At 35.2% G+C, this 72,089-nt stretch overlaps 3 protein-coding genes across 3 annotated transcripts; 2 read left to right on the top strand and 1 right to left on the bottom strand.

The window, feature by feature from the left end:
• Positions 1 to 29,173: 29,173 nt before the first annotated feature.
• Positions 29,174 to 34,556, bottom strand: TFPI2 (tissue factor pathway inhibitor 2). The gene is made up of 5 exons (XM_081287755.1): positions 34,181 to 34,556; positions 33,794 to 33,976; positions 32,204 to 32,383; positions 30,499 to 30,669; positions 29,174 to 30,134 (listed from the first exon to the last, which is right to left on the bottom strand). The coding sequence occupies exons 1-5, from the start codon at positions 34,266 to 34,268 to the stop codon at positions 30,052 to 30,054; spliced, it is 705 nt and encodes a 234-aa protein (XP_081143881.1). The 5' UTR covers positions 34,269 to 34,556; the 3' UTR covers positions 29,174 to 30,051.
• A 127-nt stretch (positions 34,557 to 34,683) lies between these two features.
• Positions 34,684 to 52,207, top strand: GNGT1 (G protein subunit gamma transducin 1; the record flags this gene model as incomplete). The annotated part of the gene is made up of 3 exons (XM_081287756.1): positions 34,684 to 34,740; positions 49,377 to 49,482; positions 52,079 to 52,207. Exons 2-3 carry the CDS (start codon positions 49,387 to 49,389, stop codon positions 52,205 to 52,207), a joined length of 225 nt encoding a protein of 74 aa, XP_081143882.1. The 5' UTR covers positions 34,684 to 34,740; positions 49,377 to 49,386.
• Positions 52,208 to 58,491: 6,284 nt separating this feature from the next.
• On the top strand, positions 58,492 to 62,802 carry GNG11 (G protein subunit gamma 11). The gene is made up of 2 exons (XM_081287676.1): positions 58,492 to 58,961; positions 62,373 to 62,802. The coding sequence occupies exons 1-2, from the start codon at positions 58,866 to 58,868 to the stop codon at positions 62,496 to 62,498; spliced, it is 222 nt and encodes a 73-aa protein (XP_081143802.1). The 5' UTR covers positions 58,492 to 58,865; the 3' UTR covers positions 62,499 to 62,802.
• Positions 62,803 to 72,089: the final 9,287 nt, after the last annotated feature.

Genomic DNA, 72,089 nt, shown 5'->3' with positions numbered 1-72,089 from the left:
TATCAGGTTCTAGCCCAAAGACACTCATTTATGTATATTATGTGCCAGTCCCAGGCAGCCTTAAATACATGTATAAGTATTTACTAAAGCTTTTATAAATGACTAGAAGTTATGCAAGTATAGTAACTGACAATTGGCAGTGTACAAAGGAGTTAACTCTGAGGGAAAATACTTCATAGGTGGTGCCGGATGCTTCACATTGCATCACTTCAAGGGGCAACTGTATCAGGTTTAAATGAGGCTGAGATGGACAGGTGAGCTCATGTGAAGACAGCTTGGGTATCCCATTGTTAAGTTGTCCATCTCTTTTTCATTAAGCATTTTTAATTTATAACTTAATCAATTATTTTATTCCATGATGGCAAATTCTACTTACCATAATTCTATCTTTCTTTTCATATTTATCAATGGGAATCCTTCTCTAAAGAATATTTCTCATTAATCAGGTCTCTTGGATCACCTTTAAACACAGTTTATAAGAAAAGCATGGATAATTCTTAATTTGTTCTTTCTAGCCACCAATTTTCAGAGTAAAATATTAGTGTCCTAGTGATTTATAAGGTGTTCAATGTGTTAATGTTTGTTATTGTTTTGTGTTATTCAGCATCTTTAATATCATGGGCTAGCATAAATAAAATGTTTCTAAAATTACATTTATTATCATTCTTGGATCAATTGCCCAATATTTGGCCAATGAATAAAATATGTTGTAACACACTAAATAGTACCTTCTATAGTCACTTGAAGTAATTTTTCTGTGAAATTATTTTGCCAAATTACTATATAATTAGTTTACATTCAATTTAATTTTTAAGATTTTTCTGGTTATTTTATTATATTAGTTATTTCTTCTGATTATTTTGATTTAATGTTATTTTTAAAAAACATAAAATATATAGTATAAAGTTTGTTGAGTATTATCTTGGATTTTTTTAAAATCATGATCCCTCAAAAGTTAAATAATTTCATTTAGTGGAGAAGCAAAGAGAGCATATGAGAATAAGATGGAGGTATATTTCCTTTATGCTTAGAGACAAATGATTAGAGTGAGGACATTGCTTGCCTGAAGAAAAAAGCAAGAGGGTTTATTCAATCTATCAATAGAAGATAAACCAGTAGTGTACTATTAATGTGTGCAGCCATAGTTAAGGTTGGAAGAAGCCACTGATGAGGAGAGCCCTATATAAGCAAATATGAAGTATGTTACTGAGAAAATCAATAAGAACTAATATTGAAGTTTTGTCTTTAGATAAATCTCAGGGATTCTTCAGTGTAGAAACTAAATTGACCACATGGGAAGGGGGACTCCAGTCCTATGTCCTTAGAGATAAGCTCCAGGTTCCATTTAAGCTCAATAATACAGGAGCAAGTAACATATTTTAAATCACCTGAAAAGTGGGATTTACTCTTTATTTCTTCAAACTCCACACCTATTCACCCTGTATAGTTTTGACATCTCACATTTTAGTATTTCAAATTTGGTAGAAATGTCAAAACTTTTAGTTTTAGGCCTCTTTCCTTTGAACCTTCTAGAAGCTTATATGACATCCAAGGTTCTAATCATCAAAGCTCGAGCTTATAAAGGGATGAAAAACCTCTCAAAAGCAAGTGGAAAAAGTAAATGCCACCATTACAGAGAATAAGGGACTGAGAATAAAGTACATTTGATTTCAAAACAAATGTTTTGACCAAATTGGACACTTAAGTCTTCCCATAATCACGACTGAGTTAATAATTCTGAAAGACCAAGAGTTTGATAATAAAATTTATTTTTGCTTGACCAACTACCCAAATCATTCTGAGATTCCAACTCTGCACCAGAATTCACCCTCATTGTCTGCTGTTCTTCACCCCCAAGTGAAGGAACACCCCAAACAGGGAGTAAAGCACTTGCCTTTCTCCCATCACACTGTGGCAAACATGTTATTAGTGTCTTCTGCATTTTCCTCAACTCATGGGTTCAGATTGAGTTCTATCTCTTGTTACCCTATTTTACTTCAAAACATTTTTTTATAATTTTCAAATAAGTTTTAGAAATGCTGATTTTGATAACTGAAATGTTCTGTTTTAATTTTAATGTATGGATGTGATATTGATTGAATTATAAAATTATTCTCTTTACTTGAAGAAAATAGTACCATGAGTCTATAAAGTTTCTAAACAATGTCAACACTGGGGATTTTGCTTTGAATACTATGCAGTATAACTTATCCAATGTGGATACCTAACAACTGAGATGTGTAAATGTATTCATTGCCTGGATCCTGAAGCCTTGGTATCTTAGTTTTTTCATCTCTGTGACTAAAGACCTGACCAGCACAAATTTAGGGGAGAAAAAGGTTATTTGAGGGCTCATAATTTCAAAGGTCTCAATCCATAGACAGATGGCTCCATTTCTTGGGGCTTGAGTAAGGCTGAACATCATGGTAGAAGAGTGTGGTGGAGGGAGGCAGCCCATATGATGATCAAATGAGAGAGAGAGAGAGAGAGAGAGAGAGAGACTGACCCCACTCTCCAGATACAAAATATATACCCAAGCCACATCCCCAGTGAACCACTTCCTCCAGCCACACCCCACCTGCTTCCAGTCACCACTCAGTTAATCCCATCAGGGATCAATTCAATGATTAGGTTAAGGCTATGATCTTTCTACTCCTAACCCTCTTACATTGTCTCATATGTGAGCTTTTTGGGGGACACCACATCTAAACCATAACACTTGGCCAATTAGATAGAAGACTGATTGGGTATGACTAGGAGATGTTTGGAGAAACCCAAACAATTATACAAGGAAACTCCATTTTGAAAATGAAGCCATGCAAATCCAGTGGGATGATTCCTCCCTGTTAGTTCAGGGACTGCTTTGCAGATAAAAGGTTTGCCAGACAGTTGTTCCTAAGAACTATTTTATTTGGTATTTTCTGTTTTTGTTTTGTGGAAAAGACTTAGACAACCAAAAATTTTTTCTGGAATTATTTTCCTGTCCTGCCTCTGCCAGATACAAAGCCAAGGGAACATTCTATTTGTTTGCACCACAGGAACTGTAGACAGATGATTTAGCCAAATGGCAGGCACTGGGCTATCTGAAAAAGAAAAGCAAAGATCATAATTTGTTTGGGGGATAAAAGAGGGTGGAGGAGAAATAAGTCCTTGTCTCACTATTTCATTTAAGGACAATGTTAAATACTAAAATTCTTTTTGTCCTCATAGTTTCAGGTGGTCGCCTTTGCAACAAAAGATACGTTTCTGTGTTTCCAGTACAAATTCCTACTTTCAATTGAGATGGTAGAAAATTTAGCCATGGATTAACAAAATATGACTACACCCACCCAATCCCCACTCCCCACTCGCCTACACCAGCAAGAACAGCAAAGTTTTACATATACACAAAACTCTTACATATATATTCCAATTGGGGGCTATTTGGAGAGTTAATGTTTTTTCTAAACATTATTTTAGAAAGGACACAATTTGGGGTCCTCATCATTCTATACAGTTTGATAATAATAACAATTGCCTGTGTCAATAAACATTTTTTTCCTTGATCTAAAGTTCAGGATCTTCATTTTGAATGGCTCCTATTAAATAAAAGTGATTCCCTGAGATCAGGGGAATGTTTTACTCAGGCTTAGGAAGGGAGAGTCATGGGAGTTGCAGATGAAATTGATCATCAAGATTACCATCCCTATTTGAAAATTGCCCAAATAAATCTATTGGGATGTATCCACCATTGTATTCAAGAGGGATTCCAATATAAAGCAATGTGAAAGGCACCCACCAGATACAGTGAAATACAGAGGAAATCCTTCAGGAAGATATTCCAGATGTCATGGGAAACTCAATGAAATGTAAAACAGAAGAACTTACTTCTTCTAAACACAATGACCAATGTAACACACAGACAAAGGAATGCATATAGGATTTCAAAAAAGAGGAAGTAATTCCAGCTACTACAATTGGGAAATCATTGGATTATATGGCATTTGAGATCTCTGTCAACTGTAAAGTCCTGTGATGTAAGCACTATAGAAGCAGAATATTTATTGCCCTATTATTAGCTGTGTCCTCAGTAGAACATCTGGGATGATCAGAATGATGGGAAGTTATACATATGTATCTACTAGTATTTCTAGTAGTCAGACATAAGTGTCCTCTTCAGCTGTGCTCATCTTAATACCTTTGTCTAGGAGGTATTTGGTTTTGCTGATGGCTCAGAGGTCTGCCAATGAGAAATTATTCTCTGGAATGAACTGCTCTGGATTTATATCATCAAGCCACATCATTGTACAAATCTCTCAGAAACATTGTTTCAGTGACAAAGTATCTGCAGGAAGAAGAAAAATTAAGTAAATGAATACAATAATAATATTGTAAAATTTTAAAACTCATAGAAAAGGAAAGAAGACCAAGAAAATACCATGATGATGCTATTTGAGAAAGAAGGAAAGTTTGATGTCTTGACACCCAAACCCAGGTAATCACCCAAAGCAACAGGTGGTTAATAGTTGTCAATATGAAGTGAAAACCCAGTGACAGAATCTTATCTATTTTAGTGGACACCTTCCATTTCCTTTTCTTCACCCAGGCATGGTTCCCGCTCTTTGCAAGAGGAAATTTGGTCATCCACAGATAGATGCATTGTGAAATTCTGCCTGTCAGACTGTATTTGGAAACAGGATCTGCCAATCTTGCTTGTGATTTTTAAACTTACAGGGAATGTTCTGAAGAGACTTACTTTCACTCTATTGATGACAAATTCTAACAGGTGTTATTTTTCCATCAAACTTTTCATTCCTCGTGTGACTGTTAGACAGAGACCACCTCCAAGTTCAATTTTGAAGGCTTGTGGTCTACCATCTATTTTTTACCTCCCTCTTGCACCCCCTCCTTTCCTGTGATATTTATGATATCCCAAAAACTTCCATTCTGCATCTTTCCATTGCCCCTAGACATTTTGAAGCTTCTATTACTTCTGTCTCCATGTTCAAATCTTGTTGTCCATTTCCTTCTCAACCCTGAATGTGCTATACTAAGTGTTACTGTCTACTAGGAGTTTATTCCTTATAAAATAAAAACAATGTCTTTATTTGCCCAGGCTGTATGCTCTTTCTAATATAGGATAGGAACTATATTTCTGAAGATGACAGGCTCGGGGGCATTCAGGTAGAAAAATATCTTTTTAAAATATGCAACTTTCAAAAGGTCACTAAAAATATTCACCAAAAGCTGTTACAGACTTCCAAACGTCATTTCTGAAATTTATATCACCTATAGGAATCTGTAACAGTGGATTGACTTTTCTTCTTAACTATCCCTTCTGATTTTTAGTGTCTCTGTCTGAATTAAAGGCATTTTTGGCAAATATCTGGTTTTTATAATGTTTTAAAAATATTTATTTGGGTAACTCCCTCAGATGATGTTTTTAATTTGTTCAAATGCATCCCAATTTTGTTTTTTCACACCTGAATTTTTTGCATAAAGTGCAAGCTTTTTCATCAATTTTAGCATTATGAAAATCTGGTTTGTGTAGGGTTTTTCCTGTTGGAACTTGGGCTGCTGTATAAGCTAATGTGACACTTTAAGAATGTGGTCAGGACTAGCTGCTATGGTAAATGCCTGTAACCCCAGGAGCTCCGGAGGCTCAGACAAGAGGATCAGAAGTTCAAAGCCAGCCTCAGCAAGTTAGCAAGGCTCTAAGTGACTTACTGAGACCCTATCTCAAACTAAAAATAAGGGGGCTGGGAATGTGTGGGAATGTGACTCAGTGGTTAAGGCCCTCTGGATTCAGTCCTTAGTAACACACACACACACACACACACACACACACACACACACACACACCAAACAAACAACAAAAACCCTGTGATCAGGAAAAGTAATTTAGTTTGTAGTCCCTTACTGAAAAACATTGAACTTGCATGATTTCCTCTCCATCTATTGGTTACGAGCCTAATGCTCTTATGAAATGGTTTACTTATTAAGACAATTATGTACATCTTAAGCATTCCTAGTCATATATATGATCTCAGGCTTCTTAAAAGATAAACTTATGTCATGTTCATAAAAGACTATTATTAAAAATTCCATCAGAAACAAAAGATCATATTCTCAAAATTTACCTCATTTATTTGTGTGTGTGTGTGTGTGTGTGTGTGTGTGTGTGAGTGAAGATTTTACCAGGCTCTACATACAGCAAGGAAATATTTAAATAACTAATTTTTAGTTGTTTCTCCTTCATATGTAAAATAGCTTTTGTGAAGAAACACATTAAACTCTTTCAGTGGTAATGTCATAGGAGAAGAGGTGCTTCTGGAGAAGGGTCTGAGGAGTTCTCAAGAGACTGGGAACTTGACTCAGGACCAGAGGGGTTCTTGGCTTACATGACAGAAAAGATTAACAGTATGTAGTAGGCAGAAGCATACACAAATATTTCTTTAGAAAAGTAGATACGTATAAGGAAAAATGCAGGAAAGATGATTTTTTGGCAGGCTGGGGGTGCTCTTTTAAAGAAAATCAGGTGAGAGGTGAGTATGGGAAGGTATGTAGGAATGAAATCAATCTGGTGATTACAAGATGATTTGTGGAGGTTTGGTCATTGTCAGGATGCTTAGGCTGATCTTGTCTCCCTTTTCTCGTCAGTAGATAATGTTGGAAGGTCTCCTAAATTATAGGCTTCTCAATATATTTTCTCTTTCTTAATCTATTTATGGGGGGATGGATAATTTTCAGTGCATAAGGTCGATTTTCAGATTTCCCAAGAATATGGGAGTGATTGATCTGGGAGAGAAACTGGATTAGGAAGTGAGTGACAAGCCTGGAGAAGTAGGCAGAACTTGTGAATTAAAATTTGATTTCCTGGTCCTTCATTTATGTCTCTTTTCTACCTACTTTTTCTTTCTTTTATCTGACTCACTAACATTGTAATTATTATTAGGAGATTTAATGTTGGATATAACTCATGTGTGTGAGTGAGGACACTATTTCTTCATCAAAAATACAGCAAAGCATGTTGCTTTGTAGGAAGTTGGATGAACAGCAATTCCATTTGTCTTCTGCCAAGGCCACTGATCTCTTTACAGGGTAATATACCTTCTGGTACTTCATAGCAATTTCTCTTCTCTTTGGTACCACCATGCCATGTAAGTATAAGTTATTTATTTAGACTATTTTGGTTGTGTACAATTGAGTTTTTCTTTTCTTTCTTTCTTTCCTTTTTTAAATATTCTTCTGTTGGTGGTGGTATTGTTTTCAGAATTTGGAAATGTTGATCTAAGTTCAGACCTACAATCACCAAAATTTTGTAGGATAATAAGAGGGTCTCTTCACTGCATTTTTCATTCCTTTTCTTCAGTTTGGAGTCACTGGCCTTTGAGAATAAATGAACACAAAGTTTTAGGTATTTTCCATCTCTGCATTATCCTTAGCCTTGAGTTCATCCTAAATTTTGCATTTGATTTGGTCATATTCTTGGGTTAGGAAGACCAAATGCTAAATTTGTCTAATACCCAGATTCACAGAATTTCAACTAACCTGGACTTTGAAAGATAAGAATTGCATAGCAGGAAGATTTCTAGATCTCCCAAATGTTTTTCAGCCTCTGAAGTAACTCAGTAAAGCCATGTATACTGAACCGAGTTTACAATTTTAATTATTATGGCAAAGCTAACTCTAGTTGCTAAGACAGAAGCTTCTGAGAATGTGACATAAAGATGCAATTCCATGCTTTTATTTTTTTAAGAGAGAGAATTAATATTTATTTTAGTTTTCAGTGGACACAACATCTTTATTTTATTTTTATGTGGTGCTGAGGATCGAGCACAGCGTCCTGCGCATGCCCGGCCAGTGCATTACTGCTTGAGCCACATCCCCAGCCCCCATGCTTTTATTTTAAGGTCATATGTGAACTTGCCAGATTTTCCATTATAGCTATTATGGAAATCCTAAAGGAAATCTCTATGATGGTTTGTTGTCTGTACTGTGAAAATATTCTAAGAAAAGTAATTTACTATTTTGAGATGTTTCTGGAAACTTTCCCGTACTTTACTATTAAGGTAAACACTATAATTATTACAATTTATTTCTATCATTTCCAAACTTTTCTTACCCAATACTGTTAGAAGTAGCAATTGGACTTTTTATTTCTTCCTTCTATAATTTTTTCTTCAAAGAAGATTCAGAGAAGGAAACAAAGGAAGAATTTCCTCCTGCCTAATAAGACCCTCTCATCTAATTAATAATGCTGCTACTATGTTGATATGCTATGTAAATCAACTTCAGAAAATTATATTTTCATCTTAGACACGAAGTTATGAAGAAAAAAATAAACCTGTTTTAAGGAAGATAAACTAATTATATACAAGGATGTGCTTGAAATAAGCGGCAATCATGGCAAATTATTTGTTTTCATGTTGCAATCTAATCCTTCTTGCTTTCAATGGGGAAGAGAGTTAATTGGCATCCACATCATTTGCTGTGAAGATAATGAAAACCATTTTATTTTCTATTGCTTAGTCAAGTGAATATTATCAACAAAAAATGTTATGTTAACTGTGTATTCTGAGAGTAAGATATTTTTCAAAGATATTAAAAATTAGAGATGTCAAGGCAAAAAAACTCTACTTTCCAATCAACTGTTTTCCCCAAATTAAAAAAGGGACGAACGATTGATTTTTAGAATATACAAGATAGTATACTCCAAGGATTGATCGTTTTTGTCAGCTTTGTTATTTTTAGGGTGGTTTATATTAAGGTATCAAGTGTATTTCTAAGAAATGACTGGCATAATATTGAAAGACAAGTTAATTTCATTAAATCTTATTATAAGAATTCTCAATTTCACCAGACACTTCTTTAGGACTCATTAAGAAATTATCTCAAATGTATTATTAAAGAAAACAATTATGTTTCCCCCAAAGTCTAAACATTAACTGTAAATGCATTTATTTTCTGAGTATTGAAAGATTGACTATATTAAGTGAAAAAATGCCATATTTCATTTTTGAAAAGGACATAGTATTTCTCCTTTAGTATTTCTATCTTACTTTCTAGTCAAATTAAATGTGCAGCCACATGAATTCAAATAGGAAAAAAATATGTGTCACCTACCAATTAAAGAATAAATAAAGTTCAGTATATACAATGTGGTATGATGGGTTTTCAGTGGAATCATTTTAAAGGCCATTAGAAATTGTGAATTTTCAAATTGGTAGAAACAAAAAGGCAAACATTTTTGCTAAATTTACATAAATTTATATACTGTAGAATTACTTCTACAGGCAAAGGTAGGGGGATTACAAGTTCAAGGCCAGCTTCGGCAATTTAGTCACCCTGCCTCAAGATGAAAAAATAAAATTACTATGATTAAGTGGGTGTTTTCTGTATATTTTTTCTTTTTATATTAGTTCATTATAGTTATACACAATATTGGGGTTCATTTTGACACAAGTATACAAGCCTGGAAAATGATTTGCTCCAATCCAGCCCATAGTTTATCCCCTTTCTCTCCCTTTCTCCCTCTACCTGTTCCCTTTCCTCTACCCTACTGATCTTTCTTCTATTTATAGTTTTTTAAAACTACTGTATTATGGATAATTTTAAAGATGGGATTTGTGGTATATTCACATATGTACATAGAAAAGTTAGGTCAGATTTGATGGAATGTTTTTTTTAATATTTATTTTTTTTTAGTTTTTGGTGGACACAACATCTTTATTTTTACATGCTACCACTTGAGCCACATCCCCAGCACGATGGAATGGTTTTAAGGTCAAATTTACCACTTACTTTCCAATACCTTACAGATTCTAGAGCTATGTAGACTGACTGTGATGACTAAAACTGTTTGAGTTAATACAGTTAAATGATATTTACTTTTTAATTTGCTTATCTATTCATCTACTCAGTGAGAGTACCATATGCCACACACTGTATTAGGCACTGGACATATACAGATAAGACAAAAACTTGACCTTCAGTAGCTCCCAGAGTCCCTGTAGAGAGAGATGTTAGTAGTAGAAGAGCAATAATGAAAGTAGATATGAAAATCAGTGAGCATATAGAATAGAGCTTGATTTGCTCTATATAGAAACACAAAGAATTCACCTGAGTACAGTATCATCAAAAGGGACTGACTGCCAAGTAGATCTTGAAATACCTATTGAATGTGACCAACAAAATTTTAAGAAAAACTTAACATGGAAATAAATTGATTTATGCAGTGAGAGATAAATAAGAAAAAAAGACCGATGAACATAGAATTCTGGGAAGTACCAACACTGGAGAGAAGATGATCCAACTAAGCAGACAGAAAAGATGTGATAGAGATAGGGGAGAGCTGGTTAGAGTTGTAGTTCCAAATTTAAGGAAAGAGAACATTTCAGAAGGAAGTAGGCCATGTACAACTGTTGAGGAAATCGCAAGAAAGATAAACTTAAAAAGAACCCATATGCATGGCAATTAACAGATTAACAGTGCTTTACCAAAAGCAATTTCAGATGAGTGCAGAGGGAAGAATTATTTCCTGTTTTGGTGAAAAACTGAAGATGTATAAAATAAAAAAACTCACATTGTATTTGAGGACATATATAAATGCATTCAACATATGAGTTAGCATCACATACTATTAGAGAATAAGCTTTATACAGTGACAATTATAGAAAGGATAAATTTTGAGCCAGGTGTGGTGGCCAACAACTATAATCCCAGTGACTTGGGAGGCTAAGGTAGGAGGATTACAAGATCAAGGACAGCTTCAGCAATTTAGTGACCCTGTCTCAAGATGAAAAAATAAAATGACTAGGATGTGGCTCAATGGTAGAGAGCCCCTGAGTTCAATTCCTGGTACCCCACCCCCTACCTCCCCCAAAAGAAAAATGAGTTCTATAGAAGCTGGAAGAATGGGGAAAGGAAGTAGGGCTTTCTATAGATGAGGGAGCCTCAGATCATAAAAGTAGAATCTAGAAACCCACAGGGACATTGTGGGAATTGCATGAAGATAAAATTTCATAATTTCACTAAGTTATGATAAAAGATCTTTATACATAAAAGTTGACCAAATTATGCTATGTACATAAATGAATACACCAGTGAATTTAACTTTTATGTATATCTATAAAACACCAACTTGTGTGTGTGTGTGTGTGTGTGTGTGTGTGTGTGTGTGTGTGTGTATGAAGACCAGTAGAGAATGGCAGACAGGGGGAGGGAGGAGGGAAGGGGAAAGTACTGAGGACTGAAGTGGAACATGCGGACATGATTATGTCACAATGAACCCAATATTTTGTATAACTGTAATGCACTACTAAAAATATTTTTTAAAGTACTTGAAATTACTCTGCTTACAAAGTGACATCTGATCATATCTAAACAGAAAATTTGCATCAGGGCAGATCCATGAAAACTGAAACAATTGACATAACAGGAGAATATTTGGGAGAACAACACTGAGAATATTTAGCTTCACTTAAATATTCAGTGTTCTGTAAAACTTTTTTATTTATGTCCTTAAAAATCAGAAATGTAAATACTCAAAGGCTTCACTCTGCAATATTATTTGTTACTATGTTATGCAGCCGATTTTCTCTTCTGGGGAGCAGCAGAAATCACTGGTCCTGTTAGTGTTTTCTCTTGATTTAAACTTAAGTCTTATTTCAACTTGGTCCTAAGGTTTTCTGATAAGATGGGGGCTGTTATACTGCATCCCTTTTGAGGCCCCTGCATCATTTGTCTTACCCAACAGAAATCAGTGTGGGCTTCTAAGTTATTTTGTACAAATTAAAAGGTCGAAAAACATTTTTATCCACTGTCTAGAAAATGTGGTTTATGGTAGCAAAAAGTCTTTTAAAACACAAGTCTGTGGGAGGAGAGAATAATAGGAAAAGTGTTTTTCTTTTCTGTGTGGAAAGTTTGGGAAGATGGCATTATATGCTATTTAAAATTGATGCTGACAAACAAAAATCAACAGTTTGACAAGAGTCAAAGTTCAAACCAACTGGAGAGGTGATTTAAGTTAAATCCATCTACATTTAGAACATTTGGACAATTTAGCATTTGAATTTTTAATAGGAAATAGAATCTTTTTTAACTATAATATCAGGGACACATTTCCAAGAAGTAGGTAACTGATATAATTCATACTCCTTAAAGGCCAATGAAATATCACATTTGGTGATGAAAGAGGATATGATTCAAGATTTAACCAGCTTCTTTCCTGAATCTACACATAAAAACAAAATGTGAGAATATTCATTGAAGAATATCAAGTTGGAATATTTTGAAAAGGTCACAGATTATGTTGAGATATATTATATATATTTATATATGGAAGAAAGATTAACTATATATGTGTTCTTTCACTAGCAAACATGACAGGAAAATACAAATATAAAGATATATAAATATTTTCCAACCATTATCAGTGAAAGTAACTAATAAGTATCTGTCCTTGGACAAATATGCCTCTAATTATATGTGAAAGGTAACCAAAGATTTGTTGATCCAAGAGCTGATTACTCAGATACTTTTATTTCACACTATAATCAACAGCAAAAGTTTGATAAAGATAAATAAGTTTATATAAGTTGAATTTGGCTGTTTTTTGCTTCTTTTAATACATTCTCATATTAGGTCAGCCATAGTTGGAGTTGCACAGCTACAAATCAATTTTGATAAGCTGCAAAAGAAAAAAAAAAGCAATCAGAAACATGTAAACTGGATGTCATACTTCCATATTGTGATGTACACGTTGATTCCCTGTTCTTCCATGAGTCAGTCTTTTGCCTTGATTCCTGCTCTTCATTCAGTTTCTATGGAAAGACAACATATGTTAAAACCATTTACTTTGACTCTGATAATGTCCTGCTAAAAGACGCTGCATTGACTCCTTGCATCTGAACAATCAGTGCCTCAATCCACAGGTATGAAATTTTCAGCACAAAGCAATTAATTGACTAGGTTAATTCTAGTCCTTGATGTCTACCAACTCAAGATTGCGATAATTTTCATTTATGAGAGGAAAAGTCAAGCAGATCACTCCTTCCCCATTCAGTTTCAAGTAATCACAGGCATCATTTGAAGCCACTGTCATTTGATAACTACTTTAGTATGAGCTGTTCAATCTGTTTTGGTAAAGGCATGTGGAATAATAGAGGGGGCTATAGTGATGGAGGAAGAGTGTGCATGAGAATAACCATCCTACAGATATCAATCATAAATTCTGGAAAAAGCTGTTCTTTTTGATTTTTTTCACGGCCATTAAACCTTATGGGAGCAAGATCCTACAGTCTGTGGCAGCCATGACAGATGCAAAAATAAGGAAGAACCCCACTACACACACACACACACACACATACACACGAGGGGGCCATAAAGAGGAAAGCACAAACATGAGCATAAACCCAGACAACTGAACCCTGAGTGTAGGGAGTCCTCTGTAACGAATAGTGAGCATTCTAAAAAACGTGAGTGGAGATTTTAATTGCTGCCCTTCGGAGGGGAGACAACATGGAACACCGAGGACAGACAAGGCATCTTCTGACTAGAATTGAAAACACCCTTCAGAGGAAGATAAAAAAAAAAAAAAACAATATCATGCACATGACTAATACTAAAACAACTGATTGTACCAATGGTTGGTGAGGATAATATAGAACTAGAACTCAAAAGACACTGCTTAATGTATTGCTAAAAGCAGCTACCTCTTTTCAAAAAACACATTTTTAAAAAGTTAAATATACAACTGCCATATGACCCAGCCATCTATCTCTCCCCCTACACACACATGCATATAAAATTTCTATATGAGTGCCATAGTTTTGTTATAATCCTCAAATTGGAAATGTCCCAAACATCTATCAACAAGTGAATGGATTAAAAAAATGTGGGTAGCTATATAATGCAATAAAAGGGATAAACTACCACACAAAAACATAAAGACAATATAGTGTATGATTCCACATGTATATGTGTGTATGTATATAATATGTATATATGTATATATACATTCACACACATATATACAAAAATATACTCATTCCATATATTTCTAGATAATACACACAATCCATTATCACAAAAGAAGACTTGAAGTTCCTAGGGAAGCTGAAGAGTAGATGGATGGATGGACGCATTGCTAAGGACCACAAACAAAATAAAGTTGGCTAAGGTTGTGATTGTGGTAGTAGTTTCATACACATCACACACATATGCATGCTATGTAAAACACCATAAGCATGTGGAATTTCTTGAATGTCAATTACAGTTCAATAAAGGTGCAAAATATTACTAGAGAGTAAAAATACAGTAACCTGTGTTACACTATCAACAGAAACAAATCCCATGATAATCTAGATGTTGAGGTCAGCAGACAATTACATTCTCTAAAAACTGTGAAATAAAAATTATTTTCACATGTATTTGTAAGACTAACTCTGTTATAAAATGTCTTATGCCTGTATCCAGTGGCACAGGAGGCTGAGACAGGAGGATCACAAGTTCAAGGCCAGCCTCAGCAATTTAGCAAAGCTCTAAGGAACTTATAGGAAAAGGGGAGGGGAGAGGGAAGAGGATAGGGGTAGAAAAGACAGTGAAATGCGATGGTCATCATTACCATAAGTACATGTATAAAGACAATGAAGGATGTGACTCTACTTTGTGTACAACTAGAGATATGAAAAATTGTGCTCTATACGTGTAATATGAATTGTAATGCATTCAGTTGTCATATATAACAAATTAAAATTAAAAAAAAAAATTTTTGAGTTTAGTGAACATATCCACTACTATTCTCAACTGTGCTGGTGGTTTCTCAGGTGGATGGCTACATACATATGTCTAGACTATCAAGCAGTACATTTTAAATATGTGGATTTTAATGTGCATAAATTATCTGTTAATAAAGCTGTTAATAAAGATCTAAAAAAAAAGAATACTACAACCCAGGACAATGGAAGTAATTCAAAATAATACTGTTATAAGAGTAATATAGTAATACCTTAAAATCTGGAGGTGAGTGTGTACATGTACACATATGTATGTGTATTTTATTGACACTATTTTTCAGTTTCTCACCTGAAGTGATTATATAGGAATATTTTATATTATTATGCAATAACACTGAAAAATGTAATTCCAGGAATGAATCCAAACTAATAAAGCTATGTTACAAAAGGGGGGGGGGGTCTGGAGATATAAAGCTCAGTAGTAAAGAGTCCCTGGGTTAAATCCCTAATAACAACAACAAGAAAAATCCAAAGGGTCTCAATAAATATCCATATTTGTATTTTTACAAAATGTATTCTTAAAAATATAAAATTAAACTGGAAATCAATAACAATAAAATATTTATAAAGTCTTTAAATATATGGAAATTAAACAATGTCTTTATAAATAAGCCAAGAAAATATTTTTACTAAATAAAAATAACATATCAATATAGTGTGATTCAGCTAATACAGAATTTAGAGAGAAATTTAGTCTTAAATATTTATATTTGGAAAGCAGAAAGCTTTGAAATCAATTGTTTATATTACACAAGATAGAAAAAAAATGAGCAAAGTAAGCCTAAAGTAGATAATGAAGGAAGTAATAAATATAAGAACAGAAGCCAATTAAATAAAAAAACAGAAGAACAATGGGTAAAACTAACCAACTCAAAATTAATTCATTAATTTATAAAATTAATAAACCCATATTAAGATTGATTCTAAAATAAAGAATACAAACACAAATTATCAGTATCAGAAATTTCAAAGAGGAGATCCTATAGACCCTATGAAGGAACTAAGAACACTGGAGAATCCTGTGCCAGGGATTCTCATGAGAATCCCATACTCTGCCTTATGTTGTCCTTGTCCTGACACCTTCTCTGCCCTCACACCTGGGAGGGTGGCTATTTCAGCCATTTCCCTTCTTCCCTCCCATCTCAGCTTTGTTTTGCAATTGGGAAAATCTTACTCCTCCATAACATCTGAACCCATGACCTTGTGTGCTGAACAAACTGATCAGAGGTGATTATGCTACCATGATATTAATTATACATATCTCACTTATCTACAAAATGTGGTTTATGTATTCCAGAGTATGAACCTCAGCATTGAACAATCTGGATCTGTTTAATTATAGTTGACATTACTAAAAAAGAAAAGTTACTTTCTTTTAACATTAGAAGAAATGTAAAATCATTTTGAAGGAAGTTGATTTTTCCCCTTAACAAATGTAGCTTTGCAATTTCTAAAGAAAATCAAAGTATCTTCTTGTAATCATCCACTATTCATAGTCTGGGAAAAACTTTAATAAGGAAAGGCAAAAATTACTATTATTATATGCTAACTTGTATTTCTTAACTCCTTTCCCCGTTATACCTTCATTCTGAAAGTAATAGACCTGAAACCCCATAGAATTTAAACTGATCTTTTCTCTGACTTTGTGATTGAAGGGCATAAACTTAGCATTTCCTGCTCCTGACTTCTCTCCAGAAGAAAGAATATTTGTAATAGTTGCTTTGTAAGTTTCACAGTGACCAAGTACTGCCTGTACAAGCCTCTGTGGTCTTGGTTATGATCAATCTCTAGATAAGAATGCAAACAGAACAGGTAGAGGAAGCCACATTAGTAAATTCTTGCTCATAAGTAATGACTATGATAAATAAGCAACATGTAACACACTGCGACACAAATTAATTTCTGCTTTTCATTCCCAAGAAAAGAATATTTGGCTATTTATATAATCATATAATTATCTCACACAAAAACTGATTTTTCAAGTCTTTTTTTTTTTTTTTAACAACCCAACGAGTCTGATCTGAAATAGAGGGGACTATATTACATAAGCATATGAGGAAGTCTTGAAGTGAGAATTTTTCCTGGAAAATTTTATTTAATCATTCATTCATTCAAAAAATAGTTACTGATTGCAAAAAAAAAAAACCCTAGGGATTACACTAAACATTTAAAATCTACAGAGAAAAATAGAAACAATAATAAAATTTTTACTGAATACATCTAAAGTTACTAGTTTCAGTTAGGCTAGCAACTGATGGTTTCAGGTACCATGTCAAGGACAGTCTGTTATGAATCAAAGATAAATGAAGGAGACTAATAGTCCAGAAAAGATGGCATAGATCCATTGTTTCCCTGCTCCTCCCCTGTAAGGACAAACACAGTCCATGGAAATAGCATAGGACAACTAAAAGAAAATTCTGAAAGGTGTTATGAAAGAACGCAAGCTGGTTTGGGAACCCAGGAGTAGAGAATAACACAAGAAGTCTTATGTCCAGTCCATTCAACAGGAGAAGACAAATCGAACCCATTATTTCCTTATCTCCACCCTAGCCACAGAAGGCAACCCATATAAGTTTCATTAAGTTCGGAACTTAATGGAAATCCCTTTGACTTCAGGCCAATCTAACATTACTAACAAGGAGAATTGATCAGCCAACCACAAGAAACTTCCAGGAAAATTACAAAACTAAAAAATACAATAATAGAAACAATTCACTGGATGGATTCAATAATACAGTGGAGATGACTGAACCTAGAATCAGTAAACTTGAAGACTGATGAATAGAATTTACCCAATCTGAAAAGCATAGAGAAAAGAGAATAAAAGAACAAAAATCAGAATCTAGAAACCATGCATGCTGTTAATAAAGATACTTTTATATCACTGAAATCTCAGAAGGAAAGGAGTAAGAGAGCTGAGCAGAAAGAATATTTGATGAAATAATGACTGAAAGCTTCTGGAATTGAAAAAGCTACAGATTAAAGAAGTTAAGCAGCTTAACCCAAAACAGACTAAACTTAAAGAATCCATCCTATCATAATTAAACTTATGAAAACTAAAGACAAATAAAACATCATGAAAGCAGCCAGAGAAAAAGAATATATTGTCCAAAGGAATCATCAATTTGTGTGACAAAGGATTTCTTATTTAAAATCACAGAGATCTGAAGGAAGCAAGGCATTTTTCAAGTGCTCAAAGAAAAAGAACTTTCAACTGCATATTCTATATCCAGTAAAACCACCCTTTAGGAATTAAATAGAAATAAAAACATATCAAATTAAAGAATACTAAAAGAATCTTTTTGTGTGAATAAACAAACCTTTAAATATTGACAAAAGCTCGTATTCAGAAGAAAGGAAATTTATGACAATGTATAAAATATATAAACTTTTAAAATTTATTTTACAAATTTTTTCCTATCAGAAAGGAAAGAGAACAATAGAAAAGGGACAAATAGCATATATAATAGACCATAATGCACATAATACTTAGTATGTAAATCACATTTGATGATTGAATTTGTAGATAAATCCATGTTGAGTTATCAGATAATTTATATCAAAAGGTCAAAAGTGAAAAAATTCACATTTATATGCTATAAATCTAACTAAATTCACTATCTATTTTTGATTTAAATAGGAACATCCTAGTAAATTAGAATAATTATATTTAATTAATCTGAAAACTAATACTCCAAGCCCATGGCCAAGGGCATAATTAACTGTAAGACAAAAAGGTATGTTCATAAGTTGGAGTAAATAAAAATACATTTCTATCATGTGTCATTATTTCCAGAACTTTTAGCCAATGCAACATGAAGAGTTTAAATATTGTTAATAAGACCATAAAATTACTATTTGCAGATTTTTTACTCTTTCTGTGAAAAGAGCTTTAAAGAAAAAAAAAATCAACTGAAATTGTACCCAGGAAATGTTTGGTGTGATTCAGGTACCATGCCCTATAGATGTCCTATAGGCATGTGTGTTTCACTCCTTTCCTTACTTTTAAGACAGTAAGGAGAACTTCTTTGAGGAAAGCAGGTAGCCAACCCTAGAAAGAAGTGAGATGCATGGCTTTACAGTTAACATCCTTAGAATGTTGATCCTGATCCCACTGAAGGGAAAAAGAGTTTCATCAGTCTTTTTTCTCTACAGAGTTTAACAGAGAGTGGGATCCTGGGAAGCTATCTGCACAAAGGACATGAGTGACATGAGGCTGTGAATGAAATAGAGAGACCCTTCAGAAGGTACCTGGCGAGAGAGCAGAGAAGACGAATGTGTCTGAACTACGCATAGGCATCCGGGTTCCAAAATACCAAGCAGCACATGGATTCAGTGTGAGCTTACATTCTTTTGAAAGGCCAATTTATCTGGACAAGTAGCTGAGCAAAACAATTCCATTACAGAAGAGTCATGAAACTCACCAGAGGCAAGAAAGATTGCTAGATAGAGCATCCTATTGCATAAAAAGGTCAGGAGAGTTATCCTTGACTCTGATGTCAGATATCTGGAGCTGGCATTTGTGACTGAAGAAGTCTCCCAGCTCCCAGTAATTCTAAACTAACCAAGTGAAGCATAAAAATTCTCACATGTTAATACTGTGCCTTTCCTGGACTTAATGGTGAAATCAAGAAAAAGTTTGAGTATAATTTGATAAAAATGATAGAAATACGACCTATTTGCATCATTCACAATATTGACAAATTTATTTCTTTTTCTTTTTTGCAGTACTGGGGATTGAACTGAGGGTTTTTCTACCATTTAGTTACATCCCCAGAACCCTCTTCTTTTTTTGAGACAGGGTTTCACTAAGTTGAGCCTGGCCTCAAAATGGCGATCCAACTGCCTTAAACTCCAAAGTTGAGGGGATTACAGGTGTGTGCCATGGAGCTCAGCCAATATTAATTTTTTTAACATTACAGATACCGACATTTTGAAAATAAAAAAAATAGAAATGCATATCCAATTAATGGATGGTATGTTTTAAGTTGAAAAACAGATTCTAAAGTTAACCTAAAAAACAAATGCAAATTGCTAAGAAATTACTTTTAAAGATCAATTAAACACTGTGATATTATTACAAAAATCAATATTAAAAAGGCAAATACCTGGCCTTTCATACTTGTACTTAAATGTTTGTTTTAACATATTGTGGCACAAAATTGACTTAGGGATTTTGAAATACAATGATTTAAATACTCTTGATACTTGTCTTCTTGGAGTATAATAGTTAATCTTGAGGTTAGACTAACCTTGATTATTAGTCATGAGAAATAGCACTTATAAACAAATCTGGATTTTATATATATATATATATATAATATACATTATATATAACAATGTTGTCAAAAAGTGGTAAATAATTTTGCTTGTTCACTTAAAACTGTAGACAACATTTGAAACAGATTTGATTTTCTCATGTAATAATTAAACTTATGATATACCAGCTAATGAACTCAAGAAATAAAAAGGCTGAGAACATATTTTTAAAATTAAAAATTATAGGTGAGCAACTTCTCCAAGTTAAAAAAGGGGGGATTTTACAAGTAAAATTATACTAAAAGATTCACTTTAAAATACAATGGAGAATATCAATTTGTCATGAGAATTGTAGTGGTATGATTCAGATGAAAAATTCCCAGGAGAGGATGGCTAAGAACAGAGGGCATTCCTTGTCAGTATCAAATATCAAAAGAGCTGCTACACAAAAGACATAAGATTAATATAAGATTAACATCCATTTCAGAGGGGAGCAGCTGGCCTCTATTACAAAACTATAGTTTAGGGTCATATAAATTTGTGTCTTTGCTGAAGAATCTATTAGCATCAAATATTAGGTATGGTAAGTTATTAATGTATGCATAGGTTAAGGACAGTGTCAACATATAATTTCTATTCTATATGATTTAAGAGATATGAATAAAAGACCAGATTATGTAAAAAAAGAGAAAAAAATTAACCCAGGGTTTTTAAAACATTAAAGATTATTTTAATTGTGATACATTGTTTGAGACTTAAAATTTCCCTAGGATGTCAGTGGATATATATGTAAAAAATAATAATCTCTCCTCATACTGTCCAAAGACTACACAGATCCATAAGAGATCTAATAAAACCACCCATAACTTAACATCTACAGTAAAACTAAGAAAAAGAGAAATCACAAGATTCAATTGACATTTAACTGAGGCAACAAGATGAATATATGAAAAAGAGGAGACTGCAGTTAGGTCCTAGACCTGGAGAACAAGGAAAATTTTGCCCCAGAAAACAGTTTTACCTCTACTGAGGTCTGAGGCCTGGTTGATCAAAGTCATAGCTATTGGTAATTTTTCAGGAAGGGAGGGGGGTTATGAAAGTCACAAAACCAGAAGTGGCAATCTTGAAAGGCATCACTGAGGTGGAAAAGAAGGCAACCGAAGAAATAAATATTCCTTGGAGACCTGGCAGTGTATGGAAAAATGGAAGAAGGAAGTAGTTAGCAAAGGTCTGATAAAAAGTGAAAAGAACCACAGGTATAAAAGACACATCAACCTGTAAAAAAGGCATCATTTATTAAATACTCTATACTAAGAGAAGAAAAGGTTCTTGAACCAAGGAACATAGTAAGCCAAACCTGCACATAATGCTGTATAGGAAACATTTGTTGTGGCTGATCCAGCAATATCCAAGACACTTTACAAGGAAGAAAAAAGTCAGACAACATTCATATATGCTACTGTAAGAAAAAGAAAGTAAAACTCAATTTTAATTTAATGAATATATTACTAAAAATGCAACTGAAAAAAATTTGATGCAACACTCAAATATAAAGTCCTAACAGTCAATAAGTAATGATGGCAAATGTATGTGTATTCAGATATACACATGTGGCTTCTAAATAATAAATTATACTTAACATATATGTTAAATATATATCCCAATTAAAACAATATCCTTTCTTCTCAATAGCATATGAAAATTGGAATTACATTAAGTCACAAAGAAAATCTCAATAACTCCCAAAATAGAAACAATGTAAAAAATTGATAATTAAACAAAATAGAACAAAATAGTAAAAAAATATAAAAGTTTCTTTCACCATAAACATACCTAACAAATTTACTTATGAATATAGGTTCAATAACCTTAAATAAAATATAACCAACTAAATCCAGTATTACATATGAAAAATCTAAAGATGACTTATTTGAATACAGGATGGTTTAATATTGTTTTTAGGTATTTTTCCATACATGTAGTGACAAACTATATGATCATCTTGAATTCTTTTACAGATAGTTGTTGGTATAAAGAAATGAAACTGATTTCTGTGTGTTGATCCTGTACCTGCTACTCTACGGAATTCATTTATTCTCTAAGAGTTTTATTGTAGAGCCTTTAAGGTTTTCTAATTATAGGATCATGTCTTCTGCAAATAAGGAGGATACTACTACTTCCTTTCTGATTGGCATGTTTCTTTTTCTTCTCCAATTGTGCTTACCAGTACTTCCAGCAAACAGAATGGAAAGGGTAGGAATCCTTGTCTTGTACCAGATCATAAGAGGAAAAGCTTTCTGTTTTCTTTCATTGATTATGATGCTAGTTGTGGCCTTTTCATAAATGGCTTTTATTATATTGAAGAAATTTCCTTCTGTCTTTTTTTAGAAGATTTGTATCATGAAAGGATGGTGAACCTTGTCAAATACTTTTAATGCATCTATTCTGATGATCATTTAGTTTTTGTCTTTCATCTGTTTATGCATCATTTTGGTTGATAGGCAAAGGTGAATGTATAGAGGAGAAAGAATATTTTATTACTGTAAATCTATCATCATTCTTCTATAAAAGTCAAAAGACAAGGAGCTGGTGTGTAGCTCATGATAGAGAACTTGCATAGCATGTGTGAGGCCCTGGGTTCAAAATTTCAAAGGCATTTTTTCAAAGAAATAGAATAATTGTAAAATTTATACGGAAGACTGAAATTCTGCAGAGAACCAAAACCAAAAACAAACAAAAAACTTAATAAAATTGGACACATTACACTTACTGATTTCAAATTATGCTACAAAGTAATAGTAATCAAAACAATGTGGAATTTGCATAGAAACGGATATATATCAATGAGACACACAGAGAGGTCAGAAATAAACCCAAGTTATATATAATCAACTAGTACCTGATCAAGGCCACCAAGAAGACACAACGGGGAAAGGACAGTTCCCTCAATAAATGGAATTGAGCAAACAGATGCCCACAAACAAAATAATGAAACTGAACCCCTTATACAATCCATTAAAAATAGATTAAAGATGTAAACATAAGACCTGAACTATAAATTCCTAGGAAAACTGATATTGGCCTCGGGAATGATTTCTGGGATGTTACAACAGAAGCTCTGGTAACCAAAGCAAAAATAAACAAGGGGGCAACACCAAACTAAAAAGCTTCTGCATGGCAAAGCAAACAACAAATGAAAAGACATCCTATAAATTGGGAGAAAATATTTGTGAACCATGTGTCTGATGGGATTTAGTATCCAAAATATGTAAGGAGCTCACTCAACACAGTAGCAAAAATAATAGGCCAAAGATCTGAAAACACATTTTTCAAAGAAGACATATAAATAACCGACAAATACATGAAAAGTTGCTCTGAATCACTCATGTCAGGGGAGTGCCAATCAAAACCACAAAGAAGTATCTACCCCCATTAGAATAACTGTCACCTGAAAGTCAAAAAGAAAGGGGAACCTATTATACCTGAGAAATGTAATTTTGTGCACCATTACACAGGGCAGTATATAGGCTCAAATTTTTAAATATATAACTACTATATGATCCAGTTATCCTCTTCTGGGATTTCTTCCTAAAGAAAATCAAAGGAATACCTCAAAAACATATCTGTATTCCTCTGTTCAATGAAGCCTACTGAACTGCATTGAACAGTTGGCTATTCACTATAGCCAAGAAATGGAGACGACCTAAGTGTTTATCAACTTAGGACACTTGTGGTATATATATATATATATATGTACACACACATATATGTAAATATGTATATATGTATATATGGTATGTGTGTATATATGTAATATTATATAATATTAATATGTATACATTAATAATGTAATATATGTGTATAGTCAAAATATTATATGCCTTTAAAAAGGAAATCCTGTCATTTGCAGTAACATGGATGGTCCTGGAAGACATTATGCTAAGTAAATAAATAAGACACAGAAAGAAAAATACTATTATGATCTCACTTACATATGGAAACCAGAGAGAAAGAGAGTTAGAACCAGAGGCAGGAAAGGAGAGAAAATGGGAAGATGTTGGTCAAAGGTTACAAACTTGCATTTGGGTAGGATAAATAAATCTAGAGATCTTATGTTTTAAAAATTATACTTAATATTTTATATTGAAAATTTACTAAAAGTTGAATTCAGGTGCTCTTACCAGTATATAAGTAAGTATAAAAGGTAATGGGTAAGTTAAATTGTTTATCGATAGTAATCATTTCACTACATATGTTTATTAAAACATTGTTGTACACCTTAAATTTAAACCAAAAAAAAGTTTAACCCTAGTAGTTATTTTAGAAACACCAATTAACTAATGCAAAAATACCATTTTTTCCTAACAAAGAAGTGATTTTTTCTTAGTTTTACATAGTTGAAGATATTGATATAACTGTTATGCAATTTTTCACTATATAATGAGAGCATTAAAGTGCTTTTACTCCTTGGCTAGGTTATTTCTACTTTAAGAAAACTGAAATGTGGTGATGAATCATATGACAGTGAAGTTCTGGATTGTGTTTATTTTTTTCTATATGGTATGCAGAAAATATAATAGTGTAGTTAAAATGAAAATAACCTATTCATTTTTACATTAAAAAAATTAGATATCTTTATCAATAAAAGTTCTAGGAAAATAATTAAATACTGTACTAGTGCAACTAAAAAGTTGCACTAGGTTGAGCCAAACTGTTAGGATAAGTGATAAAACCTGCTTGAGAAAGTCAAGGAATGCTTTGTCAACAAGAAGGTTCACTTTGTCAAATATTTGCAAGGAGGGAGGATTTTTTTTTTTCAAATTCTGGTAAGTTGTTAAACAATATTTCTCAAAGGACCTTGCAAGTCTACATCCTAATCTTCTGAAGTTATTGTTTACAGAGTACATGTTTGAGCACCACCTCCAAACCACTAAATCAAAACCCCGGGCACAGAGCAAAAGATAGGAGCATGCTGTGTACCTGGCTCCTCACATGGCTGTCATGACCAAAACCTGGGAACCACATTATAGAAAAGTAAAGTAGTATGGCATGCGTTGGAAACTGCAGATATTTGGGAGTCACTAAACTCCAAATTACAGTGGGTTACAGATGATGGTGAAATAGGGGAAGATGAATCTAGAAACAACTGTCATGGACCACTCATCAGAAGGTTTATATGACACGCTAGAGGCTTGGAGACTAAACAAAGATTTAATAGAAAACCACCAATAAATTTTAAGCAAACAAGTAACCTGAGCAGATTTTTTTTTCCCCAGAAAGAGTACCTGGCAACAATGCCAAGATATGGAGCAGACAAAGGAGGAAAGAAAAAACATTTTCCTGGCATAAAATAAGGAGGATTAGAATAGACTTAAATACATATATTAGGTGAATAATTGAATATGCAGGTCAAGAGAAATGAAGGAGTTTTAGATAATATTTGCTTGTCTCTAAGTATATAATAATAGGTATCTTAAAAGTTACAACTCTGCTTTTCCCATTTTATTTTTTTTCCCAAGACCTAATTTTATCAGAAACAAGAAACTTGTAAAGATGAGTTCCTAGCATTCTATGATGATGAATGCCTGCTATCTCAGCTACTATGAAGGCTGAGGTAGGAGAACTACAAATTTAAGGCCAGTCTTGCAAACATAGTGAGTCTGTGTCAAAATAAAATTAAAAGGGCTGGAGGTATAGCCCTAGCATGTGCAAGGCCCTGAGTTTGATTCCCAGTACCAAAAGTAAAATAAAACCAAAAATGGGAGTACCTGCCAAACCATAATGCAGTCTACAGATCATAGGGTCCAAAGAAGGATCAATATGCATCCTTCTAATTATTTTGTTTTAGGTCTACTCCCAAGTGTCATTCTAGAGCTTTACCTCTGGTTATAACTCAGCTGAAATTTCTACAGCCCCTGTATCATACCGGGACAGACACTGTGGAGGATTTCCATTAGAGGGTAAAACAAGGCTTAAGACTTAGTGGAGACAGGATGATACTTGGGGGAACCATGATCCAGATGGTGTGGAAGTCTCCATTTCAGTTTCCATGACTGAATGTCGTGTGTGTGTGTGTGTGTGTGTGTGTGTGTGTGTGTGTGTAAAAGAGACATGAAAAGATTATTTTCTCATTAAAAGTTACTCCCATACCTCCCCCATTCTTGCTTTTTAAAATATTTTGGGGTTAAAGAATGAGACATTCCTTTTAATCAGGCTGTCTGGTAAAACCACAGTAGTTTAATTGTCTTTATGCTTTTGTGGTGAGAAGGAATTTCCTTTTGACTGCAGTGTATCCTATGATTGCTTTATATATACTTTTTTCCCCTCTTACGTTAAAAATTATTTTGTTTTCAAATTTTATTGATAAATAATGATTGTATGTTTATGGAGTACAATGTGATATCTGATACATATTTAATGAAATGGTAGAGGTCTGGGGATTCAAGCAGTTTTATGGGAAGGATCTCCTTCACATAAATTTGGTATTTGATATACCAAATTAGGGTTCTCTTTGAAGATTCCAGAAGCCCCCCAAATCCTCAAAGGCTTGACATCACTTAGTCTACAACCACAAAGCACACAAAGAAATCTTGTACTATAATTTTTTCTCTAAACCCACCAAAAATAATTATAAACACAGGCTTTATTCAACCTAAACCTTTCAATGGCATGCTGCTTTTTGTTGCTCTTAAGTCACACATTCTATAAAAGCACTACCTCCCCTTTGTCCTTTTAAAAATTTTTGACTGAAAAAATTTTTGAGAAACCTGTATATTTGTCCTGACACACCATTGTGGATTTGGCAGATTTTTTCCTCTGACTTCTTATAATTTGCTTCTGTATCTCCAGTATTTCCTGATAATCTGGAGATATGATTATATGATCTAGAGGTTTGACTGACTATAGTGTGATATTTTTTTCTTTCTGCAAGGATATCTTGTGGAGGATTTCCACTTCTTACTGAACCATTATCAGGAGGCATATAATGTTTACAACACACTTTTATGGATGTTAACATTATCTGTTGATTAAAATGGTTGCTTGATCCCCATAATACTGTTTCCCACCAGCCTTCTATGCAACAGTTTCAGCACCCACTGATAATTTTCACCTAGACTCAAACTTTCATAAGGGGTATCTTCTAACTTCTTAATGCATATACTAGGTGGAATTCAATATATAACTTTCCCTAATATTATTTCAGTGTATTGTTTTTAAAGCATAAATTTAAAAAAAGGATAAATGCTTTATTCTGTTAATTCATCAGTTTAATATTCAAAGTAATGAGAAAAATGTCTTAAAACTTACAAGTTATCAAGAGTTTCTTTTTATTTTTTTCTTGATACTTGGGATTAAACTCAGGGTCACTTAACCACTAAGCCACATCCCCAGTTTTGGTTTTTGTTTTGTTTTGTTTTGTTTTTTATCTAGAGACAAGGTTTCATTGATTTGCTTAGGGCCTCACTAAGTTGCTGAGGTTGGCTTTGAACTCTAGATCCTCCTGCCACAGCTTCTCGAACTACTGGGAATACAGGTATGCACAACTGAGTTCATAACCCACTTCAATCTAATGTATGAAATATTATATGTCAAGAGCTTTGTAATGTTGTGAACAACCAATTAAAAAAAAGAAAAAAAGAAAGTTTTCTAGATGTGTGCATGTGTGCTTGCGTGTGTGTAATTATGAACTCATGGAGTTGTATATGTTTGGTTTTTCTCATGTATTGAGCTCATTATTTCTTGTTCACATAGTCTCATTTTAGGTCAGTAGAAGCTACCTAATGTTACACTCCTGTTAGTGGCACAACTCATTAGCTTTTGACAACTTCCTTGATTTTTGGAGTAATATAACCCAGGCTCCTATATAATTTGGCCCAGATCTGTATTAACAGATTTCTCTGAAAAGCACTGGTTCTCTTCACTGAGATATAATATCAGGAGACCAAAGTCTTGGTGGTAGGCATATACTTGCTGCTATCAATATGTCAAAACTTCAAACTTTTCAATGGAAGGATTGGAAAAACATTTTTAAGAGAAAAAAAAATGTTTGTACTATTTTTATCAGTTTAAATGTTTTTACATAGTTTTTTCTCTTAAACCTAAAAATTTTAAAAGTAAATACTTGTTTTCTAAAAATATAGAGAATATTCTATTCATAACTGAAAGTAACAATATCAGTATTACTAATTATGATAAGACTACTTACTAAACACTTTTTCAGATTTCTTCAGTATTTTTTACCCTTAAGTTATATATCCAAAAAGATATATGTTCAAAAATGTGTTTTGAAAGTTACTGAAAAATAAGTATATATTCTCTGTGTAGTTAGGCCATTATTTGATATAAATGTGGATCAATTGTTTTGGTTTAAAGAAATGCTTTTTATTTTTAAATTTATTTTACATTATGTAAAATATTTACCTGATCCAAGATAAAAATTAGAAAAGGGATATTCACAGAAATTTTATCATATACCTGGTCCACTTCTGTCCTCTCCCTTCCTATACAGGTAACCATTCTTAATGGTTTTAGATCTTCTGTGATGTTTGTATGCGTGTATACATGTGTGCTTATTCCTATTGTGGGTTTTTTTTTTTTTTATTGTAGCAGGGTTTGAACCCAGGGGTCCTGCTTAATCACTGAACCACATGCCCAGCACTTTTTAGATTTTATTTAGAAACAGGATCTTGCCGAGTTGCTTAGGGCCTTGCTAATTTGCCGAGGCTGGTTTGAACTCACAATCCTTCTGCCTCAGCCTCCCAAGCTGCTGGGATAATAGGTTTGCACCACCGTATCTGGCTTAATCATACTTATTCATATTCTTTAGGCCCTATTTTTTAAAGGTATTGGGATCAGATGTTATCTATATATAGATATTTTGTTCATTCCTCCTCTACAAATTCTTCAAATTGATTAGTATCTAGTTTATTTCCAGTTTTCAGTAACAATCAATGTCCTTAGGTATATACTTTTCTTAAAACTAATTCTTGGACAGGTTTTCAAAAGAGACACTGTTCAAGCAAAGGACAAATGCAATTGCAATTTTGCTAAATAAGAGGCATAATTTTAAATATGTTAATATTTTAATATGTTAATTTGGCCAAGAAAACATAGGAATTTTAGAAAATTTATTACAGAGAAAGAAAAAAAACTCATTTTATTGATCCTATTTATAAAACAATTTATTGGTGGAATTTAAATTATTAAATCATGCATGATTTTTGGTATAATATAAACAAGAACACAACAAAAATTTTAACAATTTTAGTGGTGTCCCACCCATTTTCTCTTAGGAAATAATATAACAACAGGAAAACTTAAGACCATCTATCTATATGTATACACACTATATATGTAATTGAGGATAGACAGAGAAAAAGAGATAGAGACATAATAATTTCCCCAGGAGAATATTTATGATTTTAATAAATTGATTAGCTTTTTAATTAAGTCAAAAAAGTTATTGTATTATCTCTTAAATAAATCCCCTTACTCATCACCCTGCAATCTCACACAACAGAAATGGGAGTATAGTAACATAGGGTCTACTTTAGTATTATTTGGAATGATTTTTAAAGTCTTGGTAAATTTTCAATTTTGTCTCCTTGGGTTTAATATACAATCCAATTTTTTAAGTTCATAATGAAATGTATTTTCCAGTTCTTTGTATGATTATATATGTTTAAAGTACATGATTCTGTCTAATGCTACTTCAGTTACTATCACCTTCTGAAATTAGGACTAGCAACCCTAAGAACTGGGTGAATCATATTTGTTTTTATATCTTATACACTGTAAGAATTCAATCTCATAAAAAGGTGGACAGTAAATTAAAAATAACAGGTTAACATTTGAATAGCAGCAAGTTATGTATAAAGAAGTAACTTGATTGATACAAGTTCAATGAAAACTGTGATTGAATCACTATTGATTTGTTTCCTCATGCTCCCATATTATTCTTCAGATAGAACCATAAAGACAATAACCATTCATAGGATGACATACAAGAAAATGCTTAAAATTGCTTCCTCTCAATTTTCAGGCCTCTATTGGCAAAACGAAGCTTTGGCATCTTCTTTTTCTTCCCCTTCTTCAATGCTAAAGTCAACAAAATAACAATCAACAACATATGTCTTTCATCTGCAGGCTCACTTTAAATCACCTTTCCCAGCATGCCTCAAAGCTCACCTCAAGATATCTTATGTTTATTGATGACAAAAAATTCAGTTAAGTTCCTTATACACTCAGTTTATAACCTTCTTCCTTTAAAAATACTAGTATACATACAGCTACTGTCCAGTATAAACATTTGGACAAAATAGATCAGCACGTAAGTGCTCTTTATGTAGAACTGGTCTAGAAATGGCAATTTTCTATTAGTAAAATGGATACATAAAATATAATTTTGCTTATGAATTATATATAAGTTCATTTAAAAACTGAGTAAGAAAAAATTCACTACCTTTTGCACAAACACGTGTGCAATCCTTCATGTTAGTAAAGTTATTGTCATTCCCTCCACAGCCACTATAGGTGAAAGCCATGCAAGTTTTGTGTCTTGTATTAAAATAATAGCGAGTCACATTAGCAGAGCACAGACCCTCATCTTTTGGGCTGTAGCAAAATATTGGACCTTTATGAAAAAGAAAATAAAATTAGAAATGCTAAAATACAAACATTAATAAAAGGTGATAACTGCTGAAGTAATCTAATCCCAAAGAGGCTTCATTCTGAATTCAAAATATCATATTAAGCCATTTGAGAAGATAAGTCTCAAATTACAGGTAAACTTGTGTGCCATATTTTGATGATTCTAAATTTTTGTAAACTGACAGAATTCCTTCTGAATGTCTTTCATCCTTTAAATATGAAAAGAAATTAAATGCCTAAACCAGACATGGTCAAGTAAAAAAAAAAATTCCCTAAGTTTTAAGAGATAAAACGTGACATACTTTGGTGAACTTTCTTGTGTTGGTGGTTTTATTTTAAATGTTTTTATCAGCTCTCCTTCCATTATTAATCAAGATTATATACAATATGTGAGTATGTGTGTATATTCCCAATTACCAACCATTGGAACAACAACATCTACACAAATGACTTAAGAGAACATCAGCAGCAACCATTTCCCCCTTTTGCATATTTACTACACTATAGCTACATGGCTTAATCAAATTCTCTGTCAAAGCATAATTTCTTGATGACTGAATGTATCTTTGGTATGTCTGGGAGAAATGCATGTATTATTTCTTTCCACAAAATTAAAATACTTACCAAGTCACCTATGAGTTTGAGGATTAGGATGTGGGTTGTAAGAAAAAGAAAAAGGGAAAAGGATAGAGAACTCTTGGTGAAGCAATTTGTAATTCCTAAAGAATACTGAAATCTGAAGTCTGTATATATTCCACTGTCTCATATGCAAACCTGATTCCACACAAAGCTTACCATCCATCATTTACCAGCCCTGAGAACTTGGCAAATCATTAACTTCTAGATTATACATAATTTTAATATATAAATTGAGAAATGCAGGTTGAACATTCCTTATCCAAAATGCTTGAAACACGAAATAGTTTTAGATTTCATATTTCTTTGAATTTTGGACTATTTTCACACACATTCATGCACATAAGATATCTGGAAGAGGGAACCCAAATCCAAACATGAGATTCACTTCTTTTCATATATGCCCTATATGCATAGCCTAAAGGTAATTTTATATATTTTATTTAATGTGTCTTGTTTTCTTGAAGGCAGTCCATCACAGGGGGTCAGGTGTAGAATTTTCCACTTATGACAACATGACAGCGCTCAAAAAGTTTCCTATTATGAAGTATTTAGAATTTCAGAGTTTTGGATTAATCAGACATGCTCAACCAGTGGTTTTAAAGAGACAACACAGAAAAGGAAGCAAAAGTTTGAATAATAGCTCCATCACTTACCAGCCCTGAGAACTTGGCAAGTCATTAGCTTCTAGCTTATATCCTCAAAAGTAAAAATGGGGACAAAATACTTTTTCTCGTGACAAGCATTCTTGAGGTTGATATTACATTATATATGAAATCACCAGGACCCAAACCATCTTAATTTCACATCAACTTATTTTTTTCCATCGAAAAGTCTTGATAGAAAAATGAAATAGAAATACCATAAAACATAGTACGTACTTTTCTTTGGTGCACAAAAGTCCATACAAGAAGCTTCATCAGAGAACTGGTTTTCATTACGGTTACAACCACCAGACATGAATTTTTCACATGTCATGGTCATTAGATTGAAGAAATACATTTCTCTGGGCTCCTCACATATATTTTCATTGACTTCCAACCGGCAAATGTGGGGAACTTCTACAGAAAAAAAAAAAAAAGCCAATAAAACAATGTTGGTCAAAAGTAGCCTTCTAGGCGCTAAGGATGCAGCTCAGTGTTGGAGTGCTTATCCACCATACACAAGACCTTGCTCGTTCAACCATATGAAGTAAAATCAATCAAAATTTTACTATGATTTAAGAAAACAAATTGGGGGGAAAATAATCATTTAGTACTGGAAAAGTAAATCCCCAGAAGACTGTCCATTAATCTAGTGATTTGACTTGTTTTAAAGAGTATATTCAGATTTGACTTGTGTTGTATCTTTGAAGTTCAGAGGAAAGACTCCCTGTTCTCTGGTTGTTTCTACATATAAAGTTAATCAAATCATGTTTATATGAATACCCATGCCCCCTGCTCATAGTCTTAAATAGCAAAGCCCTGATATAGTCCTTGAAGAGTTATAACAAACAAGTAAAATTGGACAGAGTTTTGTAAATCACCATATCCCTACACTTAACACAAGACAAGTTTAGGTATCAGGACAAAAAGTTACATAATGAGCTAAATCACACTTTAATAATAAAACCCACCACTGGCTGTGGTGGTGCATGCCTGTAATCCCAGTGATTTGGGAGGCTGAGTCAGGAGGATCAAAAGTTCAAAGTCAGCCTCAGCAATTTAGCAAGTCCTTAGTCAATTTAGCCAGACCATGTCTCAAAATAAAAAAAAAAAAAGGGCTGAGGATGTGGCTCGGTAGTATCGGCCTCTGAGTTCAAGTCCTAGTACCCCCCCCCAAAAAAAAAAAATTAAAATTAAAAGAAATTGAAAACACTAAAAATATTTTAGATTGGATAATTGACACAAGGAAATGGTGTTCTCAACGAGAGAAGAAAGCACTTATGTTTCACTTGATACATTCCCTCCCCACACCTTCTGTTTTGGGTACCAGGGGTTGAACCCAGGGACTTTTAACTACTGAGTCACACGCCCAGCCTTTTTTTTTTTTTTTTTTTTTCATTGAGACAGGATCTGGCTAAATTGCTTCAGGCCTCCCTAACGGGCCTCGCTAAATTGCTGGGTCTATCTTTGAATTTGCGATCCTCCTGCTTCAGTCTTCGGAGCCAGCCGTTGGGGCTACAGGCATGCGCCACCGTGCCCGGTTAATTCCCTCGAATTTTTGTGCCCCCAGTTGAACTAACCTCTTTCCCAGAGTCCGCGGGGGTCACTGAATTGTGATGTCAGTTAGGTGAGGGAAACTGTATAGAGGTTGTAGATTTGTGATCATTTTTGGAAAACTAAAAGCCAAGTGGGATCTGCTTGACATTTGAGGAATTTTAGGACAAAATTTAGCGGAGAAGTGAGATCCGGAGAGGGTGTAAATTGCCCCCAGCCGTCGGGGGCGAGGCAGGCGGGCGGGAGGAGTGAGGGACCGTGCCAGGCACTTACTCTCGATCCTCCAGCAAGCTTCATCGCAGGCCGCCCAGGTTTCAAAGTTGTTGGCGTTGCCCTTGCAGCCCCCATAGATGAACTGGCGGCAGCTCTGCGTGTGCCTGTCGTAGTAGTAGCTGGGAATTCGGGCCCTACAGGGCCCTTCCTCGGGGGGCAGGAGGCAGATCTCCGCGTTATTTCCTAGGAGGGGGCAAAAGGAGGGCAGAGGAGAGGGGAGGGAGTCAGACACCGTCCCTGGGAGGCGGCGGCTTCCCGGGGAGTTGGGTCCCAGCAACTGTCAACTGGGACGCCGAGCAGGGGGACGGGGGAAAGCCGGGCCAAGAGAGCGGGCCGAGGGTCCAGGACGGCGGGCGCCAAGAACGGCTTCTGGACCGGGCCGGATACCTATGTGCGCCTGAACCACGCGGCCGGGGGCGGCCCCGATCATGAGCAGCGGCAAAAACATCAGCGCCAGGCGGCCAGTCGGGTCCATCGTGCCGGTCCAAGCGAGCAGCGGGACTGGGCGTCCCAGGACAGAGCAGGCGGGACCGAGGTGCGCGGTGTGCCACCGTCTGGCAGCGGGTGCCGTTTTTATGTGGGGCGAGCGTCCGATCGACCCCCCAGGGGCAGAGCGCGCATGGGCGGAGCCACGGGGGACCGCTGACTCACCCAGGCCGAGCGGTGACCCGCCCCCTCCCCCACGCCCCCACCCCACCCCCGCCGGGCCCAGGCTGCTAAGTGTGTAGTGGGGAGAGGAATTCCCCACCAAGTTGAAAAGTTCAACCTGCCTCCCAAACTTTCTCCTGCAGCCAGAGGGGATGCCCAGAGTGCGTGGAGAGAAGTCGGAAAGCCAAAGGGAAATGACCTGTGACTGATGGCTCAATATTTCCAATTTGCAGCACAGCATCCAGGAAGCCTCGAATCCACAGCTTGGAGTGCACGTCTGAGAAAGGCTGAGAGAAAGTGTGAGTCATTAGCCACGGGTCTGACCAGAGAGGGACAATGGACTCTGTAGATTGGATTCATAATTTCAATGTACTTACATCTGTATTTCGATTGAATTCTAATTTACATTTAAGAAAGTGCTCAGAATGTATCTTAAGTGTTTGAATTTTCACAACTGTATATCCACAACTTCAAACAAGAATTAGAATATTTCTCTCATCTCAGAAAGTTTTCTCATACCTTTCCCAGAGTCAATCCTTCCATCCCCAGGCCAGGAGCAACCATTTCTGATTTCTGTCATCATATATTAGTTTTGCCTGATCTTGAATTTCATAGAAATGGAATCATAAAGTATGTACCATTTGCATTACTCTTGCTCAACTATTATTTTTGAAATACACCCTTGTCATTGTGTCAATGATTCGTTCATTTTAATCCAATATGAGACTATACCACGAATATCCTGTTGTTGATTATATACAACAAATGTACTGTTTTTCTAGTTTGGGGCTGGGAAGTAAATGTGTGGATATGCAATTTTTATTACTCTTGAATTGAATACTTACAAATATTAGAAACTGCCACACACAATTTTCTGAAATGGTTACATTGTTTTACATCCCCATCAGCCTTGTATAAGAGTAATAGCTATATGCTTTTGGGAAAGGAGCATACAAGTCCAGAGAGGTCTTTTTGAAGGATCCTGAGAAATTGACCAGATCAGCCCCTCCCAGTTATTGCCTTAGGTCAGTACATCTGTTAAAAGTTTGTTACTTTTTTTATATAAAATCCATATTGAGATGATAGATGAAATGCTGAAGATATTTTAGGAGGGTAGTTTAAAGGTTTCTCTTGAGAAATATGTCTTCCCTTCCTCCCCTCTTCCTCTTTTTATTTGACATTCTCTACTTAACAATTATTCCTGACTTTCCCTGGAGATACTGAAGGGAGTTGAAAGAAGTTATCTTCCAAGTTTCTGGAAACCCCTGAAAACTTGCTCATAGTTTGGTCCATAGTCTGGGATATTTTGCACATCATGTCCTTTGTGTCAGTTTTCAACAGCCCTGACATCATACTGTAGAATCATATTCCTCAAAATAGTAACCTGTTCTGGAAATACTGTCAGTTTTGATTACCAGATATCTTTGATTAAGAATGATGGTCAGATCTATAAGAGTAAATGCCTAACTACAAACTCTCAAGGAGCAGGGAAAGGGAAGTTTGTATAGTTTCCATGGTGTAATGCTCTCATTATGACCAATTCCAACGGCCACTGCAGTTATCAGTGAATAACAGAGTCGGGTAGAGATGGATATAGTCAATTCTCCAGAGTCACCAGAGCATCATCCACTGAGGCAGACAGTTTGGGAAGGACAAGATTAGGACCTCCTAATACCTTCCAAATACTATTAATGGAGGGAGATTTTAGCAAACATTTAGCCAGGATCGTATTCAGAAGAAAAGTTAGCTTCAAGCTTACTTATTCCCATTGTTGTGAATATAACAAAACATATCTCCAAAACAGACATAAATAAAATTCAAAGATTGATACTGAATCAAGAGTTGTTACTTGGTATTGACTAATGACATTTATTTCTCTTCTTTGTTCTCAGCTACTGGAAATTTTTTGATCATCTACTACTCATATTTTTTTAAAAAAATAAGCCTTTTGAATCACAGCAAATATTTTGGGAAATTACATGTTGTATTGGAGAGATAGGCTTGGGAGTCAGAGGACACGTGGATTTTATTCCTTGCTCTTATGAACAAGTTAAACTCTTAGAGCTTCAGTTTCATTCTCTGTTTAAAAAAAGAAAAGGCATTATTAATCACTCTACCACACAGACATGTTATGAGGATTAAATGGAAAGTGCTTAAGTATCCAAAAAGACATTCATTTCCTTACACCATGTCATAGAGTCATCCAAATCATTCCCTATTCTATTTCCCATTGAGAAGCCTGGCACAGTTTATAGATGGTACATTGATTCTAATTAGGAAATAGAGCAAGTTGAACTGGACTTGTAGGACCGAAACCTGTGGCCTTGCTCCCATAGGCTCTTCTTGGTGAAGCTTGAAAGCCACCCCTGTACCCAGAAGGGGTCACACCAATCAGACACCATTTTGTGATAGTTTCTTTCAAGATAATAAGTTTCCAGGTGCTCTCAGTCAGAGCAGAATACTGAGTCCAGTGTGGGCTATGGTGTGACTCATGGATCAGGAGCATGAGTAGGACAAAGCAGGCCTCATGCTTCTTCTTCGGTGTAGTGGATAGACACAGGTTGAACTCAGTACTCTGAGAGGCACTTTAGAAATTTATATTCTTTCCTTTTTCTATGTGAAACAAGGTGCATCTTTAATGCCTCTTTGTCTACCATAGGAGGAAGGAGAATTGAACAAGAGTGATAGTTAGAAGGTTGGGACTGTTCAAGCCAGGTTGACACTAAGGAAATTACTCCGTTTAGGAGGAACACTTGAGTATTTTTGTATCCATGAAAAAAGACATCTTCCAGTGTACAGGGAATCTAAATTTCTCTGGGGGATTACTCTAACATCACTGAATTTACAGGAGGGGCCATATGGGAGGAGCAAAGTGACTCCCATGACTTTCAGAGGGATGTCATGTCTCTCCATGTCCTTACATGCGTATCTAGACCAAAAGGTCGCCACAAGCCTAAGGGGAATATTTCCTTTGTCCAGAGTCAACAGGAAATGCCATACTGGGAGGGAACTGGGGAAAATAGTCATCCAGATTGACTTCTCAGTACCATACCCAGTGACAGTTAACAGTGGTGATGACTAAAGAGAGAAGCTTGAAATAGTTTGAAATATGATAAAATTAAAGGTATGGATGCCAAATGCTAAAAAAAATTTAATTGTGTTCATTTTACATCTGTATAAACTGAACCTAGGATAACAAAATATCTGGTCATGTTTACTTAATGCAATTGTGAGCAGAGTTGAAACCAGAACCCACAGTTCTTGGTTCTGTTCCTATAATCATTCTAACACACCCAGACCCGAGCTCTTCCTACTGTACCAAGACCTTAGAGGAGAATGTGAAGAGCCAGAATTAAAAGCATGTCAGCCACAGTGAGTCAGGAGTACCTCTGCATGTTGGATTCTTTTACCCTGATCTCTCTCCCATCCTCTTTGGCCCCTAGAAGAATGAATCTGAGGTTAATCTGGATCATACTGGGCCCTAGAATTTCCAAGCTTCAGTAAGATGCCCTGTCCTCTGAGATCCCCACAAGTTTCTTAGGCGATGAAGGATTTATGGAAAGGACTGAAGCAGATGGTTTTTCTCTCTGCAGACACCTTAGGGAGATATGGTATGTCTGGTATACGAGCGAATGATGAAAATTAATTGAACCCAGTGATTTGGGGATACATATTATATAACAGTCATTGAAGGAGTAACATTGGCAATCCCTTAATAAACAGACAGTTCTTGCTGCCTGCTAGTCTAAGCCCTATCAAAATAAAACCTGAAATGAGTCTAGCTGACACTAAGGAGGATATCACACATCTGCTAAGAGATGCAGTTAATCTCCTCTGAGAGAGAAACAGTCAGGAGGGTTTTGTTAAAGTTTGGGCAACTCCTTCACCAACTAGGCATTTTTCTAACCAATTGAGCCCCATCAGAAGTGTTGACTCTAATGCACCCTCTGTCAGACATAGCGTGTATTTGAGTGTATTGTGTAATAAAGAAGCCACACCAAAGGATGGGACAGTCGGTATGATAAATGTTTACCATTCCTGTTCCCTCTAGAGAAAAAGAGAAAATGGAAGAAATAATGTACCTCTGACTGTCATTATTCATTCATTCACCTATATAAAAAATAATTTGGTTAAATAATTAAAATATTCCAGACTTTGTGCTATATATATTTGGGAAACAAAGATAAACACACTAGGGGTTTCATAGCATAGTAGGATAAACAAATGAACTGTATACAACCTGTTTACAATATAGTGTTTTTATTACAACATTAAAAACATGTTCCATAGTCTATGGGCTCATATAAGAGGAAGTATGCAAAGATCAATTCAAAATAAATTAAATGTATACCAACATACCTGACACTACATCTTTGACTCATTCTCTAATCAGATAGGTGATTTGGTTGGTCATTTTAGTTGCTATAGCTCTGGCAGAATATTGCTTTCTGTAGAGAAACAAAATGATAGAAACCTCTTTTCTCTGTTTCCTGGGTATATGTTCCTTCAAATGCCTACTCATGATGTAGACCATCTTTTCTCTCACTTAATGGGACAAATTTTAATTGTGTATGACACCCAGAAAGTTGGGACTAATTTTGAACCATTTTATCCAAGATCTTCCACATAAGCACAGCCTCATTGTCTAATTAAAACTGCAGTCTGGCTTGCCAAGCTACTAGACAGTGGCATGTCAAGAATGGAGTAAGAAAATTTTCTCCCTACTTACAGGACGCTCAACAGCAATAACAACAGTAAGGAGCACCATAATGTTTATTGAGAGCTTGCATTATACTTCGCCTTCCTCAGTTCAGTATGTCCCCCACCATAACCACTTGAGGAAAATTCTTTATTCTCCTTACTCTATAGTAAGTTAACCAAAGCTTCAGATGAACACTTGACTTTCCCCAAGCTACATAGCCAGCACAGGCAATCTGAGTCCTGACCCCTGGTCTCGCTCACTGTAGGCACATCCTTTTCTTTCATATTTCCAAAAGATGAAGTCAGGCTTACTACATACAGGCTGAATAGTCCTCATCCAAAATGCTTGAGACAATGAGTGTTTTGAATTTGGAATTTTTCTTACTTTGGAATTTTGCATACACAAACGTATTGGAGATGGGACCCAAGTCTAAACACAGATTCATTTATGTTTGGTATACACCTTATTGCATAGCCATTAGACAATTTTATATAATATTTTTAGTTCATTTGCATTTTGACTGTGATCCGTCACATGAGGTCAGTTATGAAATTTTCCACTTGTGATATCATGTAAATGCTCAAAAAGTTTTGTATTTTGAAGCATTTTGGATTTTGGCTTTGGGGATTAGGGTTGCTTAACCTGTATAAAGTGTTTAAGACCCTGGTTCAATACCTGGACAGCCATATCTCAGATTTCATTTTTAACCAAACATGAAGTTTACAATTCATTCGAGAGAAAACAGACGGCTACAATGCAAATACATTGCCATAATGTTCTAAGAGGAACATCTGCCAAAAATTGATAATCAGATTAGAGGATTGAGAGAGCTAATCACAGGAGTCCTCATTTTCAGGGTTATATTTAATAGACCTTGACCTTTCAAATGTAGAGACACCTTTTTCTTACAAAAATATTTTCATTTTTATAGGAGAGCCAAAATCTGACATTAGTTATGCATTAATGACTGAAGTACCATATGCCCTTCAAATGTCTATTTGTTCCAGCTTTATATGGAAAAGCTTTCGTAACTTAAATCAAGCAAGAGGACCAAGCTGCCATAAGGGGTAGAGGAGGCAGCAGATGCAGTTTGAAAGTGACATATATCTCCTAAGACTCTCACCATTACCTGTTAGCTGAGGGGAAAACCAGTTTAACTGAGACTTCGGTACCAGAAGAGAGTTGCATATGCTGGCCTGGACTGCACATAACTCCCAACCAGGGAAGTGTGAGTTATTCCTGCTGGCCAAATGAATCTCCTGTATTCCCAATCTTCCTTTCTCTCACAGTGGAAGTAAGACCAACCCCTTCATGGGGTATCAAGAAGACTAAGAGGAAAACATTTCAGGAATGAGGAAGAATTTGAAATCGCTAATCTTGAGTGATAAGTTGGACAAATGTAGATGGATATGTGGTCTTGGGTGTTCTTAGTGACAGCTGCTTTGCAAGGGTGTACAGGGACTCAGCGGTCCAGTAAGATGTGGCAACATATCAATCGTTGCCCTTGAGGCACTTCCTGTCTTTCTCTTCCCCATATGGAAGTTTAATTAGAAGAGAAAGTGGGAGAAAGAGCAGATAAGAAAGCGGAGGCGGACAGTGATAGGAACAATTTTCATTAAGTTTGGTGGAAAAGCAAGGAGTGAAACAAAGCTCTAATGGAAAAGGGACATGGAGTCATGAAACTTTAAGTTTAGATTGAAAATACATCAGAGAGAGCATTACACATGGAAACTCTTAAAACCTGGGGGTGAGTGCTTACAGGTTAGAGGGGGGCAGAGCTGATTTTGTAGAAATAAGGTGAATGAAGCCCTTGAATGGACAAGAAGAGAAAGGACCCAGGATAATGGCCAAGGGGTTTTCCTCTACTGAATTGCTACAATTTCTCAATTTATCTGTCCTTTTCCTCTGGCTGAACATTAAAAATTGGGATGACTCAAGGCTCACCCTTAAGAACTTTCCTCTAAATGTACTCTTCTTTTTATGTGATTTCAAAAAACTAAAACTGTCAACTGCACACACTCATATATTTACATAAACATAAAATTGTGTGTCATCTTTGATCTCTCCTCTCTTCTGAATTCCAAATATTAATTTCTTCTTAACATCTCCACTTGGATGTCTTATATCTCCAGCATTATATTTCCTGAGCTGAAGTCTTGATTATAAATCCCCATTTCCTCTTTTCTGATAAATGATACTTAGATACTAAGATTCTCAAGGCAAAAATTCTGGAATTACTCTTTACACCTCCATCCTATCTTCACCAAATCCATTAATGTTCCCATCATTTCTAGTTCCAAATCATATTTTTAATCTGCATGTTTCTTTTATAACCATGGCAAATAACCATTGTAATTTAAATCTATCAGCTCTTAAGGGATCACTAGATTAGGTTCTTACTGAAACTCTTGTTTCACTTGTTTCCCACTCAACCCCTACAAAACAATCAGAGTAATTTTTATACATCACACACCACATCACAATTCCCTATTCCTTTAATATAAAATCACAGCTCTTCAGTAGCTTCTCAGTTTATTCCTCACCATGATTTGCCAGGCTCTTTGTGATCCTATATTGTCTCCCTTAATTCACTCTTATTTGATTTTACTGTGTACGAGTTCCACTGTATTTTCTAATCTCCTAGTTCAATCAGCTTGTTCCCACCTCAGATCTTGGTGTGAGCCATTCCCCCGCTTAGCCCTTATCCCTGTACCAAATTCTCATCTCCTGATCTCTATATCTGTCTCCTCAGGAACTGAGGAGACAACAGGAGCTAAGAAAGTTGATTTTGTTTACTGCTTCAACCCCACAGGAATCAAAACAGTGTTTGGTCCCTGGTAATTACTTGGTAAATATTTACTGAATAACAAATAGTGTTAGCTGCTATCATTTGATCAGCCCAGATAGAAACACAGAAAGAAAAGTGAAAACATACCCGGATATACACGCATGGCATGTGAACATTCAGCAAAGTGACTGGCAGATGGTCAGGGCACAAATATCATAAGCTAATAATTAAAGCATCTCACTTAATCCTTGGGACACAAACTCACCGTTTGTTAATATCATCTCATCTCTCTCCTTTTAGAGTGCCTTGGGATGATCTTATCCTGAGTGTCCTCATCCATTTTCATGGCTCTCCCCTTCAAGAACTGCCTGTTGAAAAGAATGGCTAACAGTTTTCTCAAACTTGGTGTTCCAGGACTTTCTGATCTCAGGAAATAGCAAAACCCTTCTTTGTTTCTCAGGCAAAGAAAAAAATCAGATTCATTCCCATCCCCACCTTTTTTTTTTTAACTCAGCATTTGTTCTGTCAGTACATCCTATTGTATTTACTTTCAAAATATATCTAGGATCTTGCCAGCTGTCCCCAAATCCATTCCTAACATTCTGGTTTTACCTATCATCCTATCTTTTTTTTTTAAATGGTAACTTTATTTTATTTTTTTTTCTTTTTTTATTGGTTGTTCAAAACATTACAAAGCTCTTGACATATCATATTTCATACATTAGATTCAAGTGGGTTATGAACTCCCATTTTTACCCCAAATACAGATTGCAGAATCACATTGGTTACACATCCACATTTTTACATAATGTCCTATTAGTAACTGTTGTATTCTGCTACCTTTCCTATCCCCTACTATCCTCCCTCCCCTCCCCTCCCATCTTCTCTCTCTACCCCATCTACTGTAATTCATTTCTCTCCTTGTTTATTTTCCCATTCCCCTCACAATCTCTTATATGTAATTTTGTATAACAATGAGGGTCTCCCTCCATTTCCATGCAATTTCCCTTTTCTCTCCCTTTCCCTCCCACCTCATGTCTCTGTTTAATGTTAATCTTTTCTTCCTGCTCTTCCTCCCTGCTCTGTTCATAGTTGCTTTCATTATATCAAAGAAGACATTTGGTATTTGTTTTTTAGGGATTGGCTAGCTTCACTAAGCATAATCTGCTCTAGTGCCATCCATTTCCCTGCAAATTCCATGATTTTGACATTTTTTAGTGCTGCGTAATACTCCATGGTGTATAAATGCCACATTTTTTTATCCATTCATCTATTGAAGGGCATCTGGCTTGGTTCCACAGTCTAGCAATTGTGAATTGTGCTGCTATGAACATCGATGTGGCAGTATCCCTGTAGTATGCTCTTTTAAGTTCTTCAGGGAATAGTCCGAGAAGATCTAGGATCTTGCCAGCTGTCCCCAAATCCATTCCTAACATTCTGGTTTTACCTATCATCCTATCTTACCTCAGTTACTGCAATTGCTGCTCCCTGCCACCCTCAGCTCCCTATGATCTAATCTCCAAATAGCTGCCAGAATGACCCTGCCAAAATATGTGACAGATAATGTCACCCTATTACTGAAAGGTCCCTAATGTTCCCTAAGTCACTCAGAATACAGCACATCTTCACAGTTGCCTGTGAAAACTCCTTGGGCCCTGATTTCCTGCACTGCTCTCCCCTGTAGTCACTAGGCTCCTCAGATTCACGCCTGCTCACTGCTGCCCTGCCCTTGCGTGCCCTGGGATGATCGTCACTTAGATACCTGCATAGCCCACTCCCATGGGTCTTCACTCCAGCAGCATTGTCTCAGAATGGCCTCCATGACCACCTTCAATAGTTGAAACATTTTTTTTTTCTACCCGGGATTAAACTCAGGGGCACTCAACCACTGAGCTGTATCCCAGCCTTTATTTATTCTTTATTTTGAGACACCATCTCACTCACTGTTACTTAGGGCCTCTCTAAGTTACTGAGGCTGACTTTGAACTTGAAATCCTCCTGCCTCTATAGTTAAAACATTTCTGACACTCCTATTCTTACTCTTTTCTTGATTTACATGTTTCCTTAGCAGTTATTCCAATTTAAATTAGGTATAATTTACTTTTGTATATTGTCATTGTTTTTCTTCCTCACTAGAATATTTTTTTTTGTTTTTATTCCCCCCTCTCCTACTGCCAACCCATCTAGAATTGTGTCTAGCACATAAGAGATGCTCACTACATATTTGTGGGATGAATGAACAAAATGTTAGCTGTTAATCTTTTATAGTCCTAAGTAAAATATTAGGATGAAAAAGAATAGTGTAAGGTAAGTTACATACATATGATTTCAAATTTAATATAGTGAATTTTTTTCTGAAAAATTGTGTCAAACTGAATGTTTACAAATTAGATAATATTTGGAATATGCAGGCAACATTTCTATTTCAAGGAACTGGTGATTAATCCTCTGTATAAAACAAAGGAATTTTGAGCACTAACTTGAATGACTTGTCCTTAATATAGGCCCTCATAAGTTAAATATTTTATTTATCAGGTTTTTTTGATGCACACTTAAAAACAGAAAACAGGCAGCCTTTGAACCTTATTCTAGCTCATGTTAATTCTAAAATAAATTCATAAGAAATGTAATGGAAACTTCGAAAGATATTAGAGACCCTTAACCCACTTTATATAATTCTATCCTCCCAAAATGTTCAAAGTGAATTTTGAAAAAAGAAACCACTAATGCTGATGGAGCAAAGGAAACCCCAGGCCTCTGTCAATAGCCACCATGACTTGATTGCATTGCTAAGTGCATCTGCCTTTCTTTTCTACATTTGGTCAATATGAACTTTTTTTAAAGAAAATTAACGTATGGAGGTTGTTTGCATAAAAAATATTATGTGTTTACAGAAAGTGCATAATGAACTATGCTGTTTAGCTTCCATTTCTTTATGAGAAACTGCCCACTTGGCAATCCTTTAGACAGATATTATTGGCCATATTTGGCTAGTAAGAAGCCATCCTGGTATTTAAGACCAAGAAGATTCAAGACAATGTGTGTTCTAGCTCTCTCTCTCTCTCTTCTGGGGCTATATGATCACAAATCTCATCCATCCAGAGTCTGGTTGTTTAAGAAATATTTTATAGTGGCCCATCTAAAACCATCAATGTGGTGCTTGGATTGTAATTAAGGAGTTTTTTTTTTAATTCAGCAAATTATAAAGAATGAAAATGGGTTTTAATATGAAAATATTCATCATGAGTATATATAAAAAAGTGGTCAAATGCTTCTAATGTGTAGAATCACCAAGGACACAGCAGCTAAGAATACCAACTGACACATAAACCAAGCTACGTGGGCAGTTAATGATATGATTTTCTGGAAACAACGTAAACAACTTTCTGCAAATAATTATTGGTGCATGATCTCTACTCTATTTAGTAAATATTTTCATTATTGTAAAATTCAGTGTGTATAACACCATGAAATACATTTTATGTTTTTATCTAAAATGAAGTTAGATTTAAGGTCAAATAATATAAATTTTTGACTATGTAGATGTTTGACATGATATTTGACAGTCATGTTGGCTTTGGAAGAGTTCAACTTATGCATTAAAGTCTTGGGAAATGCAAGATATCTGACATCCAGCATTCACACCCACAAAATCTATTAAAAACCACAACAAATAACCTGACTTATTTTCAAAAATCTCCTGTAGGGGGCAGTATTGCTCCCATTGAGAACTTCTATGAATGGAGTACAATTCTGAGATTCTTCCTCCCACTCCTCTCTGCTTTGATTTTTCAGCACCTTGGATTCTCTAATGGTAGTGCAAGACGAAAGAAAAGGTAAAAAGGCAAAGTCTCCTTCTTAATGGGTATGTTTTCCCCCTGGGTGGGCTTATTGGGCTATGGGTCTTTGGGTTGATTGAGGATGGTTAGTAGTTGGGCCAGTAATGTTATCTAGCTCCTCTTAAGGCTTCCCAAGGAGAAGTGGACTAACCTGAAAGCTTAAAATACAAGGGAATGGGTAGGATTTAGTTCCATTTATTGCCAACTCTGAATGTTGTATGTTATTCTATAGAATTGTTTGAAAAACAATTCCTCTCCTGTAACACTAATTTGAGAGAAGTGCATTGGAAGTGAAAACACCCCCAAACAGAAATCAAATACCTGGTGTGGTAAGCTCAGCTTTACTGCCTCTTAATGGATGATGTTGAACACTTAAAGATGCTAGTCCACGTTTGCCTCATCTGAAAAACAGGATAGAGAGTAAAGGAGACAAAGTTATATATGAATTCTTTGATCCCTTGACTCTAATATAACTGTAAATATTAGGAATCTCCATGCAGACAATGTATGATGTTATCCCTTGTGTGGCTGGGTGTCCTCGAAGGAGTGAAAATTGTGATCTACTCTTTTTTTCTTTTAATACAAGAACTGTGGCATCGATTTTGGCAAGCTTCCTAGAGTCTTCCTCAAAATGAAGTGATTTTTTAAAAATGATTATATGTTATTAAACATGGTAAATCACATTTTAGAGTTGAGACATTACTTGTTAATACATGAAGTCAGATAATCTGCAAATTTTTCTACATCTAGGTGAATTTTATGACAAATGTTAAGTAAACTTACCACCACTTGCTGATTCTCTTCTCTATACAATAAGTAGTGGTGAGGACACAAACTTATGAAATGTATGGCCTCTCTACCAACAGTTCACTATTTTAGACTGGGTTTCCTAGAAGCAAAGTCTAAGACAGGGATTCTTACCCAGATGGTTTATTGAGGGTAAGCTCTCAGGGCGAAATCTCTGAAGAAGTGAGAAAAACTGGATGGGGCAGAAATTAGTAAAAAAATGTAATTTCAAAAATCAAGTATCATCCTGAAATTCTGGAACTCTGGTAATTTCTCAACTACAACTAAGATTTTCAACCAAGAAACAAAGGCCAAAGCTGCTAGATTCAGCCAGCCATTTGCTACACTTAGATCACCTTCAGGGATAGGTAAGGACATAGTCTTCTAGGTGTTACAGGTGAAATTGTTCCCGTCAGTCAAGAGCCAACTTGCACAGAAGGTCTGCCCATGACAGTTAATACCTGTAGCTGCTAGAGGATGGGTACTTCAACCTGGAAAAGAGGTTTCTGTTTTTTAAAGAATAGAATATCTTCAAGGTGGGCCTGGTAGTACACACCTCTAATCCCAGTAACTCTGGAGGCTGAGGCAAGAGGATCAGGAGTTCGAGGCCAGTCTCAGCAATTTAATGAAAAACCTCAGCAGCTTGGGAGACCAAGTCTCAAAATAAACAAATAAATAAATAAATAGGGATAAAGATGTAGCTCAGTGGTAAAGTGCTCCTGGGTTCAATGCCCAGTACAAAAACAAAACAAAGCAAAACAAACTTCAACCTAGTATTGCTCCTATTTTCCAGTAAACCAAGACATGGCCAGGTTGGACAATTTGGTCAAAGCCACACAGCTAGCAAGTGAAAAACTTTTTTTGGCATCATATAGTATAACTTCCTGGAATAGAGAAAAATAAATCTTAAGTACTGTCCCAGATTTGCTAAGTCAAAAGCTCTTTGATTGGGCTCATGTTTAATAAGATATGTGCTCTCATTAAGGAATTAAAAATACATTCTGAAAAAAATAAACTATTTTTACTATACACCAAAGAAATTCTTACACACACTACAGTGTGAAGTATGAGAAGTTTTTCAATGTGGAGAAAAGTTGTGCAAAGGACAAAATAAGCAGATAAAACTAGCAACAATACTTGTGAAGTTTTATATATAGCCTGAAATTGGGTAAGAAGGAAGAATAAATTTGAGAATGGGCTGTCAAATATCAGACAATTATTGCACAGGAAGAAATGATCTCTTTATTGTCAGATTGTTTCTTAAAGAATATAACACCCAAAACACAAGGATATATGAAACACTGGGCTCGGTGCCCAAAGAGTATTCTTGTCTGTCTTTACTGGCCTTTGCTGCATGACAGTTAACCCCCCAAATACCCTAAACTACCTCTTTCCTAAAGAGGAAAAGAATATTATAAGACTGGGAAGGGAAACAATATTTCCTTAAAGGTTCTGGAAATGAAAACATTGTATTAATACAAGGAAATAAGTTCACTGCCTATATATTATTAACAGAGTATTTTCTTTTTTGTTTGTTTGTTTTTTTATTGTTGGTCGTTCAAAACATTACATAGTTCTTAATATATCATATTTCACAGTTTGATTCAAGTGGGTTATGAACTCCCATTTTTACCCCGTATACAGATTGCTGTATCACATCAGTTACACTTCCATTGATTTACATATTGCCATTCTAGTGTCTGATGTATTCTGCTGTCTATCCTATTCTCTACTATCCCCCTTCCCCTCCCCTCCCCTCCCCTCCCCTTTTCTCTCTCTACCCCCTCTACTGTAAATCATTTCTTCCACTTAACAGAGTATTTTCATGCAGACATTCAATGTCATGTTCTCTGAAATGACATATGATCTGAATATGTGTACTTTCCAAAAAGTACTTCCTTATAAAAATTAAACTAAAGAGACAAAATAGAAAAAGAGAAGACCAGAGAAGGAAAAAAATTGAATTCATTGGCTACAATGAAATTCTTTCCAGGCAATTTCATTGGAGTACTAGGCTAGAAAGCATCTTCCCCATCACGTGTTGGTTTAATTGAGGAAAAGAGATCTCTAACAAGTCAGAAGAGTCTGTTCTTCTCATGTGATGTGCATTGGTAGATCAGACTCCCTGTGTTCTCTTTAACCTGTTACATCTGCTCATCAGCATTATGCAATTTATTATAACATCTACATACAAATTCCAGGTATTGTGTGGAGAAACACTTTTAAGTAATATACTAATTTATTTCTGATAAAGAAGGTTGTTTGTTTACTCTATTTTTATTTTGTTGGCTCACATTTCAGTCCATTACCTATAATAAATTTATACTGACACTTTTTAGATACTTTTCCTTTAATACCAGATTAAATACTCTAGCAATTTAGGGGATTAATGGGTAGTCCTCAAAATGACCTCAAACTGAGTTAAATGGTATAAATTATGGGGTGGAGGGCTTGACACCAGAGTTGAGGGTTGAAAACCCAAAGTTTGCAAAGTGCAAAAGACCAGGGGAAAGGAGGAGACTTAAATTTTTTGGTTATATGCTAACTAAACTGACACCTCCTACAAACTACTGGCAGGTGTGAGAGTCAAACGCTTGCTTTAATCATATTAGTGAAGATTATAGTGAAGCTTTGAAACCCCAAGGCTAGTGTGCAGTGCTAGAGTTGTTCAGAGAGAGCTCGCAAGAAATTCACTGTCTTAGGAAATTTAAAATAAAAACCAAGAGCAGTTTGCTTAGTAAGTTAAGAGCTGAGGGAAGAGCTAAGACTGGATTGAAGTCCAGAAATTCAGCTGTTTGAGTTAACACTCTATTTTTACAGAAGGCAAAAGATGCCAGTGATCAATATTGAGGACCTGTCGGAAAAGGACAAATTGAAGATGGAGGTTGACCAACTCAAGAAAGAACTGGCACTGGAAAGGGTACTGGTAAGTTGCAGCTCTCCATAGAATTTTATTTTAAGCAATAGATGCTCTGGGAATCCCATGTTATAAAACATTGACTGTTGTTGCTGTTCATCTATTATATACCCAAGCGACTCAATGTGCTTAAAAATAAATTATCCATGTAAAAATTCATTAGAGATTAAGAAAGTTAAACACCAAGATTATGTCTCTGATTTAGACTCCAGGTCAAGGGTTGAAAAACTATTGTCCCTAGGCCAAGATCAGCCCTTCCTTAACCTGTTTTTTGTATGACCACTAAGCTAAAAAACATTTTCACATTTTAAAAGAGTGGCTAAAAATAAAGAAGGTAAGAAGGAGAGAGAAAGGAGAAAGGAAGGCAGGAAGAGAGGAAGTAAGGAACACAAGAAGAGAAGGATGAAGGGAGAGAGGAAAAGAGGGGGAAAGAGACTACATTTTAGTGAAGCATTAAAATGAAACAATGCATGTAGATATTTTGTTTGTACTTTTCTAAATTCTCTTTACATGCAATATTTTGATGTTGTCGAAGTCTTTAAATCATGACCTCATCCTTTCCAGCACTGTCTTGGGCAGTAATGAATGAGTACATTCTATTCTTCTTTTGCAACTAAGGATGAGTTCTGGCACAAAAACTCACTGGTTTCTTCCAAAAGCATCTGAGAGCTCTTGGAAATGGTTACCAAGAGTTCTCTGCCACTAGAAGGGGCAGACATGGCAACGTAATTAATTCTCCACCAAACAAATAGTGACTAAAGCTTGGAAAATGTAGATCTGTACTTTAGATTTCTTCATTTTAGGAAAGTTAGCAGAACTCAAACTCCTCCACAAATGATAGCATATCTTACATTTTTGAAGAATATATCGTTTTATCAGGACAAAGTGCAAAGGGGGTTTATATTCTTTTCATACCTTGCTCAAAATTCTTAGTCCCAATCAAAATTAGGTTTTTAGCTTATCTGATGCTTATAATTGCCTCAAAGTCCCCTGTTTCCCTTTCATACACACAAAACATGTTTTTATGAAAAGATAAAATTGAATCCACAGCTAGCACAAAAGCTTGGAAAACACACTCGTTGACTTAAAGTTCTTATCTTTCTAATTTGAGGAAAACAAAGTTTTGGTGTTTCTTTTTCTCCATTACTCAACATCTCCCAGCTATTTGAAGTCAAAGTGATTTAATATCAGACTGTAAGAACTTTCTCTCTCTCCTTCTTGCTCTAGAGATAAAAACACACCTACCCCCCCACCCCCACACACACATATTCACACACAAACATCCACATTTGTCTTAGTCTGTTGAGGCTGCTGGAACAGAATATCATGTACTGGGTGGCTCATAAACAACAGAATTATTTCTCACAATTCTGCAACAATGGTAATTCCAAGATCAGGGACCTGCTCCCTGTTCATACACTACAATGAATATCTTTTCTTTTCACTGTGTTCTTACCTGGCCAAAGAGGCAAGGGAGCTCTCTGGGGTCTCTAAGGCACTAATCTCATTCATGAGGGCTCTACCTTCATCATCTAATCACTCTCATTAGACTCCATTTTCTAATACTATCACATCAAGGCTTAGGATTTCAACATATAAATTTGGGGAGACACAAACATTCACACACACACACACACATACATACACATATATCAATATAAATAAATATATGTATGACATAAAGATTTTACTTGAAAAAAATCAATGAATTGTTTAATAATTTAAGAAATGGTCACTGAATAAACTTCCAAAAATGAAGTATTTCTGTGTTACCGTCATGAATAACATTAATTGAAAACAAAACAAATTGAAGCTAAAAGCATGAATAAGTGGATCCCATACCAACTAGTACTACACACATTTGTAGTTACATGTGTATACAACATTGCCTCTCTCCTTTCTTTCTGGCTGAGTCCAAAAAACACTAAAGCTTGTTTTTTTTTTTTTTTGTGGTTGTTGTTTTTGTTGTTTTATTTTTTAATTAAGCTGTGATAATAATGTTACAGGTAAGTTGGGGCAAACTCATAAACATGAGTGACTCGGCTCAGTACATACTTATTTATTGAGCACTAACTAAATGCACATTCTGCTCTGGATGCCTGGGATGCATTAAACAAACCAGCCAAAGTTCCCAACCCCACAGAGCTCATGTAGAGCGCTGTCATGGTCAGTCCTTGTAGACGAGTTTAAAGTGTAAGTATACGTGTGTATTTCTGCAAATCCAGGAGGTGATAAGCCTGGAATTTAAAATTACTCATTCCCTTCTACCTTTACTAGTCACTTTTTGGAATGAGGAAGAAGATTTAATTAATATTCACTTGTGCTCCAGTTGTGTTCCATCCCTAGATCTTGTCTCCTTTGAAGCTTCAAGGCAGGTTCTGCTGGGAACCTTCCCTGGAATGTGGCCAGTGTCTGTAAATATTCAGGAGGGCAAGTTGGGGGCAGCTCTTTCTTCTTCTATGTAAAACGCACACATGCATCTGCAGAAAACAGAAAGAATCATTTGTAAAGATACAACGTGAAAGTTTACTGTAATAAATAAATTCTCAAAATCTACAGTATTCTGTTTTATACCTTATGAGTTGTCTTTCCCCTTCCTCTTAAGGTGTCCAAATGTTGTGAAGCAGTAAGGGATTATGTTGAAGAAAGATCTGGGGAAGATCCACTAGTAAATGGTATCCCAGAAGACAAAAATCCCTTCAAAGAGCTCAAAGGAGGCTGTGTGATTTCATAAAGAAAAAAAAGAAAAGTCTTTAGAATATCTGTAATTGTAAAGAAAATGTGATTTTTTTCTCATGTATAATTAAACAAGCACATGAATGTTTAAATTTATAAATGTAAACTTTAATAAAAACTGGGATTAACAACAGATGATTTTATGTTTTTCTTAAGATAGTTAGCACACGGTTTAACACATAATTGACAATAAATATTGATGAAATCTTCTTTAAAAACAGTTAAAATTGTTTTTTAACTAATCTCTTAGTATTGGAAGTTATGAGCAGACAGTAAATGTTTTGTTTCTTCACTTTCCTTTCAATACTCATAATATTCTACTTTGAAATGTTACAAGTTAGACATGTTTTTCTCAACCTTTCTCTTGGTCACAGAATTAGGAAGTCTATTGTTTTGACACACTGATGTCCTATCTTGGCAGGATATGTGCTGCAAGGGTTTTGTTCGTGGTGATTTTTGTTTCCCTTTCTCCTTACCCCAAGTCAATGGGGATGGTTTTAATGTAACCTCTTTCTCCATTCTTACCCAACTCTACTTCTCACCAGTGATGTGATTTCCCCCCAGAATGCTAACTGGATTAAGGGTTCAGTCTGTGGTCACTGAAGCATAGTGAATTTAACTAGCAACAGGATAAAAGTTATTAGAATGGACTTAGAAACCAGAGGGTTCTGGTTCTGCCACTTTCTTGCCTAATTGACTTTGGATGTTCCTTAATTCTTTCTAAATCTTTGTTTGCTTTAGTCAGCTTTTGTGTTGCTGCAACTAAAATACCCAATGTGAACAACTTAGGGGAGGAAAAGGTTATTCTGGTTTATAGTTGCAGGGGTCTTAAACTCCATTACTTTGGGCCCAAGATGAGGCAGAACATCGTGGGAGAAGGGCCCAGAAGAGAAAAGCTCCTCAGCTCCTGGTGGGGTCAGAAAGCAGACGTGGGGGGCACAGAGAACAACCCTTCCAGAGCATACCCCAGTGACCCACCTCCTCTAGTCATGCCCCTCACCTGCCTATGACCACCATCTAGTTTGAATCATCCATTCAAACTAGGATAATTAGGTTACAGCCCTTATAACCTAGTCATTTACTTCTGAATAACCTGACTAATAGGAACTTTTGGGGGACACCTCATGCCCAAACCATAATGCAGTTCTTCTACTGGAAATTGAAGATGATAATGGTTCTAACTACTCTTTCTTATGGGATTTAATTAATATACTAGAGAAACTATAACATGTAACATATTTCCTGGCCCACAGTGAGACCCAATAAATGTTAACTAGTATTATTACTACGAAAGAAACAAGGTAACATTTCAGAATTCTTTAAGGTATATGCTACTTCATCCCAGCCCCATGAAAACCCTCACCAGTAATCTCCTTTACAGAAAGGTGAAGGCAAATGATAGAAAATTTGCTATTCCTAACTTGCCTCTGCTTCTGTAACAAATGACAAATATCATTACTTCAACTCAGAAATTTTTGTTGTGTTTCTTTCTTACTGCCTCCCATTTGCAATGCTATTCTGGATGCCTCAGTCATCAGAATACTCAAATGTTAATTAACTGTCATCTTTTAAAAACAAGATAAATACCATCCATTATTTAATCTGGAAGGGAGTCTGAAGGTTTTTCCAAATTTGGCTCTCAACTCAGTGACCATAGTAAATGCTCAACAAATATCTGTTGATTCTTGTCCAACCCCTTCATTTTGAAATGGAGAAAATAATGCCTCAAAGATGAGAATTGGCTAAATTCTCAGGTCAAGACTGTGTTTCTGGCTAAATAGCAGTACACTCCACCACATATCTTCATGAAATATGCTTTGGGTGTTAAGGGATTCCAGGATAAACCATGGATTCTCTTATCTCTGTTTTCCTGAGGATAACTCTTCTATTTAAATTCCTCCCACCCACCACTAGCACTTCCTGTCTTGCTCCCTCCCCCTTTATTTTCCTCCATAGCACCCATCACCATCTATCATACTATGTATTTTATTTAATTGTGGTCTGCCTCTAAGAGTTTCCCATCTGAAAGTTAGTGTTTAGAGAAGTGTTCCATATATATTCCTTTTTTTTTCTGATGAAAATAAACACAAATTTAATGCTGTTGAATTCAGTAACATATAAAGTGTAGTCCTAACCGATTTAATCTCTAGTTTTCATCTTCCAACTGGAGGTAGATTTGGGAGCCTGATGATTCTCAGTTAAAACACTCTTTTCTACTTTATTGAGGACTTTGGATAAGCAACTTCAGCTCCATGAAACTCCTTTTTTTTTCTTCTTCTTCTTTCATGTATAAAATGAGGCATTATCTATACTTGGATATCTGAAACCTTTTAGATCAGAAACTGGAATATAGAAAAAGCCTCAATAAATGTCCTTCATTATTGTAAGCCCAGTAGACTTTTGGTAGTGAACACATAGTCCCTGACATGATCCAAGTTTCAAATTTCCCCATTTGAAACTTGGCCATACTGACCCCTCCATCTGAAAGGTCTCTCCACCCCATCTCATTTCAGTCTTTGAAATTCTTCTCCTCTTCTGAGATTGGATGTTCATCACTCTCTCAAGAGTATTTTGTGTATCTCTTAAGTCACTTAACATTACATTATTTTCTGTTATTATGATTTGTATGGTTGTCTTAATTTCAATGTTGTATTATACATTTCCCAAGCCTGAAGCCCTCTTCATCTTTGAAACTGCCATACTAACTAACAAACTGTCTCTACAATTTAATTGACCTCATAAACATTTAATTCAGTTAAAAACAGGCAAGCTCAGTACTTGTGCATTGCTTATACTGGAGAATTCAAAATTCTTATGGCTTAATTAATGATTAAATCAACAGTAGGGTGAAATTCTTATTGCTAAAAAACACAGATTGTCAGCAGAATTTTGAGTAAGAGAGAAATCATAGGAAGGAAGTATAGAGAAAGACTGTCCATTAAATCATGACTCCCAGAGATTGCATAGCTATCACCACCAAAGACTATTTTGTTCAGAAGTTGTTATTTCAGGGCCACTGGTTAGTGGGTTAAATGGAATGAGGTAAGACTCCAGGGAAACAAAAAATACGCCTGGCACAACCATAGCAATTGGCTCTTCAACAAAACTTTCTGGTATCATTAGTTAGAACAAGTTATAAATATTACAATATATCATTTAAACTACTTGAAGTTTGAGATTACTTTGCACATACTTGCACATGTAGGTGAGTTCAAGTTCAACTCAACAAACAAAAAATGCCCTCCTGTTATTTTTATTTGGACTGATTTGATTTTGGCCAGATTTCAAAACAAAACTTAACTCAAACTTCCTAAATTCCTAAAGAATGTTTTTAACATGAAGAAAATAGTCAACTGAACAATGAGAATGAACAATTATCTATGATGGGAAGTAAGGTCTTGTAGGAACAAAACTGATCAATCATTTTGGTATTGTAAACTACAAGTAGTTGTTGAGGTAACAGGAGCATCAGACCCAGATCATCCTATGACCTGACATCATCTCTACCCAGAAAAGGAATCTTAAGAAATGACCAAGTTCCTGGAAATTGACATGTGATAAAAATCCAAATCAAATGAACTAAGACTGCATCAAATGTTTGTTAAATACTTTCTTAAACTATCATTCTAATGACCTCTAAACAGTTTCTATTTTGTAAATGTAAGAATGCAGAATTTGAGGGGTAATCTAGTTTATATCCATGAAAGGGAGGCAGACAAAATGTGTGCCTGGCAAACATACAAGATAAAATAAGACCAGAATAGTGATTTTTTAACTTGAGTTAATATTAAATCAATTCCAACATAACTTCTTTCAATATTTTCTTTTTTTTTTTAAAGAGAGAGTGAGGAGAGAGAGAGAGAATTTTTAATATTTATTTTTTAGTTCTCGGCGGACACAACATCTTTGTTGGTGTGTGGTGCTGAGGATCGAACCCAGGCCGCACGCATGCCAGGCGAGCGTGCTACCGCTTGAGCCACATCCCCAGCCCTCAATATTTTCATATAGAGTTTTTTCATATGAATTTTTAGTAATGTACTTATTAAACCGGGAAAATAGTAAAAAGAAATGTTTCCCTCCTTATTTCATGCCAAAATAAATATGTTGTGATCATTGCTCTTTTAATTTAAAAATGAAGATTGTTACTTTTACTTTTTTTTAAAGCAAATTTATCTAAAAACAGGGGATACCTAATAAGTTAATTTCTGGTTACACTTATCATATTTGGCCCAAGAGGTTTCATATTATACTCATATTATTTTGTAAAATTATTTTCATTAGGAATAATATGTAAAATATAAGTAAAAAGTTAGACACAACTAATATGAATTTTAAAATTTGTTCATTCAAAAATTGTATTTACTCTAGGCTGGGAATGCATCTTCAATACTAGAGCACTAGTCTACCATGCAGGAGGCCCTGGATGTAAAGCTTACTCAAAACTTTTGAATTTTGTTGATAGCAATTGCTTACCATGATTCTTCTCTGGAAGATAAACTATAATGCTTAAGGAATGGGGGAGTATATACCCTTTTGTTTAAGAAAACAAAGTTTCTGCATTATTTTACTATTTACAAATCAAATAACAAGACAGTTTCCAGAATGCTGTGTGAACATGGGATCTCAACCTTTTATAATCCATTTTAGATTAATTACTTAATAAGACATTTACTTTGAATTACTTGATAATACAAAGTTTTTTAAAAAAAACAGTAGCCTAATGTTAGTTTTCTCTAATATAAGTCTCTTAATACTGTGGAAAAAGTTAAAGAACCAAAAACCAATATAGCCTTATAGATATCCATGTATATAATTAGATTATTTCATAGGAAATAAAATTCCAGACAAAAATGCTTCTATTTTAGCCAGGCATGGTGGCCCATGCCTGTAATCCCAACAGCCTGAGAGGCTGAGGCAGGAAAATCTCGAGTTCAAAGTCAGCCTTAACAACTGTGAGGCACTAAGCAATTCAGTGAGACCCTGTCCCTAAATAAAATAAAAATAGGGCTGGGGATGTGGCTCAGTGGTTGAGTGCTGAGTTCAATTCCTGGTCCCCTCCCCCCAAAACCTTCTATTTTTATAGAATACTTTTATTTTTATGACTTCTATATTAAATATAGAAAATGAAGCTACTAAATTATTCTTTGTGGAAGTGATTTATCATATTTAGGCATATAAATACTTTTAGAGATATAATATACTTTGGTGAATTCACCCTCTCCCCTGCTCTATCATATATTTTACAAACTAGAAACTAAAACCCAGTAAAATCTAAATGACTTTTCTCATGGTGGCCACGGGCAGAGCTGGGACTACAACTGGGTAATGCTCAATAAATAGCTCATTATTCTTTTCATTCTAATATAGACATTAAGGATAAGTGAGTGGAACTTCTGTTTACTAAACAGGGAAAAAAAATGTGCTAAATTCACTTAATGCCTCTAAGTGAAAAACCCTTGAATTCAATTTCTCTCCAGGTTGCCTCTGGAGAGAAAGAAAGAGAGAGAAATATTTGATGGGAAGATTTCTTACATTTATATTTTTTTCTTCCAGTCTTTTGAGTACTATTAAGTTTTAGTTTATAGTCAAAGAGAAAGTTCCCATTGCATGTAAACAGTTTTCACAACAGACACTTGCTGACCATACAAAGTGGCAGCTAGATGAACATTAATTTCCAGAAAGTGGAGAAACCCATATTAAATGACTCTACTGCCTATATCCAGGAAATGTCTGAGCCAGGAATTCAAAATCCTCAGTGTCAAAGCATTGCTCCAGCCTTGGGGGATGGGGGAGTGGAGGGATTCATGCCGTGTCTTCCCATACCATTTCTTTAACCTCTAAGGATCACAGAACATTCTGCACACGATAAAACAAAAGCTCTTGTTGAAGGTGCAGATACTTATTTAATGACAGAAAATTTCCATGCAAGTTGTAAATATTGTTCACAAGCTAATAAACCCCTTTTCCTCTCAAGATGTATAAAATTCCTTTTAGGCCTTTCATGGGATAGACGGAGGCACATTAACTGAATACCAGTTGAGTTTCATTTTTCCGTTGGGCTTTTTCTCCAGCATTCACATCAGTATATGACTTTTCCATATATATATATGGAAAAGTCATATACTGTACATTTTTAAAACTCTTGGAGAGGTGAATGACCGTTATTTCCTGCTGGGCAGTGTCTTTCTTTTCCTTGTTTCACAAACAAAACCCGGATGTGACTTGGAAAGGGGAAAAGAAAAAAAAAAAAAAAAGACCAAAAGTAAAACTTTTGTTGTGCCCGGTCCAGTGGGTCCCCAGCGGCCGGGCGTGGCAGGTCTGGGGCTCAGCGGCATGGGACCAGCATCCCTGCTGCGGGATCCTGCTGCTGGAAGCTGATCCGACCTTGACTCAAGACTGACCCTGAGTTCCCGGGGTAGGACCTCGGGGGTTGTAGGGACTGGGAAAAAGCTTAGGCTCCCTGGACTCTAGGAAGGGCTGGCGTGAGGAGGCCAAGCCCCCGGGGAGCTGGGGACAGCGGCGCTGGGAGGCAGTCACGTCCTGTGCTGGCGGGCGGGAGGCCAGGGCCCGCAGTTATTTCGGGAGGCGCCCTGGTTCACAGCACTTCCAGCCGCTCCACTGCCTGAGCTCCCCCTGGGCCCAGGGCTGGAGCAAAAATGCCTGCCCTTCACATCGAAGATTTGCCAGAGAAAGAAAAGCTGAAGATGGAAGTTGAGCAACTTCGCAAAGAAGTGAAGCTGCAGAGACAACAGGTAAGTAAGTGTGTCTGTTCCAGAATACTTCCTTCTCTGAAATAAAGGAGGGTGTGCTTTTCCTAGTTAGTTGCAATAAAACAAGTGGTTTGTATTTATTCTTGCAGCTTCTCTTTAAGTAAGACTTTAGCAGTGCCTGGGATCTGCCAGTGGATGTGAGGAATAGGAGGTAGAGGAGAGCAAGGACCTGATGAAGAATGTCGCATTAAGCCAAATGCCTAACAGGGAAGGAGCCTGTACCTGGGAAAGAGTCAAGGAACTTCCATTGAACTAAACAGCAGTTGGTTTAAAAAACCCAGCGATAGGAAAATGACGATGGATAGTTGGTTCTGGAAAGAATGGTATTTGAATTTCTCTAAAACCACATTTTAAAGTCTTCCAACTACTTCACCTAGTTTTGAATTTCACCAGTGGTCTTCAGTGATGTGATAGTTTTGTCCACTGGAGCTTGGAAACAAAGTGTCTGAGTTTCTGTTTTTATTTATTTGTAAATCCCATGTCTTTATAATATCCAGTTTTATAAATATGCATAATGGGTCCATACAGTAGAATCTATTTATTTATAAATAATTATATCTCTACTGAGATGTATATGAGTTACAATTAAAAAATTTTAGACACGACTGAGAAGGGGCTACTATTTCATCAAAAACATATGCCTCTGTATTCAGAGGTGTCCCCTGAAACTTGATGAAAGTTTTGTAGCTTTTACTTCAATTTTGTACTGGTAATGGGAGCCTTAATTAGGAAACTAATCTTTCTTCCCTTTATATACCATCAAGCAATCTGTGGCACAGGAGAAGAAAGCTTTTGGATAGATTTTTATTTTTTAAAGGAAGTTATCTAATCCTTTCTCTATAGCAAGAATGTTTTGAGCTGATTTTATTTATTTATCATTTAATACTTTAAAAATTTTAAGAAAAAGAATGGAAATGAAGCAAATCTTATAAATATTGTCATTCATCTTAATATTCTATTTCAGTCTGTAATGATTGGAAGATTTTTTCAAGTTTTACTTTTACACATTTTTTTTTTTTGTCTTCAAACTTAACCTTCTACTTCCTAATTCCAAATCTTGGCTCCTCCTAGAATTTGCAATGGGATGTCCTCCTTCTCTATGCTGAAACTTTCAAAATGCCAATGTTCATAGGGATAAACAGGACCCAGTTAATAAGCTTGTTTCTTGAAGGGTCTCATTTCAGTCAAGGCAAATCCCCCAGTATAGCAAGTATGGCCACCTTGATTTTACCACTTAGTATTACAAATTAAATAGAATTGCTTATATTGAAATAATACATTGCCTGTGCAAAGTTGCAATATCTTAATATTTGGTATCACTATGCAGAACTATAAGGGGGAAAAAAGAAACAAGTCTGTTTTGCTTATTTCATGTTTCAAATTAGATATCAGGCAAGTGACAATGTAGAAAACAAGCATCATTCCTTAGCAGCTTCTCCCTGCCAGACACCACTACCCCTTAAGACATGCCCTGTTAAGTCAGTTTCCCAACTCCAGTTGTATGCCAGAGGAAGAGAAAACTTCAGGGTTAGGCTTGCTAGACAAGGCAGAGACATCTAAGTCCTAATAAAAAATCTATTTTATTATGCACTGTAAATTATAGAGTATTAGTACTAGGCTAGTGTTGTGACTCCTAGAGACTATTCAACTACTTCACTTTAAGGATTAAAAACAAATGAAAAACAAAAACCTGAGTGTCGGAGCAGCTGACTACTTCCTTACATAAGACCATTGAGAATGATAAGGCAGATACTTAAAAATGCTTTTCCTGATGCCCAGTTTATTATTTTGTTACTCGACTGTTAACATCTGAGCTGTGTGCTCTGTTCAGGCCAAGGACACAAATTCACAAGTTACATCTGGCTCTAGCTAATTAGAATGTTGGTCAAACATATTCCCTTGATCATGAATGGAAATGTATCAGAGGAACAATAATTCACTTTCAGAGATTACAGACCTCTTTGGAAACCTAATGAAAAAGCCTCTATAAGAACAAATATAATGTGAACTTATATCTTATCTAGAAATTTCTTCAGGGCCACAGACTCCAGGTTATAGCCACTTGCTTCATCGATTCTGATAATTTATTTATAATAACACACCCTATGAATGGCAGCAACAATTGAGAGCAAATATTATCTGAAAGAATGGTCCTTGAAAAGATTTTATTTTGCTGTAAAAAGTTACATAACTATATTTTAAGTTGTATCACCTAGTTTTAAATTTTGAATCAGTGACCTCCACTCTGCTGTGCAAAGAATAACCCTTGGGGTTTTTAAGTGAAATAATGAAATTTTTATTTTTGTCAAGTTTTAAATTTCATACTTCCATAATTATCATTTGTGCTTTAAAATTATGTATAATATATTAACACTGTGGTATCTGCACTTATTTATAAGTAAATTATTATGTACATTTTGGGATGCATATGAAAATATGTTATAGTGATATCCATTAAAATAGTTTGAAGCTACTAATCTAGCTAACAAATTCAATGGGAATATTCACCTGCTTTCAATAGATCTCCAGTGCAATTGGTTAAAGCATCTACAGTTTTTACTTCTAATGTCTTACTAGGAATATAAACATTTATTAAGACATCAATTCTTCTCTTTCCATTCCTATTTATTCCGTGTGTGTGTGTGTGTGTGTGTAAACTCTTTCAAACTGTCCTTTAAGGATAAACTTTTTGAAGAAACTATTCAATCCTTTTTTCATTGCAGAAAAAGTTTAAACTGATTACATGAACCCAAGAATTTCAGATAAGCTTAATAGGCCTTTGATAGGGCTTTTATTATGATTATTGCCTTTATGCAGCAGGAAGGGACTATGAACAGAGACACAGAATGAGCTATGTGGGCAACTCCACCCTTCCCAGAGTGGTTTTCCCTAATGCTGCTGTCACTGTGTGAAATTCCAGACAGGGCACATACCACTGAGTGAGAATTGAGGCACGACACACGCCAAAACTGGGCATTATTTCCTGCTGCATTTCTTCATTATGAAAATTTTAAAGTATAATATGTTTGAGTTCCCAAAATATGGTAAACATGTCAAAATTATGTTTTAACCTAGGAAGGAACTCATATGAGACATAATGAATGCAAATTCCTAGGGATGATTTACTTAATACAGTGACTTTGAAATATTTTGATCTTGACCAATAGTAAGAACTATATTGACGTAGATTATATCTTATATAGAAATAATATTATTAAGTGTCTAGTACAGAAATTATATACAAATATAAATGTTTAAAAAGTAAAGCTGGCTTATACAACTATAATAATTTCACTAAAAGGTGATGATAAAGTTTGAACATTTCTGAACTAATTCTTTTTATTAATATTTATTTATTTATTTATTTATTTATTTGTTGTTTCTGTACATCAGGTGTCTAAGTGTTCTGAAGAAATAAAGAACTATATCGAAGAACGTTCTGGAGAAGATCCACTGGTGAAGGGAATTCCAGAAGACAAGAATCCCTTTAAGGAAAAAGGCAGCTGCATTATTTCATAAATAACTCTGGGGAGAAACCTCATCCTCAGTGTAAGAGCTAGTTGTTTTAGTTTCCCCAAATAAAACCTACCAGCCTTTTAAGGAAGAAAAAATGAAGTCTAAAGAAGAAATCTCTTAAGCACTATATTGATAGGTTTATGTATAAAAGCATATCTGCTTCTCATCTTTGCTCACTGTATGCCCTTTTTAAGAGGACAGAATATCTGATGTACAATTATGGAATTAAGGACATGAATTGTGCATGACTCACCTCTTTTAATATGTTGCTTGATGCCCCAAATAAAGTTTCATCTTGGGAAAATAAGTGTTGGTGATTTCAGAAAGCACTTTTCATGCATTAGCTACTATTCCTTTCTGTAACCTTCTGAGTGTTTGGGAAATGGATGAGAAGATCAGGTGGTGTGTTGGATCAGCTCTCTCTGTTCCACGTGTTTACTGTGCTGCATTCTGACTTCTGGAATGTGTTTGATCTAACCCCATTAGGAAACTGAGCAGGTTGAATTCCTAATAATGTTGACAGGATTCAGATTATCCAAGTCAGGAGCCAGGCCAAGTCATGTCTACATTAGCACTTTCCCCAGTTTATCATCATTTAGATTTTGTTCAAAATGTTTCTGCATCAGTGGCTTTGGGAAAAGGCCCAGGCTGGGGAACAGAGATACCCCTCCTACGTGCAGTGCAGTGGGAGGGCCAGCCCTGGCTTTGAGGATCTAGCCAGTATGTTTGCCATCAAAAAGCTGTATCTTCGAGGTGCTCTTTAGCAGATGCAAGCCAAACGTGACTATTTTTCTTCTCTTCAAAACAAATAATAATAATACAGTGAACCCTGGTCCATTTAAAAAAATTGATTTGCCTTTTAAATACTGATTAGTAAGAATTTTTTACATATTTTGGGCACTCATCCTTCATTGATGATAACATGTTGCAAATACCTCTACGCCATGACTTCAGTTTTCTTAGTGACATTAGCTGCAGTGGGTTTAGCTGGAGAGTACCAAATACAAGTTACTTCATGAAGACCTCAAAGAAAGGTAGTTTTCTTCCTCTCTATGCAGTTTCCCTCTTTTCCACTCTATCTTTGATTGCAAAGTGCTCCAGATTTGGGCAAAAGAGAAACAAAAGTTACTAACTTGTCTTGTGATTTAAACTGTGGCACTGGAAGCCCATACTTCTTATATTTTCTCCCACTCACATATGTAAGTGTGCCTTCCTTATTAAGCCAGAGAGGTATCTGTGGTCTATAACAGCTTTCTAAAGTATATTACTCTTCTTGCTCTGACATACTTGATAGAAAACAGGATACCAAGGCTTTTCAAAAAGTAGATTACATCAAACCCCAAACAGTTCAGTTTCCTGTCATTTTCCAAGTGATGACATCAATTAGTATTACTGAGAGCCCAGGGACAATTCTAGTCTAAAGCATGATCCAATCCAAGGTAAGATTTAAGAGTATAACATATATTTCTTCCAAGCACCATTGAAAAATTAGTATTGAGAGTGTTGCTGCTATTAGTCATTTAACATTTAATAAGACATGACATTTTACTATCTTGGTGCTTCTAAAGTTTTACTTTGATGAGCTGCTTCATTTCTTTAAAGTTATCCAATTTTGTTGCATAATAAAGAAAACATCTATTCTGGTCACTGGCAAGCAGATCAGCATGTTTATCCTCTAACATCTTGAGAGCTGTATTACCAGGCTGTCTCCCACTCAAAATATCAGTCACAAGCACCCACAAGTCTTACCTTTTGTTCTTCATGTCCCAACTATCTGACAAATTAGCCAACCAGTTTCCAGTTTTCTCTAATAAATATCCAATCTTGTAGCTGTTTTTACTAAATCAAAACTGTTATTAATTTTTCTTACTTTGTCATCATCATAATTCAGCAAACCAATAGAAATATAATAAAACTGTTTTGTTTTTCAAATGTTTAAGTGCTAGAAACTTATAATAGTAAAAACTACAATGACTAGTATTTGAATGTTATAAATGTAATATTCAGTGAGAATTTTTTAAGTAAAATTTAAATCATTACTCAATTTTTTGCAAGTAGATAATTGTGTAATCATTTGATATTGATTAAAATTAGTTGCCATATTTTGTGCATTGAGATTTAAATTCTTTGAACTCATCCTAAGTTAGAAAAATTGTTCTTTTCTATTCTTAGAAAGAATCTACATTACAAGCTCACCTACACTTAGTATTTTAAGATCACATATTTTTTATTTTGGATGAAAATTAGTTTAGACAATAGTAAGAATTAGTATATCACTACTGTTTAAATTTGCATTTCCTTGATTTCCAGGGATTTTTATTGTCAACTTTTAACTTAGGTCAGTTTTCTATTTTTAACTTTCCTTTTATCATCTTTTTCTCTTTTTGAATACTAGTTCATTTTTTTTTCTCATTAAGTTGTAGGAACTCTTCATATATTTGAGACAGTCATTCTTTGTGGTGATACATCTAGGGAATAACTTCTCTTATTCCATTAATTTTTCACTTTGTCTATTGAGAACTATTTATTGAAACACAGAGGATTTTTTCACTTGTTAATTTTTTTTGAAATAATTATAAATTCACAGGAAGTCACAAAGAAATGCACAGTGATAACAGCAGGTATAAAATTTGGTCAATTTAAGCAGATGAAATGAATCTTTAAAATCATGGTTTAAAAAACAGTTTGGCAATGTCAAGAATCAAAATTGTAAAGGGCAAACTTTAAAATTTTTAGAAAAATATGTAGAAGAATATCACTTTCAGGTAGAAAAAAAAACTTAAAACATCACCTGCACACACACACACACACACACACACACACACACACACACACATATGCCAAGTTCTAAGATAAAAATTCATTGTTTCACTACTTAAATTAAAATCTTTATATCCAAGGCAGCTGAGGGCAAACAGTTCCCTCAGAGGAGACCTAGAGTCACACTGAGCAGGAGCTTCAGCAACACCAGTGGAAAAAAGCAACCTTGAACAGCATCGCAAGATCCCTGAAAATCAAACCAAAGTCCACAAAAGTAATTAAAACCTATGTACAGGGACTGGGGTTGTAGCTCAGTTGTGGAGCTCTTGCCTCTCAGGTGTGAAGCACTGGGTTCGATTCTTAGCACCACATAAAAATAAATAAGCAAAATAAAGATATTGTGTCCATATATAACTAAATTTTTTTTAAATATTAAAATAGAAATTTTAAGTAGGATCAATAGTTTTCTTATGTAATAGCCAAACTATTCATGAGAAAATTGAAATTCTTTGTTTTATAAAAAAAATCAGAAAAAAATGCAATCTGAGTAGAAAACACAATCAACCGATATCAATACCAATATGATTCAGGTGTGAGAATTATCTAACAAATATTTTAAAGCAATCATCATACAAATGCTTCAACCGTCAATTATAAAGTCTCTTGGTACAAAGAAAGAAAAAAAGAAAAGGAAAGAAAAAGAAAATCCCAACAAAGCAGTAGCAGTTATATAAAAATATTTAGTGAAAATTGTAGAAAATACAGTAATTGAAATTTTAAAAAATAAATCTCATTAGATGGACTCAAAAATAGAGCAGTGATGAGAGGATAGAATCAGTGGGCTTGAACACCAATCTATGGTATTAACTCAATTTGAACAACAGTAAATGAATTGAAAAAGAAATGAACAGATTCACAAGAACATATAGGATAATAACAAAGGATCTAAATGGGTGTAATTGGAGTGCCCACAGGAAAACAGTCAAGTAGGATGAAGAAGTAGCAAGAGAAAAATAATGGATGAGAACTTTCAAATTTAGCAAAAGACATATATCTACTGAGTCAGGAAACTGAGCAAACCACAGATAAAATATATTCAAAGAAATTCACACCTACAGACATCATAATTAAGCATCTTAAAATGAAAGACGAAGGAAAAAAAACTTTTTAAAAGACAGAAGTAAATGATACATTATGTATAAAGGAAGAAAAATTTGGATTAAATGGATTTGTCCTCAGAAAACATGGACCAGAAAGAAGAGGCACAGCATCTCATATTAATAAACTAAATGAAAAGAACTGTTAAAATTAAATCCTATGCCAGTGGAACTACCCTTCAAGAATAAAGAGAAAATAAAGACTTTCTAAGGAGACATTCTCCTAAAGGAAAATTAGGAGAACTGACTGGTGGCAGACCTTCTCTTGAAGAATGGCCAGAGGATGCTCTTATAACACAAAGACTATACTGACAACAACAAGGTTTATACTTTGAGAAAGAAAGAACAAAAGATAAAGAGTAAAGATTGAAGCAGACATTATAGACTGTCCCTCACTTTATGAGGTTCCAGGCAGAATATGCTAAAAGTCAAGCAAATTAAGTCAAGTCATGGGAGGTCTAATATGATGCAAAGAAGTGAAAAATCCAGGTAACTACTCGGGACAAAGAGTATATATTCATTTATTTATTCAACAATAAATATGTATGGCACTCCCTCTATGCTTGGTCCTGGTTTAGACCAAAGAAATGCAGTGATGAATTGAAGTCCTTAATGTCAGGCCATTTATAGAAATTCTAATTAATCAGATAAGAATATATTATGATATATAAGATAGAATAAACAAGAAAGTGGTTTTTATATTTTTTAGTGATGATCATAGCTCATACATACAAAATGCTTAATATTTTCTCAGAACTGGAGTAAACTTTTTATGTAATTTATAATATTCAATTCTCATAAATACCTTACATAATAAGGCAAATACTTGCACAGTCATATTGCTAGTTTAAATGGCTGTGTTAGCCAGCTTTCTGTTGTTGTGACCAAAATATCTGACAAGAATACCTTAGAAGAAGAAAGATTTATTTTGGCTCACAGTTTCAGGATTCAGTCCATGGTTGGCTGGGTGCAAGGTAGAAATATCATGGCAGAAGGACATGGCAGAAGAAGGCTGCTCAGCTCATGGCAGGCAGGAAGCACGGACAGAGGTAGAAGGGGCAAGAAAGAGAGAACCTTTTAGCACATACCTCCAGTGACCTACTTCCTCCAGCTAGGTCCAACCTCCCACCAGTCCATTCAGCTATCAATGGATTGATCTAACTATTGAGGTCAGAGCTCTTATGATCCAATCATTGCCTAAAAGCCCTACCTCTAAATCTTGCTGCATTGGAACCAGGTTCTGAACACATGAGCTTTGGGGGGAATATTCCAGATCCAAACCATAACAACGGCAAAACTGTGCCTGAAATACTATATAATACTAATGACCTTATGGGACTCAATGATTATGAGGAGAGAAAAGAACTATTACCTAAACGACTTTCTGAAGGGACTTTTGGCATAGTTATTAAAGCCTTGTTAAAGTTTAGCTTTTCTGTTTGATGCAATGTTGTGTAGTAGCTTATTTTAGTTGTTTCTGAGTTGGTTTTATCTAATCACAACCTAATATGATTATAATAATTTTAGTGTTTACCAACTTAGTGAATTTTGCTTTCATTAAAAAAAAATCACAGCTCTAGATTATTATGACAGTGATGAACTATAATCATGCATAAAATAGCTTTTGCTCATTTGTTGAATAATATAGTCTCAATTTAACACCAGAAGTTATCTGATGGTAGCCACACAAATTATGGTAGACTGCCTAAAAGAAATAAATCAGAAACTATAAAGATTTTCTTGAAAATAGCAAAATTATTGAGGTATAGTTGAGATAGCCCTAGACAATTGTTTATAGGTACTAAAGAATCTTTTCTTAGAAGTTATCAAATCCCCATTATCTGTAAAAACTTGGGTTTTCTATAATCAAAGTAACCATAGGTTTTAGCTTGTCACATCTTAATCTTGGACCCAGTCTATGACAGTTGTTGTAAATGATTTACTTTACAGAGTTAGTTTGAGAATTAATGGACCTGATTCCCTGGACTGTGGAATAGAGATCTTTAAATTTGTAAAAATACTCATGTCTTAGCACTCATTGCTACTTAATACTAGCAGCTTCAAACTCCTATTGGAAGTCATTAGAGTATACACATATAAAATCTAATGCACTCTGATACTGTACAGGAAAGGAAGAAAGGGAGTTGGTCTTAATGTTTTATGATGTGAAACCTATACATGTCTCAGTTTAAGAGGAGGCCTTTTAATTTATATTAAGGACTTTAGAAACAACCTGAAAACTCTGATATTGATACAGTTCACTGTTATTTAAGAGCAGGTCAAAGACCACTGTTGCTAAATATTCATTTTTTATTATAGAAGTGTGTTTGAGGGAGGAACATCACAATATGAATGACATGTTTTAATTGCTAATATGCAGATTCGCCTTTTCTCTGTTTTGTTTTTATACATCTTCAAAAGATTGTACACAATTGTATTTTCTGCTAATTGACATTTACATTAATTATTTGAATGTAAAAGCAAACATGAGATAGAATAAATTAATATTTATGACTATTTAGAGTTTTCAGTCTTGGGTGGAGAGTAATTTGGAAATTTAAAGAGCATTAATTTTAGGGGCTGGGATAGTGGCTCACTGATAGAGCACTCGCTAGCATGCATGAGGCACTGGATTCAATCCTCAGCACTATATATATGATATTATGTCCATTTAAAACTAAAAAATAAACATATATTTTTAAAAAGACCATTCATTTCAATTTGATTTGACAAATCAAAGGCCTGCAAACAATTTTATAGACAAGTTCAACCCGTATTTTTCCTGCATTCTAAGAACAGGCAGTTAAAACAGTTAAAACAAACGGTAGTGACATTTATCAAATGCGACTTAATTTAATTTTGGATTAAGTGCTTGATAAAAGGCAGGCTAATAAGTGAATAATTAGAGAAAAACTGGGATATTTTCTCCCTTCTGTAACATTTCATGGAAGGAGACACAGTGGCTTAAGTGAAGGAAAACAACTTGTGAAATACTAAACTAGCAGGAAGAAATTTCATTTATTGGGTATAGATTGGCAGACCAAGGAGCTATTGATCAAATTTATGTAAGAACAGAAAGAACATACTAGTTAATGGGGTACATTGTCTTTAGTAAAAAACCTTTGCCCTTTTTCAGCTATTGTAGGTAACAGACTCTCAAATTCAATGACTTAAAAGAATACATTTATTACAGCTTATCAGTCTCCCAGTCAAATTATCTGGGCCTGGTTCTGTTAATCTTGGCTGGTTTTACTCATCTGGGGTCAGCTGGTAGATCAGCTGGGGCCTGGCAGGTAAGTTGGGTTTTGGCTAGAAATTAATTGGAGCAAAGTGGATGTCTTTCATTCTTCACTAGGCTTGCCTGGGCTAGTTCTTATGAGATGATAAGCTTCTCAGAAAAAGAGATTAGAAGTATTTAAAATAGGTGCTTTAAGGTCTGAGAGTAGAACCAGTACAACTTTACTTCCACTGCATTCAGTTGAAAAAGCAAGACAACAATCCAACCCAGAATAAAGGAAGGAAAATGGATGTCTCTTTTGAGAAGTTGCAAAGTCATGGAGAGAAGCATGGTTACAAGGAAAGGCAGAAAACTGGGGTCATTTCGCAATCAATCCACCTTATTAGGTAAGGATCTTTGTCTCAGCCCTGGGCTGTAGGAGCCAGTCAGAATGACAGAGGAATGTGTAAGACAAGGAACTCTTTTGATGGTTTAAGGTTTGATGCTGAAGGCAAAACACAGAATGGTCAGGGCGTACAGACAAGTAACTGAAATTGGTGGGAGGAGAAGATTTGAAAGCTGTTGAGACAGAAGCCTCAGAAAGAGTGGGAGGGGTCTGGCAAAATCTAATTTTACCTATGAGAAAATGAGTAACCTTTTAAAAATGTATTAAGTCAATTGATAGAAATATCAATTTCTGGGAAGTAGAAGACTACAGGATTTGACTATGTCCCTTATACCTGTTAGATATACAAAAAAACCTTGCAATGTGGTCACCTCTTCACACAGAGGGATTCGTTTTCAAAAGAGACAATTTCAGTGGATCCCCAAGATTTTATTTTTGTTCCTAACACAGGACACAGTGAGAGTAAAAGTTACAGTATACCAATCCTCCCAATATTTCAAAAACTGGTATACCCTGGCTTCCACCTCTCCTTAGCTCAATCTCTGGGGCACCTTGCATTTCTTTCTAGTCTTTTCCTCATATTCAGCAGAAGATGACAGAGATGAGAGAGATGCCCAGAGAACTTGAGTTTGCTATTTATCTCCTCTCCACTTAACATATTTGCTTCTGTTTCAGTTTTCCTGACTACCCTGTTTGGATCTGGACTTTAGAGCAGCTCCTACAAATATTTGTGTGTTGGAAGGTTTTGTCCCCCTCCATGGTTCAATGTAATTCTCTTGTTAAGATTAAACTCTTTCTCCTAAATCCTGAACAGGATTTCCTGCTTTGTTTTACTATGCCACACAATTCCTCACATTTTGCCACAGTTGAAAGGTACAGGTTGTTTGATGGAGTTTGCTAATACTTTTTGATTAATGAGTAATACAGCCACAAGTTGTGGGACACACAAGTCATGGACTTAAAGCATTACAGAGCTGGTGCCTTATTGACTAGGTAGCTGGCTCTGGAAATACAAGATTCTTCTATCCTTTTTAAAAGGTCATTTTCCAAAACAATATTATAGACCTCCCTTTGAAAAATTTACTTCTTTGCCTGAAACTAAAACTTACCACATTATCATGCATTTTTATAGACCCAAAAGTGAGCATAAGGTTTTGCATTTGTCAAATATTGGAAAGGATGTTAGGTAATATTATAAATGTATTTCCCTGAAGTCATAAATCATAACGGTACACTAGATCAGAGGTTACCAAACTTTTTCTGTGGAGGGCAAGATAGTAAATATTTTAGCCTTTGCAAGCCTACTATCTCTGACATAGCTATTTTAATATGAAAGCAGCCCAACAATAAAATAAATAAACCAATAAATGTAGTTGTGCTCCAATAAAATCACTTTTTATAAAAACAAGCAGCTGCTGGTCTTGGTCCACAGCCACAGTCCCTTGACCCCTCTTTTAGATGAATGTTTTTCAAACTACATGTTAGAAACCATTAGTCATTGATTTAGTGGAATGTAACCAATATTTTTAATAAGATCAAATAAAATCAACCAAAAATATTAGCATATATCCTATAGAGTAAAAAGGTATTTGTCTTATGAAACATGCATTTGTTTGTGTTCTAGTTAATATGTAAAATTTATTTATTTTTGTAGGTTCCAGTCAATAAAAGTTTGAAGGTGTGTTAATGTTGAAAACTCAGCTTTTTATAGTGTCTGTAGTAATGAATTTAACCTTGACCAAAGAGAGGGTCTTTACCTGTTACCTCCAGGAGGTACTCTCTCAGCTTTTTGAATGTCCTACCTGAGAGGGATTTTCTTTACCTACAAGGGTTGGGCCATGCCAGAAAGTCTTTTTTTAAAATTTTTTAATTTTTATTTTTATTATTTTTTAAAATTTAACCCAGGGGTGATTAACCACTGAGCCATATCCCCAGCGCCTTTTAAAAAATATTTTATTTAGAGACGGGGTCTTGCTGAGTTGCTTAGAGACACTCTAATTTTTGAAGCTGGCTCAGCAACTTGTGATGCGCCTGCCTCAGCCTCCAAAGCTGCT

This window comes from Spermophilus citellus, assembly GCF_964194105.1.
Source record: "Spermophilus citellus genome assembly, chromosome: 3".
Classification (NCBI taxonomy): domain Eukaryota; kingdom Metazoa; phylum Chordata; class Mammalia; order Rodentia; family Sciuridae; genus Spermophilus; species Spermophilus citellus.
This window is presented reverse-complemented; position numbering and strand designations above follow the sequence as displayed.

What these genes read in the sequence shown, in the direction of transcription:
- TFPI2 (XM_081287755.1), bottom strand. Translation starts at nt 34,268, where the DNA reads ATGGACCCGACTGGCCGCCTGGCGCTGATGTTTTTGCCGCTGCTCATG. An exon ending in CGTGGTTCAGGCGCACATAG is followed by an intron (nt 33,977 to 34,180) that starts GTATCCGGCCCG and finishes GCCCCCTCCTAG; the next exon opens with GAAATAACGCGGAGATCTGC. An exon ending in CTTTTGTGCACCAAAGAAAA is followed by an intron (nt 30,670 to 32,203) that starts GTACGTACTATG and finishes TTTTTCATAAAG; the next exon opens with GTCCAATATTTTGCTACAGC.
- GNG11 (XM_081287676.1), top strand. Translation starts at nt 58,866, where the DNA reads ATGCCTGCCCTTCACATCGAAGATTTGCCAGAGAAAGAAAAGCTGAAG. An exon ending in TGAAGCTGCAGAGACAACAG is followed by an intron (nt 58,962 to 62,372) that starts GTAAGTAAGTGT and finishes TCTGTACATCAG; the next exon opens with GTGTCTAAGTGTTCTGAAGA.